Raw genomic sequence first — 60,948 nt, forward strand, 5'->3', positions numbered from 1 at the left:
AATTGATCTCCTTAAAATGTGAGCCTTCCTCTTATCCTTTTTATCTCAGAAAAAGAGATGTGTTCCTCCTCTCCAAGGCCAACACTTCAATGTGTATTTCATTCTCAATCCTTGTCTATCACTCCCAAGACCATGTGTTCTTGTTTTCTGACTATAGATTCTTTAGTCTCTCTCTTTCCACTGGCTCCTTTCTCAGACTTCAAATGTGCTCAGGTCTGCCTAACTCGACTTGAAAATCCCCAAGTTTGAACTGATTTCTGTATAAGATTCTATTATATTTTTCTCCTTCAGTTTTCACTATCTTAACACCTCTTCTTGCCTGAATTCTATGCTCCTAGAACCCACCTCTATTATTTCTGAACTAATCATGGTTGGTAATGATTTCCTAGTTACCAAACCCTCTTCTAAATTCTTAGTCTCATAGACTTTTCTAGTGCATTTGCCCCTTTGACCACCATATCCTTAAAACTCTTCTTTGGTTTGTATTACAGGACAGATTCTTGATTCTCGCATACCTTTCTGTGCACATTTCCTGGCTCTCCTTGCCTCTTTAAGGCCAGATGGTGAGCATGATATGAGGGTACCACCTGAGGGATGTTGGAAACAGAGCATGCACGGAAGGTCAGGGCTGACGCAGCAGCAGAGTCATTATTCACACTGTTGCAGAGACACCAAGAGGACACAAGAAGGTAGAGAAAGCCAGAAGGTTCATATTCCTGGCGCCAATTGATAGCTGAGATAGCTGCAGTTGTAGGTGAAATATTATGAAAGTCTGGGCATAGTTTGTCAGAGGGTTTACAAAAACTGACGGAGCAGGAGAAAGGAAGCGCAGAAGGTGTGCAGGGAGCAGTTGGTTGCAGGCGTGCAGGGGACAGGGAAGTAGGTTGGTTGGTGGGCAGAAGAACAGATGGAAAGCAAAAAAAAAAAGGATAAAGAGAAGGAGTTTTGGCGCCATTTACTTACCTCCTCCTAGTGAAGTTAATCTTGGCTTGGCCTTGCTCAGAGGCCTGGGGGTAATTACAGCATGAAGCAGCAGACTGGGTGATCATGAGAGCAAGGTGAAGACCTGGGCTGCTCTGATGATTGGCAGTGGAAACAGTAGAACCTGGCAGAGGTACAGATACAATAAGCAAGGCGCTCGGACCGTCATCATCCTTCCTCTCCAGTAAACCTCAGCCGTCCACACACTTTATAGCTTTTTATTGTAGAAAGTTTCATATATACATAAAAACAGAGAGAATAGTACAATAAGCCTTCATGTGTGTATTATCCAGTTCAGCAGTTATCAACATTTTGCCAATCCTGTTTAATCTATCTTTGACCCACACCCTTTGGGTATTTGCTTTTGCTGCAGTGTTTTAAAGCAAATCCAGAGCATCCTGTTATTTCACACACAGATAAGTTAGTGCACTCATTTGTTTTGTATCTAAGCACCTGCACACACTCGTGCATTTTCTGCTCTGGAACAATTATTCATGTAGCTCTTCAGTTATGATATTTGAGTACCAGGTGAGTCTTAAGAAGGAGTAGTAGCCTAGAAGCCCAGCGGGTTCTGCAAATGGATGTAATAAGGACTCTGGAACTAGTATCTTCTGTCTCCTTTAAATTTTGTGGCTTTAAGAGGCCCCACTAAGACTACACCTTATTCCTTAAATTAAAGCAGGTTATTCCTTTCTTAAGCAGTCTTTAAAGTTGAAATTTGTATTTTGGGTAAAAAGGATTTTGTTATTTGGAAGTCTCTGAGCTAGTCTGATAAGCAACATTAGTCATCATTATAATCAACCTAAGTTATAGAGCAACTAACTCTGGGAGATAAATAAGTACTAGAGATAAATGAGCCAAACTATCAGGAGAGATATGAAGGAATATAAAGCATAATTAACAACACAGTACTGCATACAGTGCCTCCAATAAGCAGTACAAAAATAAGTGTGCTCAATAATTATAGGGAACTAACTATAAATCAGCAATCAGAACATATAATTTAATAAAGGATTTTTTTTTCTAACGTGAATTTATTTACCTTAGAGATCCCTTCAAAAAAATCACATTTCATGCTATGTTTGAATCATCTTCATTTAGAAGAATAAATCATATAAGCCCAGGGCCATGTGGACAATCTGGGATGAGTGAGCTGAGCAATCAACAGGCCTAAGGTGGTTAGAGAAGGGTAGTGTTGAGCTCAAAGGTGGGCTTGATCTTACTTGGTCAGGAGCCAGTTTCAAGGCCAGGAGGGATTTGTACAGGGTACTAGTGGAAGGTAAGTTCAGAAAAGGATGTGGACCTGAGGAGGTAGATGTCATCAACTGTGTTTTGTGGAACATTAGTGCCAAGCAGATGTTCCTAAGGTTTCATTGAAAAAAGTGTTCTTTTCAAGTGCATTTTGAAATGCCAATTTAAAAAAAGTTTCCGGTCTTGATCACATATTCAGGCTCTTAGCTAATGTTCATGTAAATGGGGTAGAGATGATAGCAGGTAGCATTTCTTTCTTTCCTTTTTTTAAATGAAGTGTCTATTATCCGAACAGCACGTGTTTCTCAACACATGGTCCGGGAAACACCAAGGTAAGGAATTGATCTTATCTTAAAGGATACGAAGAGTCATGGAAGTTTTTCTGCAGGAGACGAAGTGACATGTCACCAGGATTAATCTGGTGTGGTTTTAAGATGGAATGAAAAGGGAGAAAATGGAGACAAAGAGAACACTATAGTAATAGTTGAAAGGTGAAGTCATGAGGGCCTGGATTTGATCAGTGGGTGTGTGAATAAAAGAGAAGGTTCACATATGGGAGAACCTTCAGGTTCAATAGATAACTGAATGAGAAAGGTGAGGGCAAGGGATAAGTCAGTCAAGTGTTATTCAGAGTTTTTGAGTGTAGGCAAAATTTGTGACCATTGACAGAAATGGAGGCATACGCAGAGAGAGAGCTAGTGAGCTGGAAAGGATGCTGAGGTCAGAACGGGACTCACTGAGCTGCACGTGGCCATTCAGGTGATGATGCACAACAGCTGCTGATGTGGGTGTAAAGTTCAGGACAGGGAGGGCAGGGAAGGACATGGAAGCTTGGAAATTTTTGTGGCTGGATTTTGAGTGGTGGAAGGCTGGTGGTCATAAAAGTCCATGCAGATTTTATAGTCAGTGTGGTACCCCAGAAAGGATAGACTCTGTCTGGAGTTAGAAAATCTGGTTTCTAGTTCTATCTCTGGCACTTTGCAACTTTGGACAAATTATTTACCTTTCCTGAACCTCGATAGATAGAGAGATAGACGATAGATAGATGATAGATAGGTGATAGATAGATATACGATAAAAATGTCTGTCTGGAAGGATTGTTGTGAAGGTTGACTTAGATAATGTTTGTACAGTATAAACTGTAAAGGGCGGTACCAATATTAGTTACTGCTTTGAGTGTTAGAGAGAGTTACCAAACTAAAATGTAAACTCCAGATTCAGAGATCAGTCCCAGAGTAAGTGGGCAGTGAGTAAAGACCATTATAGTTCATGTCTACACAAGTGCCAGGGGCTTCCCTGGTGGCGCAGTGGTTAAGAATCTGCCTGCCAATGCAGGGGACACGGGTTTGAGCCCTGGTCCGGGAAGATCCCACATGCCGCGGAGCAACTAAGCCCATGCGCCACAACTACTAAAGCCCACGTGCCTAGAGCCCGTGCTCCACAACAAGAGAAGCCACCGCAATGAGAATCCCGCACACGGCAATGAGGAGTAGTCCCCGCTCGCCGCAACTAGAGAAAGCCCGCGCGCAGCAACAAAGACCCAACACAGCCACACACACACACAAAAAGTGCCAGGATCTGAGGAACTGAACTGGTATGGGGGAGGTAACGTAGGGTAAGAGTGGGCAAATAGTTTGTAACAAGGAATTCTGTTAGCAATTATTAGAGATCTACGCATTGGGAATCTGGGGCAGGTGGGGGCCAGCCCCTGGGTGCGCTATATGAGGGAAGAAATCTAAGCAGCAGGCCTGGGGTGGAAGATAAGGACACCCACTCCCTTGGAATGCCAAGAGCACAGCATTAGCAAGAGCAAGGCAGGCAACAGTCAGAATTGGTCTCAGAGTTTGGAGCAGAGAATACGTAAAGGGGTCCTTCAGTAATAAAAATACAACAATAATAATGAACTCTCCAGCACTTACTGTGTGCCAGCCTCCATTATAAGCTCTCCTCATACTGACTGAATCATTTGGTCCTTAGAGACAACCCTAGGTCTTTCGCAGATGGGGAAACTGAAGCCCAGAGCAGCGAAGTGACTTGCCCAGGTTCACACTGCTGGTAAGTAGCAGGGTCAGGATTCGCAGGGAGCGGGCTGGCTTCAGAGTCTGCCCTTTACCTTGGGCCACAGTTCTCGTGTTAGAAGGGAGAGGAGGTTTCCTAAAGGGTGGATAATCCATTCAACAACCCACATCCCAGGGTCTGGAGATTTTCACTGTTAATCCCTGTTCTTTATACCTCCGTGCTCTCCGTCTCCTCTCCACCATTAATTAGTGTATTCACAGTCACTGTATTAGTCCTGTGACAAAGGGTGGTGGCTTTTCTTAGTCTACTGCATTCTCTATTATGGAGGCAGTGCGGGGTGGGCCCAGGGCTCTGAGAAGGCTGGGTTTGAGGCTGACCCCACTCTGTGTGGCTGTGTGCCCTTGGCTGTTACTTAAATCCTCCAAGCCCTGGTGTTTTCATCTGTTGCTTTAGACTAGTATTGTGTGTGAGGATTCCATGTACAGGCTTTGGAATCACACACTTTGAATCCTGACTTGGCCTCTTATTAGCTGTGTGCTCTTGGGAAAATGATGGACTTTTCTGTTTCTCTGTTTCCCCATGTATAATATTGGGATAATAGCAATCATACCTGTGCCAGAGAGCTGTTCTGAGGATTTAATAGAATATTAGCCCGATACCTGAGGCTGTCAGTGTTCTCTATATGCCAATTTATAGGGTTACAGAGAGGGTGCAAAGTGCTCATTCTGTGCAGTGCTGAGTACAGTACATGGCACAGAGTGAGTCCTCACTGGACCTCATATGTTATCATCTTGTTTATCCTAATGCTTTTACCACAGAACAACAGCAGTGCACGGTGTTCATTCTTTTCCTTGAGGACTGACCCTCTGTGTGTTCTCAGGGGATGTATCTCTTGAATGTAGATGGCCTCTAGGTAGGATTGAGTCTAAAATTCAGTCTTGTTACTGATTCCAAAATACAGAGAGAAATTTTTGTCTTCGACTACTGGCCGCAGGGCACCATCTTCCCAGCTCCTTTCTGTGGTCTCACCTGGAGCGCTCTCCTGCACTCTGTAGCTCTCTGAAGGCTGCACAGCAGGGCCCTTAGCCCTCCAGAAGAGCCCTCACAAGGCATGGCTCTGTGGCTTCAGGAGTGAGGGCTGGCAAGTCTGCTACCTCTGCTTGCTTTTGGCTACATGACTCTTGCTACATGTAAGCTTGCTTCATGAGTCTTACCACATACCCTACCTCATCCTCAAGCTCCTGGCAGGAAAAAGCACTTCTGTTTTAGTTGGAGTTTTATTTTTATCAAAGTTAAAAAATAATTATTTAAGACTGAAAACAGTATTTCCCCTCCTCTGACCCTGTCTGCCTCTGACTTCTGCTCCTCAGTGTCTTAATCTATTATTGGTTGATTTTTTTTTTTAGTTTTATGTATTTCTCAACTTTCTATTGTGGAAGATGGGAATTTGGCTTTCTGACACTCCTCCCCAACACAAACACAAGACAAACACACATACTTCCTTTCCCCATAGAATAATTACATTATTATCTTGGTATAGAACAATATTCACTGTATCCATTATTGTAATTATGTTAAGAGTATTCATGGATGAGCCGTAGATTACACTATTATCACCAATTATTAAATTTCCTTTCTTGTAAAACTTTCATTTCCCCTAGAGTTAATAATTACCTCATTTTTTTGTTGTTTGCTTAGCTTTCTATGCAGCTATTACTACTTCACCCCAGAGCACTGAGCCAATAGTGTAAAGCTCCGAGTACATTTAAACGTATCAGCAATATGTCAGTTTCACCAATGTCATGGAGATGTCCCCCCTGGGTGCAAAACTACTGCTCCACGTGGCTGGCTGGTCTTTGCTCGCTGTACATCTGTCTTCCTGGCACTGATCGCCCTTTATGCACATCCTGGAGGTTACCTCCACTTTCTCTGGGGTCCCTGTTTCCTGGATGCCCGATTTTTCTCTCTCTTATTTATTCCCTTATTTGTTGGAAACTATCCCCCTAGAAACTTCCTTAATAGAAGAAATATGGGAAGATAAAGTTGTTGTTGCCTTTAACATCTGTTAATGTCTATCTGTCCACACAATGGAGTCATACTTTGGATGGGTGTAAGATTTTGTGCCGAAAATCATTATTCCTCAGAATTGTGAAGGATCATTCTATTGTTTCTGGCCTCCAGTGTTGCTTTTGAGAAGTCCAATCCCATTCTGAATCTCAACCCTTTTCATATAACCTATTTCCCTCTTTCTCTCTGAAAACATTTTGTGTCCTCTCTTTGTCCAGAATAACCTGACATATCATGGCACTGTGCCTGTGGGTGGGTCATTTTAAAAATGAATCCTGAGTACTTCAGTGGGTTCATTCAGTCTTGAAACTCAAGGCTTTCATTTCTAGGAATACTCATTTATTATGTTTTAGATAATATTCTTCACTTTCTTTGTTCTTTCTTTTTGGAACTTCTATTCAGGAACCTTCTGGACCACTCCTCTTTCTTTTTTTTCAAGTATGATTTTTCTCTAGTTTTTCCTCAGTGTCTTTTTCTTTACTTATATAAGGGAGATTTTCTTGAATATCTTCCTAAACTTTCATTGAATTTTTCATTTCTACTGTCAAAGTTCTGATTTTAAAGAGCATTTTATTCTCTGTTCTTTCTTTTTTGTGTGTGATATGATGCTCTATTTGTTTTCACTTGATAGATGGAATATCTTTTGTAATTTGTCTGGGGAGATGCATTATATATATTTTGTAATAATTTTCTTTCTCCTGAGAATTTTTTGTGTGCATATTTTCTCTAATATTAGAGGTTTTTAAAATGACTGGTGCTTCCTAGCTCTCTGTCATATTTATGAGTCAATAAAACTGTTTAGAAGCACAGTATGTACAGACAATTCTTGCTGATTGGTAGGCTTCAGCAATTGAGTGGTGCCTCCGCTACTTCGACGGGGGACCCTCTCAATGTCACGATCATAAATTTCTTCTACTGACTTGTCAGTATACTCGGAAAGAAATGCACTTATCTCTAGCTGGTAGGGTATAAGTCTGGCTGCCAACATCTCGGGTGAAAGGGGTTTGAGGGTGAAATGGGGAAGAAGCCTCACCCAGTGTCTCTAAACTACCCCTGTTCTCGGATGTGTATGGAGTCCCTGAGTACAGAGTTCCTCTAGTTCAACCTCTTCATCTTCACCTGGGGTGGAATAGGGGCAGCTCACTGACTGTATGGATCTAACTGCCTTTGTGCAGACTTTTTAACCAGACCTTATTTCTTCAGCTTTCAAATCCCGACTCCTCCCCAATTCCAGAGACTTTCTAGTAATCTGCAGCATAAATCTAGCCTTTAAGAGCTACTGTATTTCCAGCTTTGGTTTCTGTTTCCCTTGATCCTCTAAGTTGGTTACCCATCCATTTGTTTTGCAAAGACTAAAATTGTGTTGCTCTCATCACCACTCCTATTTTCTTGATCCCCTTGAAGATTTACACCTTTTGTAATTCCTTAATTGTCATTTTAGTGAGGTATGAGAGGAAGAAGAGGTAAATCTCATGCATAAATGGAAGTTTCTTGAGAAGCACTTTCACCATCTTCTGCAGGGCATGTGTGGTTACCAAGCATGGAAGATAGTTTTGTTTTTGTTTTTGTTTTTTTCATTTATTTTCCTTCCTGACAGCAGCCAGATTTGGTTTTAGGATTTAACTCCTTCATAGTCAGATGAAACAATAACCACTGGTTCTGCTCTCTCCTAGTCAGGGGCTGGGCATGTGGCCCATGCTGAGCCAGACTGATTCTTTCCCTTAAGATTTCAATCTTCAGAAGATGTAGAACAAGTCTGAAGATATTTGCCATTCATCCATCCCATCCATGGCATCCTAACTAGATTTCTTCTTCTGTTAGACAATTTCTGGTTTTCTTGCCTTCTAGATTTCAGAAATGACTGCTGACTTTAAAAAATACACAATGTGAGAGTTTCTAGTTAAGTTTTATTTGGGGCAAAATGAGTAATATAGCCTGGGAGACAGCATTTCAGATAGCTCTGAACAACTGCTCCAAAGAGGTGGGGGGAAGGTCAGTATATATATGTGATTTTGGTGAAGGGGGAGTACACGCAGTCAAGCACATATTTTTTTGCAGAAGGTGTTTGCTAGTCACGAGGAGCAGTCATCACCATGAAAGATTTTAGCGCTTTTCTAGATATGAGGAGATGCAAGAATTGGGATCATAAAATGGGCCCCTGAAAATATCTAACTATCTGAAGACCTGTTCTGCCAGTTTTTCCCAGAGGTGCCTCATTTCTGCTCTCCACCCTGAACTCCTTTCAGGGGTGTTGAAAACCAGCAGCTCCAGCAGCACATGATTTAATCCTTGTAGAAGTAGATGGCAAGTGCCAGTTTGTAGTTGACATGACTTTTATTACTGTTGGTTTCAAATCTGATTCTATGGGCTTCCAGTCAATTTTATTAGCTTCTGATAATGTTTCAGTAATTTCACACTTGATTTTGTCATTACTCTAAGGCTGTGTAAAAGTTGCCATAACTTTGATTTGGTGAGAAGCTGCTTCATTACCCAACCCTGCACATTTCCAACTCACTAAATTTTCTCTAAATTCTTGCAAACTGACCAGTTCTTTCCTCAGTTCAGCTCTTTTAGGTAGCACTTTAATAATGTAGCTAGTAGCAGCTCATCTTTCAACATTCTTCTGCAAAACAGCTTTGCTTAATGCTATAATTTTGTTAGTGACAGTTTCTGTCTTACAGGTTATCACAGTCACAATTTATGCCAAATGTCTTGCCTCTATATAATACACATCGGCATTTTTTCCAGCTTCCACCAACAGTCTCCTTAGAGCCTAAAGTTAATGCCACATATTTCAAGTTTTTGTTATGGCAGTACCCCACATCTGTGTTTCAATTTGTGTTTCAGTCAGCTATTGCTATGTAACAAACAACCACAAATCTCAATGTTATATGACAAGATTATGCAGTCTTCATCAAGTTCCCTTTACATCCTTGTGAAAAATAAATTGATCATTTATGTGTGAGTCTATATCTGAATTCTGCTCTTTTACATTGATTTATGTGTCTGTCCTTCCACCAACACTACACTGTCTTGATTAATGCAGTTTTATAGTATGCCTTGATATGAGGTAGTCCTCCAGGTTTGTCTTTTTCAAAATTGTTTCAGCCCTTGCAGTTCTTTTGATTTTTTTCCATGTAAATTTTAGAACCAGCTTCTCAGTTTGTACAAAAAATATCCCACTGTAACATTAGGATTGCATTGAATCTATAAAACAGTTGATGGGGAATTGACATCATAGCAACATCAAGACTTTCAACTCATGAACAAGGTAAATCTCCTATTTGTTTAGGTCTTTGATTTCTTTCACCACTTTTTTGGAGTTTTCAGTACACAGATCATAAACGTATTTTGCTAAAATTTTTGTGTTACAATGCACCAAATTATTTTGTATTTTTTGGTGTTCTTACAATGTTACTGTTTGCAATTTTCCAGTTTCCATGGGTAATACATAGAATATATACAGAAACATGATTGATTTTATGCTATAAGTAAATTGAACTTATATTGGCCTAATATCCATTGACCTTGCTAAACTTATCTTCTAGCTCTATTAGCTTCCTTGTAAATTCTTTGGGATTTTCTCAATATACAACCACGTCATCTGTGAAGAGAAACATTTTTATTTCTTCCATTCCAAACTGTATGTCTTCATGTCTTCAAGTCTCTTATTTATCTCTACTTATTGCAATGAGTAGAACTTCCAGTATGATGTCAAATAAGAGTGGTGAGAGTGGACCTCCTAGCCTTGTTCCTGTTCTTAGGGGTAAAATGTTCGATCTTTCACCATTAACTATGATGTTAGCAGGCCATTTTGTAGATGTTCTTCCTTAGTTTTAAGAATTTCCATTCTGTTATTAACTCCCTGAGAGGTTTTTTTTTTTTTTTTTTTTTTTTTGTGAATAGATGCTGAATTCTGTCAAATGATTTTCTGCATCTCTTGGAATGAGCATATGATTTTTTCCTTCTTTTGTGTACTGATGTGAATTAATTCAGTTAGCTTTGGAATGTTCAGCTATCCTTGCATGCTGAGATAAACCTCACTTCATCATGATGTCTTTTTTTACATATTGTTGGTTTGCAGTTGCTAGTATTTTATTGAAGAGTTTTGGATCTATTGTTGTGATGGATATTTGGTCTGTAGTTTTCTAGTAATGTCTGTTTTTAATATCAAGTAATGCCAGCCTCATAAAATGAGTTGGATAGCATTCCCTCCTTTTTTATTTTCTGGAAAAAATTTGTGTAGAATTGGTATTATTTTTTGAAATGTTTGAGAAAACTTGATGGTACAGCAATCTGGCCTGAAGAGCTCTTCTTGGAAGGTTTTTAAACCACATATTCTATTTTTAAAATACATATTAGATTATTGAATCTGTATATTTCTTCTTCATATCCATTTCATCTTTGTAGTTATAAATGTCTGTAGGATCTGCAATGATGTCCCCTCCTTTGTTCCTCTAATTGGTAATTTATATCTTTTCTCTTTTTTTATCTTTGTCGATATAGCTAGTCATTTAATAATTTTTAATTTTTTTCCAAAGGACCAGCTCTTTGGTTCATTGATTCTTTTAATGTTTTTCCATTTTTTATCTGTTGCTATTTATATTATTTCCTGGGAATTCTGGAACAATTTCCATGAATCAACACTCTAGGTCACTGTGTTTAAAACTTAAAATAAATTGTGACTTATAAGAAGTACTCTTTACATCATATCTTGATATGTGTACAAAAAGCCTACATACATATAATTAAAACAAACTTTCTTGTATTACGTGTGATAAATTTCATTTTCCCCTAATTTAATTCCATTTGGTTCCAACCTGGCTATGTTCTCTTTTGTTAAGAAAAATCTGTTCACAACCTGCTAACTATATTCACTGACCACTAATGGTTAGTGATCTACAATTTGAGAAACTTTGCTGAGGATTATTCTGTTAACAGGTCATATATACCACACTTTGTGAAACTGGTTACTATTTCTTTTTTTTTTTTTTTTTTTTGCGGTAGGCGGGCCTCTCACTGTTGTGGCCTCTCCCCTTGCAGAGCACAGGCTCCGGATGCGCAGGCTCAGCAGCCATGGCTCACGGGCCTAGCCGCTCTGCGGCCTGTGGGATCTTCCCAGACCGGGGCACGAACCCGTGTCCCCTGCATCGGCAGGCGGACTCTCAACCACTGCGCCACCAGGGAAGCCCCTGGTTACTATTTCTTGATCCATGTCATTGATAAAAATAAAAAACAAGATAGGATACATTATCTAGTCCAACAGCATATCCCTAGAAATCTATTGACAAGTTGAAACAGAGCCATTAATGAATATATTGATACTTTGCATGTGGTGGTTTATATATCCATTGGACAAACACTGAACCCAGGTATCAATTTAGGTAATGTGAATACAGCAGTGAATAAAGCAGTTCTTTACCTATGATATTTCTATCTTAGTGGGTAAAGTAGTTAATAAACAGAATGTATAAGTAAGTATGTCAAGTGATAATAAATGCAATGATGAAAAGTAAAGCAGGATAAACGAGAAAGACATGGCATGATGCCATGCTATTTTATTTGTCAGGATTAGTGACTATTTCTCTTAAAAGAGAAATGAAGAAATGAGAAATAGCTGGGGAATGAGTATTCCAAACGGGGGAAAGAGCAAGTGCAAAGGCCCTGAGGCAGGATCAAGGAGCTAGAGAGGAGAACATTGGGGGAGGAGAGTGGTAGAGATGGGAGCAGAGAGGTCGTAGAGTCCAGGCCATGGACTGCTTTACAGGCCTCGGCAATGACTGGATTTTACTCAGAGAAAGGGGAAGCTACTGAAGTGCTTTTGCAGCTGAGTTACATGATCTTATAGACTTACATGCTAAAAGACTCAGACTGCTGTGGGGAGAGTAGAACACAGGGAAGTAAGATGGGGCAAAGGAAGGTGTTGCAAAGGTCCAGGCAAAAGGGGGTGGTGACTTGCGTTAGGGAGATAACAACAAAGGTGGTGAGAAGTGATGAATTCTGCTTCTATCTAGTAGGTAAGGCTGAACATACCTGCTGATAAATTGTATGGGGGTTCAAAAGAAGGGAAAAAGCCAACCCCCAGTCCCTATCATTCCATTTTATGTATTTTTTTTTTTTTTTTTTTTTTTTTTTTTGCGGTAGGCGGGCCTCTCACTGTTGTGGCCTCTCCCCTTGCAGAGCACAGGCTCCGGATGCGCAGGCTCAGCAGCCATGGCTCACGGGCCTAGCCGCTCTGCGGCATGTGGGATCTTCCCAGACCGGGGCACGAACCCGTGTCCCCTGCATCGGCAGGCGGACTCTCAACCACTGCGCCACCAGGGAAGCCCCATTTTATGTATTTTTGTAACATTAGTTACCATTTATAATTACACTATGTATTTTTTATTTCTCGTTTATTGTCTTCCTTAACCCATAGATTAGGTATTGCATGAGATTAGAAGCCTTGTCTATCTGTTCACAGCCATATTCCAGCACCTAGAAGAGTGCCTGGCGCTAAAGATGCTCATTACATATTTGCTTGTATGAACGAGTGAAAGGAAGGGAATTTGAATCCACATTGAGTCCTAAATATATTTTGGCCTTTTCACCTCTAATTTCACTTCTAGGAATCTATTTTGAGGAAATCTTCACAAATACAAAGACTTATCCCCATAGACACTCATCAGAGCAACTGATGCTAATAGTGGAAAATCAAACACATCCTAATTGTTCAACAAGAAGAAAATCTGGGGCACTTCCCAAAGGTTTAAGGAAGACTTTGACCACTTTCAGGGCAGGACAGTGGATGGCAGGAAACATCTCTCTCTGCCAGGGCTTTAGCACCAGAGCCCAGCAGACCCATGGGCAGAGGACCACACCAGTTGGATGGCACGGTGATGTTAGTTCACTTCGAATCATGCATTCTAATCACAACTCTTAAAATCTCAAGGGTTTAATTTTAAAAGTTTTACAGCGGGCTTTGAGCCAGTTCCTGGGGCCTCATTATTGTCAACTCTCTTCACCATGGGCCTGTGTGGAGGGACTTAGGGGGAAGGAGAGAAGTAACTAAGGGAGGAGAAGTGTACATATAGAAAAACACGAGGGAAAGTGAGTGCAGAGCTTCAGTTAAAACCCAGCTGGGCCATCTGCATCAATGAGTCTAACTCTGAGAAGGAAAAGGTAGTCTTAGGAAATGCTGTGGGAATATGGGTTTGCTTGGCCCCTCGGAGGTAACACTTCCCATAGACGTTGCAGTATAGCTCATGGCAGGAACTCGGCATCTTCCTGTGGGAACTCATGCTGCTGTGCTCAAACTTGACACACTGGCATGTACAATTTTACTAATTAATGAAAACTACACTTATTCTGAGTGCTGAGTGCTGGGGAAAATAAATGAGATATAACCCCATTTTTTTCCTCACCAAAGAAAGAATCCATTTAAAAAAAATTGCACACAAGAGTTCTAGTATCCAATCTTTAGTATATTTATTCCAAAATCAAGGAATTTCTGAGCTGAAAGGTAATCTGAGCTATTTTGCCTCTTTATTTTACCAATAAGGAAAATGATGTCCAGAGAGTACCTCAAGGTAGTAGAGAAAAGAAGAGAATGCTTTGTTTTCTGACCCTTATTTCAGCTCTCTCTCCATGATTCTGTACTGTTTTCTCATTTTTAATGGATTTACTTACTCAACAAATATTTACTGAAAATTTATATGCAATGCACTGGTTAGCCATTGGGGAAAGATAAAAAGGAAATGAATTATGTTTTCCAGGGATGTGTACTCTGCATGTACATGTTCTTGTACTCATTCTTTCTCTCTTCCCTCTGCCTAACTCTAAGACCAACTTCAGGTGCCCGAGATTTTGATCATCGGGAGCCAAATGCAGGACCTAATGCAAAGGAGAAAATGTAGTTACTATTTGGGCTTCCAAAGACTCTAAGATTTGGGTGGAATTCTTGGAGGAAGAGGCTGTGAGGTTGGCCTGGGGATCCTACAGTTATGGGTATATCTAGTGTAGCACTCAGGGATCTTGGCTGGATAGCAACAGAAAAGAAAGCCTTGGCTAAATTTTGCAGGAAGGAAATTTACTAGAAGTAATTTGGGTAATTCTCATAACTAATGTTATGTATGGAGAACTGGGCCTGAATACCCTAGGCACCAAGATCTAGATGTTTGGAAGTGCAGCAAAAATTATGCCACAAGAAGAGTTTGGTTGACATGTGGCTGCTGTGGTCACTGGTCACTGGATGCCACCAACAGAATTAATTCCATACTTTACTCTCCCCGTGTGTCATCTGTTTGGTATTCAGTGTCCCATTGGACATGACTGACTACTCTAGCTACAGGGTTGAGGGGAAATATATACGTATCTGGCATTTTTAGCATGTGTGTTGTGAAGAGGAACCTTGTCTTACACGGTGACTTGGACTACTTGAGAAGACCCCAAACAAAATGAGGGTCCAAATGCTGAGCAGCCAAAAAAGAAAAAAACCCAAAACTCTAAAAAGTCTGTTTAAAATTGAATATAATTGAGTTGAGACCAAATAGGCAATCTGTATAAATTTAGTCAGATTTCCACTTTTTCATCCATAGAAGGTTTCTAGGTATGAATTAATAAATCTTTTGTCAATATAGGTTTATCCTAGATACCCAAAGATATATTGGGAAGTAAGGTGCTATGATTGGGGGAAAGCTCCCAGGTATTTTACTATAATGAAAATAATCTATGAGCTAATTAGATATCTGTAAAAGAAAGAATATCTTTTACACATTAGTCTCTTAAACGTCAAGCATATAACAAAATTCAAATCCAATTGAATTAATAGAAAATCACTTTGGCTGACTTACGGATCATGTTCTATCTAGTCTCCTTTTACTTGAGAACTACTTCATAATTTCCTATAAAACTAAATTTAATTTACTTCCCCCCCTTTCAAGCACGTTTCAAAATTTCTCGCTCCAGGGCTTCCCAGGTGGCGCAGTGGTTGAGGGTCCGCCTGCCGATGCAGGGGACACGGGTTCGTGCCCCGGTCTGGGAAGATCCCACATGCCGCGGAGCGGCTGGGCCCGTGAGCCATGGCTGCTGAGCCTGCGCGTCCGGAGCCTGTGCTCTGCAACGGGAGAGGCCACAGCAGTGAGAGGCCTGCGTACCGCAAAAAAAAAAAAAAAAAAAAAAAAAAAATCTCTCGCTCCATACTGGATTATTCACATCTTCATTGTAGAAATATTCTCTAGTATTTCATTATCTTTAAAAACAAACTTCTCTCTTAGTCCTTTATCCCTCTAGTTATCACCCTTTTTCTTTGCTTCCTTACCAAGAAAAATGTGTCAAAAGTGTTTCGAATATGGGTTGTCTCAAATCCCTCACCTCCCATTCTCCTCGACCTGTTTTCTGACTCAGCCACCACCCACAAGGACCGCCCCAAAATTGTGTCTCCACACTTGTTTTACGTGACTTTTTTTTTTTTTTTTTTTTTTTTTTTGCAGTACGTGGGCCTCTCACTGTTGTGGCCTCTCCCGTTGCGGAGCACAGGCTCTGGACATGCAGGCTCAGCAGCCACGGCTCACGGGCCCAGCCGCTCCGCGGCATGTGGGATCTTCCCGGACTGGGGCACGAACCCGTGTCCCCTGCATCGGCAGGCGGACTCTCAACCACTGCGCCACCAGGGAAGCCCTTACGTGACTTTTTCATGAGCATTCAACAACATGAACTGTTGACATCTCCCCCCTTATTTGCTATAAAAAAATATTTTCTTCTCCACAGTTCTGTGATACTGTAATAAATTTGGGCTTTCTTCTTATCTCACCAAGCTAGTCTTTCCCAATCTCATTTGCTTTCATTTAAATAGTGGCTTGCAGCATACTAGTGTTCTTCTTCTTAAGGAATTCAGTGTGGCCTAAAGCTTTGAATACCGTCTATATTCTAATGAGTTCTAAATTTATATCTTCAGACTGGACCTCTGCTCTGAAGTCTAGACTCATCTATCAAACTGCCTATCTCATAACTCCTCTTAATTTTGTACTCCAAACCTCTAAAGTCTAGACTCATATATCAAACTATTTCATGTTTTCTCTTAATCCCATACTGTCATTTCCCATTATCTCAGTTAAAGGTATGAAAAACACTGAGGGCTCATTTGCAGCAACATGGATGGACCTAGATATTTCCATACTAAGTGAAGTAAACCAGACAGAGAAAGACAAATATATGATATCACTCTCATGTGGAATCTTAAAAAAAAAAGATACAAATGAACTTCTTTCCAAAACAGACGTGAAAAGCAAACTTATGGTTACCAAAGCAGAAAGGGGGGTGGGGGGAGGGATAAATTAGGAGGTTGGGATTAATATATATATACACACTACTATATATAAAACAGGTAACCAACAAGGACCTACTCTATTGCACAGGGAACTATACTCAATATTTTGTAATGACCTACAAGGGAAAAGGACCTGAAAAAGAATCTATCCGTCTATCTATCTATCTATCATCTACCTATCTACCTGTCATCTATCTATCTCTAAATTGGTGTGCAGTATACTTGAAACTAACACGATATTGTAAGTCAACTATATTTCAACAAAAAATTAAAACAAACCAAAAAAACCCACTGAGGGCTCAAGCCAAGAGCCTAGGTGTCATCCTCGATCTCTCTTTACCTGTCCCCATCACGTCCACTTCATCAGCTGTCTATTATATACAATCCCGAAATATAGAGGGTCATATTTTCTGAAAATAATGACTTTTTCCCCTTCCTTTCCAGTCTGTTTTTCTTGTCCAAATGCATTAATAAAGACCTCCAAGGATATGCTGAAGGTAACACTAAGAATGAACGTTCTTTTCATATTCTTGAGTGTAATGTGAGTGCTTCTACTTTTTAACTACTGAGTATAATGCTTGCTAAAGGTTTCTGGTACATACACTACTTGTTATAGGAAGTTTCTACTTCACTGTCTTACAAAATGTTTAATCATGACTGTGTCTTGAATTTTTCAAACTATTTTTTGTCATGATTGTAAAGTTTTTCCCTTATGATCTGTAAATTCAGCCAACGTATTAGGTATACTATAAATGCATCATCCTTGCATTCTTGAGATTTATCTGTTCCCCCAAGCTACCTTCTCTGGATTTGGAGAATTCCTGTGGTCACTTCTGCTCTGTAAAGCACTTTGCACTGAGCAGGTTCTTGTTTTTCTTTTACCATGTGATACCACCTCCCTGGATCTTTTAGGGGGAGGCTGCCTTCTGGCTTTCCAATGCTGTGTTAGAATTTTAGAAAAGATCTGGTCTTTCTAGTAATCTAGGGCCAGGGGTTGAAAGAGGCTGGAGCCTGTGCTTAGTGTGCCATCTTGAGGACAGACTGGAAAGGACTGGATTACTTTGGTTGATGATATAAAAAGATTTGGGGATCATCCTGACTTAGAGGAATGCCCTTGATCCAGAATTTAACGACATATAGCAGGACTAGGGGGAGCGATAATTCAGAGAAAAGAAAAACCTCTCCAAAATTAATGTTGGCCGAAGTTCAAGTGAAGAGAGAAAAGAAACAGGTATGCAAAGAAGTGAAGACAGAGACCATAAAATGTCAAGACCTAAGGAATTTATTTAAAAAATGATTACATCCCTTGAAAGTTTCGATCTTCATTCCCCACAAAAATTTTTCTAAAAACAAACCTTCTCATAAGTACTGAGTCTTGAATATATGAGTGGTTGGGAGGAGACCAATGGAAAGTTCCCACTCATGCAGTCTGACCACAAATATGACCAAAATTTTTGTAGCCGGGTATGAGGTGTAAAAAAATAGAGGAAAGGCTAAAATCATATTACTGCTTCCTTCTAGAGTAATGGAAGAACTTCTTTGAATTTCAGTAAATATCATAGGGCTCTATAAGATATTCATTGTGGACAGGCGTTGGGAGTCCTTAATCAGTCTTGTCAGCCAACAAATACCTATCCGTAAAAAACTTTCGATGCGTCAGGAACTGTGCTATTTATTGGGGATAAAGTCTGAGACATATAGACGGCAGCCTTGCCTTCATGAAATGTGCAGTCTGGTGAGGGAAGAGAACATTAAACACACATTAAATGTGAATGTGATGAGAAGTATTGAAGGAAGCATGGGTGGTGTGGCTGCAGGTAAGCAGCGTGCATGGTCAGAACACAGCTGGGCGTGGCGTTTCCTCTAAAAAATGACTTTTAGATTGAGACCCAAAAGAGAAGACAAAGAACCATTGTCAGCCTTTCCGACCAGACTCCTGTCTTTCCAAAGCTGGAAAAAAAAAAACCCAAATTCTTTGTCTAGCCTCTCTGTCCAGAGGTACCTTTAAAAACAAGAGTGTATGGTTTCAGAATCATGGAATTCTAGAGGCGAAGGCTTTGGTGACTGTTGGTTATCTTTACCATCAGTGGAAAACTGGCTTGTGTTACCCCTGTCACAACTCATGTTATACTGCAGCTGCCCACTGTGAGTAGAAAAGGCAGGAGTCACATTGCTCCAGTAGCAAACTGTAGAGGACTTAAAAAGGGGAAACATTTTATTTGGACAGTTCTGATGACAGGTAACAGGAACGCAGCTCAAACTGGTAGAAGCAAAAGGAAGCAATTTATTGATTCAAGGAACAGAAGAGTCTGGGTGTTGCCATGGAGCTTGCAGCACTACTACATCTAGATTCTTGAACAACGTCCTTAAGGATATAGATCTTTGTCTTTGATTGTCATTGTTTTTCTTTGTGTGGGTTTCATTGTCCATCAGCCCCTCTTTCTGCAAAGATGATATTGCAAGGCAGCTCCTGGCTTAAATGGCTCATGGAACCCGTGATCTCAGAAAAAAAATTGTTCTTCCTCCACCAATGACTTTATTACTTATCAAAAAAGGACACTGCCTGGTTCTACTTAAGTCATGTGAACATCCACAATCCAGTCACTAGGTCCAGAGGATGGAGTACTCTGGTTATCCATGGTCTTGTGCCAGCTCTTATGATGGGAATGCTGTGGTCCCTTGATTGACAACCCCATTCCAATCATGGAGAAGGTAGAGGCAGCTCTCAAGAGGCAGCTTCATAGAACAGATGGAAAAGTGAGTAAGTCCACTAAAGAAAGGTGCATTTATGTATTTTTCTCCGTTGAGCTTACATTTGGCTCCTGTAACTAGAGGAAGAGTAGCCATGATCATATGTTCTTACAGTTAATCCAGTGATTGGTTTCAGATGCTTGCTCTGCTACTTGTTAGTTTCTCACTTTGAAATTTAAGCATGCTTGTGTGCCAGTGAAGATTATATATGCATACATGGCTTAGCAGTACTCCATTCAGCATGGATTTGCAGCAGCATTAATCCTCCAGCACAGAAGATACTGACCAAAACGCAGCCATGTGCCTTGCAAAGGTTTCATTGATATGCATGGAACAAGCCAATATTTCTTTTTTTTTAACATCTTTATTGGAGTATAATTGCTTTACAATGGTGTGTTAGTTTCTGTTGTATGACAGAGTGAATCAGCTTTATGTATACATATATCCCCATATCTCCTCCCTCTTGCGTCTCCCTCCCACCCTCCCTATCCCACCCCTCTAGGTGGTCACAAAGCACCGAGCTGATCTCACTGTGTTATGCGGCTGCTTCCCACTAGCTATCTATTTTACATTTGGTAGTGTGTATATGTCCATGCCACTCTCTCACTTAGTCCCAGCTTACCCTTCCTCCTCCCTGTGTCCTCAAGTCCATTCTCTACATCTGTGTCTTTATTCCTGTCCTGCCCCTAGGTTCTTCAGAACCATTTTTTTCCTTAGATTCCATATATATGTGTTAGCATATGGTATTTGTTTTTCTCTTTCTGACTGACTTCACTCAGTGTGACAGACTCTAGGTCCATCCATGTCACTACAAATAACTCAGTTTCGTTTCTTTTTATCAAGCCAATATTTCTTTCGTTTGCTTGCCTTGGTCTATCTTTCTGACACTAACGTCAAATTTTCTCAGATAACAGGCTTTGAATTTGAATTTCCCAAAGGAGCCACATGGCATGTTTGGTAGGCTGTGTGGCAGCTCCCATCTGTAGAGGTGAAATGGATGTGCGTGGTCCTCTCTGCTACAGGAATAATTCTAAAGAATTTTGTGAAGTAGTAAATCAACACCCCCTCCCCTGTGCATATGGAATATTTCTTCATGAAGTTTAACCTATTATAACGTTAGAGCTTTAATTTCCAGGAACACATTTTCCTACTTGGAACAGGACCTGTAATAGTTCCTAACTCAGGGTCGCTGCAATCAGGAAATGACCTGGCCCAGTTAAAGCACTTACTGGCTGGCACACAGTGAGTTCTCTATCATGTAGTTGTTACTATTCATTTTCTTTTATTATTATTATTATTTATTTATTTATTTATTTTTATTTTTAAAATTTAGTTATTTATTTTTGGCTGCATTGGGTCTTCGTTGCTGCGCGTGGGCTTTCTCTAGTTGCGGTGTGCAGGCTTCTCACTGCGGCGGCCTCTCTTGTGGCGGAGCACGGGCTCCAGGCGCGCTGGCTTCAGTAGTTGTGGCTCGAGGGCTCTAGAGCGCAGGCTCAGTAGTTGTGGCGCACGGGCTTAGTTGCTCCACAGCATGTGGGATCCTCCTGGACCAGGGCTCGAACCCATGTCCCCTGCATTGGCAGGTGGACTCTTAACCACTGCGCCACCGGAAAAGCCCCTATTATTCATTTTCAACAAGTATCTGTTGACCAACTACTGTGTTCAAACCGTGCAGATAAAAGATATTTGTGAAACATATGAAATAATTTTAGGATAAAGAGAAAGGTGCTCTAAAGGGATCTAAGGAAAGACATTCCTGGGGTTAAGTCTTTGGGTCTGAGCAGTTCCTGTCACCCAATAAAGCAAATGTAAAACACTAAACAAATCAAGAAAGCAATCTCTTAGGATTAAAAAATAAAACTAGAGAAAACATGGTTGAGTTATGCAAATTACTAATTTTGAAAATCACTCTCTAATTTAATCTCTATGTTGCAAATGAATTAGGATATTCTGAACAAGATGGAGAAAAAAAAGCTGAAATTTGGGTTGATTATGTGAGGATTAGATCTGTTATATCCAATGATCTGTTTTAAAAAGTGAACATTTCTACAATGCTTCACTCCTTTCTGTAGTGTGCATATAATTTCATGGGATTTTCTTGCCACTCAGGCAGACAGGGCAGGCTATCAGCCACTTCCTTCTGGACAGGCCAGCCCCAGGCCTCACAGGAAGGAGCCAGGTTCTTCTGCACCTTTTCAGAGAACTCCTTCACCACAGATTCATCTTGCCAGTGTTGTCTTTGGGGATGCCAGAGAGGGTCTGGTACTCAGGAAAGAGCTGGACGAATGCCTCCCACCCAAAGGCCTCCTGGAGCTGGGAAGAGAAGGAAGGGGCAGGATGAGGTGTCTGGTCTACAAAAGCCACGCCCCCCCCCCGACACATACTCACATAAAATTACATGGTAATGCTTAGTTATAAGTTATCTTTTTTTTTTTTTTTTTTTTTTTTTGCGGTACGCAGGCCTCTCACTGATGTGGCCTCTCCCTTGGCGGAGCACAGGCTCCGGACGCGCAGGTTCAGTGGTCATGGCTCACGGGCCCAGCCTCTCCGCCGCACGTGGGATCTTCCCGGACCGGGGCACAAACCCGTGTCCCCTGCATCGGCAGGCGGACTCTCAACCACTGCGCCACCAGGGAAGCCCTATAAGCTATCTTTTAACACTGATTTAATTCTCAACAGTGGCTCTCTCCTTCTCCATTCTCTCATATGCTCATTCCAGTGAGTGGTGTCATACCTTATTCTGCCTCACTCCAGTCTCAGAGATGGAGTCTGTGCTTGCACTTTACTTGGTCTCTAATAAATGGTAGTTACTTTTAGTATTATTATTTTTCTCACTCCTACGCTCAGTGGTAGATAAGGATTTTAATCTGACATAGGTGAGGATCATCTTGTGTAGCTGAAAAGTGGAATCCTTCCATTTGAAAACACAGACACCACCCAGATGTAATGATATTTTTATTCTTTGTTGAAGTCTCAACTCTTAGTAAGTCTGCCACATTGTCTTATGGAGACAGGCAGATGTGTAAAAAGAATGCATTCTTTCTGGGTAGAGCTAAGATGAACTCAGACATAGGGAGAGATGTGTACTCAGAGTCAGTTCCTGGAAGGCCCTCTGAAATGGATAGTTTAGGATTATAGAACTTTAGAGCTAGAAAGGACACAATCCTGGTCCATCATTTAGGAATCTAGGACCCTGGAGGAGCACTGCCTTGAAGACAAGTTAAAGTAGAATGTCTCAGCCAACACCACTATCACTCTTTCATTATTGCTCAACTGAGATCACAGACTGAGCCATTAGGAGATATCTAATACTAACTATAATCAACTTATTAAATTAAATTTAATGTTAATTAACTGAATTGAATTCAACAAATAACTGACAACCTGGGGTCATTTCAACACAGTTGTAACTCAGCACTATCTGTTCTTCTTTGTCCTTTTCCACCTGAGTGTAGGATTTTGGTAACAATTAAAGGGATACATTGACTCAGATCCTTCTAAGGGCAGCCAGCTATTCACATTCATACATCAATTTCTTGCCACTAGAGGAATAGCTAGAGCTCCCTAGAACATCAATTCTGATTAAGATATCCACTGCATAATTCTGCTTAGAATCTTTTCATATATATATATACACACACACACACTTTTATGTATATTTGGTTGGTATCAATATATGAGACTAAAATTGTACTTAATCTGTATATTTGACCAGTGCTTTTCAGATTTACTTGTTCTGTATTAGTTTGGATCCAGTATACCAATTGTCCCATACACTAGGGCTTGATCCCAGGTCCCAGATCATTGGAGGTGGTGCAGGAATTTTCTTTGTACCTAAACATTTGATTCTGCAGCCTTTCAAGATCTTTGGGCAGGACATAGATGTTGCTTTTAGTGCTGTCTTAAGCAGGGCCACAAAGTTCTTGACAAAAAGTTTGAGAACAGATAATCAAAACTAAAGACCCATGAGGTCAGAACGCTGCTCTTAAGAGTAGTGTTAGAACTCCCTGGTCATGGATCCTATATTGGTGAGGTGATGAATGACCAAGATATGGATGAAACTCCTCATGAATTTATTTCCAAATGTACTTGGACATTTTTTTGGCAGAGGTCTTATTAGCCTTAATTGTCCTGTGGCTGCAGATATTTTCATTACTCAATTTTTTTAAAAAAAATATTTATTTTATTTATTTATTTTTGGCTGCCTTGGGTCTTTGTTGCTGCGCACGGGCTTTCTCTAGTTGTGGTGAGCAGGGGCTACTCTTCGTTGCGGTGCGCAGGCTTCTCATTGCGGTGGCTTCTCTTGTTGTGGAGCACAGGCTCTAGGCACGCGGGCTTCAGTAGCTGTGGCACACGGGCTCCGTAGTTGCGGCTCGCGGCTCTAGAGCACAGGCTCAGTAGTTGTGGCACACGGGCTTAGTTGCTCCGCGGCATGTGGGATCTTCCTAGACCAGGGCTCGAACCCGTGTCCCCTGCATTGGCAGGTGGATTCTTAAGCACTGCGCCACCAGGGAAGCCCCATTACTCAATTTTTAATAAGTAGTTTGTAGCACTTGACGTCCTTCTGTGAGTAGCTTTTTTCCCCAAAAAATTGGTCCTTAGCGGCACCAAGCGGCCAAGTTTCCTTTTCTGTGTGGTATGAGACAAATGGAAAGGCAGCCTGTACTGTGACCTGAAAAGCTTGTAAACATCTTACTACTTCTTTTCCCCAGTGGGAGGTCACTAATTTACACATGTCCCAAAGCATTAGGCTGGAGAAGCCTACCCAAATCTTGAATGGGTTACCGCTAGTTATAAGGCTACTAATCTTTGTGCCTCTTTCTTACAAGAGCTAGTGTAAATGAGAGAAAGGTAATGTTTATTTTGGGAGAATATTTCTCTGTGGTCTGGATGGCCCCAAAGGTATATTTTGGGAAGCCTCTTGGGCTTGTTCTAATAATCATTTATTTTATGAAAGTCATAAATTTAGTAAAAAGTGTTAACTAAAACTTCATATGTGTAATTGATAACGGCAATAACTCTTTTGTATGCCAAGAATCTAAATCCATTTTAACAACATTACGAGCTAAAGAGTAGATGAATTTGTTTCCATTCCAGTTGAAGCAAATTGATTTGGGTGGGTTTTTTATGGATATTAAAAATGAAGAGCATATTGACCATCTGTTTCTTCATGGGAAGAGTCACATGAATATGTCTTTTAAATTAAAACTAAGACAGAAACAGTTTGCCTCTGGGAATAATTACACTGTTACAATTGATGGTCAGGAGCTGTAAGGTTTTCTAGGTGGCCATAAGGGGGAGACAAAGAGCAACATAGGCGACCAGGGAATGTACAATGCCAGAGATTTAGTCAAGATAGAAGATCACTTTAATTCCCTTTAGAAGTGCTTGTTATTTTATTTCAACAATATTTGCCACAAGTATGAGGTGTTGTGGTTCCATTTAGTGTGGCCAACCACTAATGCTTTAATTTGTTGAAATTGTCCATTCTTCTAATAAGTTGGTGGCTATCTTGTGCTCAGGGGATAAGATAGAGGTATAGTCCTTTTTAATCTCCTTTAAAACTTTAAAGTAGCCATTAATACTTCCCCTGAAGTATCCTATGGTGATTTCTTTCCTTTGAAAATTATCCAATTTGCTAGAAATTTCGGTATTTCAGATATTCGATCTAGTAACCTATAAGAATGCATGGGCTCCTTTGTCTAATACCAGTCTTACACATGAGGATGGAAGTTTGGGTGTCCTTAAGAATGAGCAAAGGACACTTGGATACAAGCCCTGAGGTTAAGACAAGCTTCCTCTAGGACTCCGCGAAGTTGTTATTTGAAGTATAGGATCTTTAAAACCTTTCAGACTTGGTAGGGCAGGGTCTTGGTATTGAGGGATGTGTGCCTTGGATGCATGCCCCTTATGGTTAAATAATTCCTGTTTGAGTAACTAGAAATAATCTGTTTGGTTTTTAGTAGTTTTTATGTGGTCATTTTGTGATACAGTAGCCATACACATAGTTCCATGCAAGTAGAGCTGCAGGTTGTGGCAGACCCATAATATAATATACAGTAGTATATAGTATGCTGGCTAAAGTGTGGGTCCTGAGTCCAACTTCCAGGGACGGAAATGTGGTTTCACCACTTGCTACCCCTGTATCTCTGCTTCTTTCTCTGAAAAATGGAGACAGTCATAGTACTTATTCCATAGGACTGTTGTGAGGATAAACAAATAAAAAGCACTTATAACAGTTCCTGGCAAATGGCATTTATTGATGATTCACCAGACCTGCATAGACATCCTTCGGAGCAAGTTTGCTCTGGAATACAGAATACTCTGAGAGTGTTGCAGTTACACGCAATTAATTCTGAACTTAGAAACAAGCGGCAGAGCCACAGTCTCTCTGTAAGAGGGAGAAGGGCTCCAACTTCCACTACAGAGAATGTGGAGAAAAGTCAGGTTTTGTCTTTGTCTCTGTGGCAACCTCTTAAACCCAGCATTATCCATTCATTTACTCACCCCTAGCATCATGGGTAAGAACACCAGTTCTGGAGTTGAATTGCCTGGGTTCAAATCCTTTCTCTACCTATAGGGAAGCTAATCACTGAGACAACCAGAAAATCAGGTACCAATATTTTCTTAAAGGTTAAATTTTATATTTAATAAAAATTCAATAGTGAACATGGCATAAGTCAGAACTTTGTTGAACTTCCATTTTCTCGGTGAATTTGTGTCTAAATTGAAAATCATTCTTGGAGAAAAGCTCTACAATTTTTTCATTGCTGTGGGCTTCAGTCAAGCCCCAACTCTTCCTCTTATTAGCTTTGTGACTTCAGAAGCTATTTAATATCCTTAAGTGTTCATTTTCTCATCTATGAAATGGGATAATAATATCCGTAAGATAACTCATAGGAAATACCTCACACAATGTCTGGGACATAAAGACTGTTCATTATGTGTTAGGTGTCTTTACTGTTCTTTCAGTTAACAAATATTTACTGAGTACTTTTCATGTGAAAAGCACCTGACGAAGGACACTAGTGAAATAAAAGGAAATTATCCTAGAATTGGGAGAAGGATGTGCTGATGGGATTCAGAAAAAGACATTCCCTAGGGTAGTTCTCCACCTGAGGAGTCTCTCTATTCTCAACAAAGCTAATGGAATGATATTGAAAACAACAAAAATATGGTTTAAAAGCAAGCTAGAGGAAAATGGGTAGATGTACACCCCATTAATCCTGAGGATGCATCTCTAATTGGAATGCCACCCAGCCAAAGAGCCGGGATGGGTTGGAATGAGATCATGAGAAAGCTTGGGGCTGCTGGTTTGTGGGGTAATAAGTGAGTGTGGGTTAGTTCGGTCAGCTGCACTCAGGAATCCTGTTCCACCGGAGCCTGTCCTGGCCATGGCCCTCTCAGCACAGTAGCTGTTGATAACTGACAGTGCCTTGATTCCAAGGTGACCAGAGGAGTCAGACACCTGTTTTGTGCTAAGAACCAATGGGCTTATGGAGTTGGTAGGGCTGCTGGAATGATTTTTTCCTTTGGTTGAAGCAAATGTACTCGAAGATGAAACTAACCAAGAAGACCAAACCCCAATAGCTTTGTAACCTCCAGTTTGAGTCCATACCACATTCTTGGGGTTAGGTTATACCCTAGAATCTTTCCAGAGGCAGAAGAAAGGACACATAGGATGGGCTAGGATCTTGAGGACTGTCATTGATACCATGTCTGGGAACAACACTGGTGTTCACTAAATACTCTCACACAAGGACTGAATGCTAACCCTCAAGGAGGTTGACTCTGAAGGGAGATTCAGTTTTCAGGTTGTCCACACGGAAGTGGGCAGACAGGCTACTATGGGGCCTGGTGAAAGCTGAAGAGCTCCCTTATATGCGTATGCAGGTTGTGTTCAAAGACGTTCACCATCATCAAACAGTAGATTTTTGTCCCATGTCATGGATAAGAATCCAGATGCAGACAGAGTTTAGTGATTTTCCATAGAACCAAAGCTGGTTCAGGGCTCGCTCCAGTATACCAGCCTGTCTCTCTTGCTGTTAGAAAGCTTCTCAAAGCAGAGGTTAAGAGCTTTGTTCAGGGCTGGCTCGGGTGAGGGAGTGATATCAGATTATAATGGAATCCATGGTCTTTAGAACTACTGGTCATAAATAGAAGTGAAGAGCCTGCAGAAACTCAAGATGCCAATATGAAACATCCTCTTCTGGAGGATGAGGATGGTGAAGCAAGTCTCTTGATGAGAGCAAGAGTACAAGCAGAGAAACAATAAAAGAAGCATAGCAACTTGAGAAAGTTGGTCTCATTTTGTCTTAGGACCTTAAGGGCCTTCCTGAGGACAGGTAGGAAGTAGGATTCAGGCTCATGGTACACTAGGCAAGAAAGAGGGTGGCAGAGTTGGTGAGTGATCACCCCCCGTTCCGCACACACACCCCTTGGTGCACATCTTTTAGTCCTCAGTCTGGATGTACATCTGCATGGGGTTTTCCTGCCACTCAGGCAGACAGGCCAGGCTTGCAGCCACTTCCTTCTGGACAGGCCAGCCCCAGGCCTCAAAGAAAGGAGCCAGATTCTTCTGTACCCTTTCAGAGAACTTCTTCACCCACAGGTTCATCTTGCCAGTGTTGTCTTTGGGGATGTTAGAGAGAGTCTGGTACTCAGCAAAGAGCTGGGTGAATGGCTCCCATCCAAAGGCCTCCTGGAGCTGGAAGAGAAGGAAGGGGCAGGATGAGGTACAAGTTTGTGAAAATACCTGCAACATGCGTGTTCGTGAGTGCATCTCATTTCTGGTGATTTCTTCCCCTTAATCATTCCCTAGCTTCACTTCTTTGCTTGCCCTTATCTCCCCATCTCAACCCTGCACATAAACACAGTCTTGTTGGCTCATTCCACTTCTTGGCCACAAACCCTGTACCCCCTGAATGTAGTAGGGGACTACATGAGGACCCTAATGGCTGAAAAGAGGTAAATACTCAATAAATGACAGTTATCATTATTATCTCTATTTTAAAGAATTATATCCCCAGTTCCTAAGTGTTTTCCCAGGCATCAGACAGGTTTGAGCCCGACTGAGATGGGGATTGGGAGCCAAAATCTGGGAACTTCCGACACCTTCCAGACATAATAAAACCCTTGTTTTTTTTCTCTTTTTCAGCCATCTCAGAGCTGTGACTATTTTCAAGGCTACTGTTTTTCTCTGTGGAACACTGCCTTTGGGGCAAAACAAGGAAGAAGCAGGTATGTCACAAGGGGCTCAAAATGAGAGTGACTCATACTTTATAGGGAACAGCCCACCTGAAAGCCATGGGCAGGAGACTCTTACTTGCCAAGATTATAGAGATTTAGAATTAGCAGGAATCTTGAGGTTTCCGAGACCACCCCCTTTTATGGAGGAGAATCCTCTGACTCTGAGGTGTAAAAGCCTGAGGACAGATGGCATTTGGATCAGCCTCCCTCTGGTCTCACTGTTGTGATCTCACTGCTTATCTGCTCTCACCGCTTGGCCTTTCACAATCGTCCTGTTCATCTCTCTTAATTAATAATCAACAAATTAAATATTTATCACACATACAACATTAAAAAATATCTGCAATGAGGGCCTCCCTGGTGGTATTTCACTAGGCAAAATGATGAAGGCTCTTGTTTTTCTGGAGGTCACTGGTCAGTGGGAGAGACAGACGTGTAAGTAAACAAATTACAAAAAAAGTTGGCTTGTCAAGGAGATGATGTCGGGAGAAGAGGACAAGAGAGCTGAATTTTGACAGGTGACTTGACAGGTAACAGACAAGGTGTTCAAGCACGTTTCAGCTGCAGGAAGGAAATGTGAGGAGGTATAGAAACGAAAACAGCAAGATGTGTTCATAGTGGGAAGCAGCTCGGTAAACTGCAGGATAATTATGGAGATGGGAGATTGGGAGATGGAGCCGGAGGTGTTGGCCAAAGCCTGATGATAAAGGGCCTTCTGCACCCAGCTAAGCAGCTTCCATTTTATTCTGTGTGCGAAGGAGAACACTTGACGAGCTTAAACATGGAATATTCAGATTATTTTGGAAGTGGCGTGGAAGATGGATTATAGGTGGTTGAAGCAAGATGCTGGAAAAACTGAGGAGGCTTTTAAAACAGAAGAGGATACTGAGGATCTATGCTAAGGCAACAGCAGGAGGAATGATGGGGAGCAGACCTCCCACAGGTGAAGAAAACAGAAGGTATCTCTCTGTCCTGGGACCAAGTCTCAGACTCCAAGGTGAGGGGTCTCCCCAAAGCTTTTGCAAAATGATATTCATGGTGAGTGGGTCAGTAGGTAGGGTGGAATTAGGGCTTTGCCTTACACTTCAGTGGCAACTACCATGTAAGGTCTCTTTCCCTATAGACCCTCAGACTGGCTCTAGAAGAATCCTGAGCTGATGCTACACAGTTTTCTCACTGACTGGGGCTGTCTCACACTCACTCTTCAGAAAATGAGTGAAAAAAAAAAGAGAGGGTTCAGAAGTGCAAAAGCCTGGGCTTGTCATTAGCTCCTGATTTTAGGTTCTGGGTCCATCATTTAAATGTGTGACATTGGACAGGATGCTTAAACTCTCTAACTCAGTATGTGCCTGTAAAAAGTGGGCAATACCCACTATCTAAAGAGTCATGGTAGACAGTATAGGAGATCTGATATGGGGAGTGGCTTTGACAACTTGAAAATATAAAAATTCAAAGCAGGATGGGGAGGGGAAAGGGATTTATGCTTATTTCATAGGAAATCGACTCACTTTGGGACTTTGGTGTTCTTTTATTGGGTTGGTTATTTACTTATTCATTCTAAAGACATTTTGGGTTCAAATGGGTGATGGAAATATGAGAATCTCGTTGACAGATTTACCTCCTAAGAGGCCTTCTTGTAATGCAATTGCCCCTAACACATCACTGTAATTATGAAGGGATGCGACACTCACTTGACCCATAAAACTAAGGTGAGGGAAAACAAAGCAAAGCAAAACAATCACCATTTCTGAGGCACCTACTAGGGGACAAAGGACAAATGAGTGAGTGGGAGAGCTGTGACTCAGTCTTGGGAGTGTCTTACTCAGAGCTTCTGCTCTTGACCGATATACCCAGAGACTACATTCTCTACTTATTTTCTTTTCAAGTATTTTTTATTTCCTCTTACATATCATCACAAAACCACAGTATGTGAGTGGGACAGGCATCATTATCTCCATCTTAGAGATGTATGACCTGAGAAGCACCGCCATGCAGCTAGGGGAGGTGGTGGGCCCAGGCTGATGGGGGTGGTGAAGGAGTTGGAGAGCTCCTGGGATCCAGGATGCTACACGACTGAGGGTCTAGTGGCCCCCATCTCCCTGAATTTCTGTTCAGTACCTTTAGATACGTTTCCAGAGCTGTCCACACATTCCAGTCATTCAGGGGCGCTCCCTTTCCCAGGTGTGTTTTGATCCTTTTCTCTCGTTCTGGAGGGCTCAGAGCTGGGTGGGCCTGAGCCCTGGGGATGTGCAGGACCGTCTCGTGCACATAGACTGACCAGAGGTTACAGGTGGCCTCGGTGGTGTGTGGGGGGAACTCCCACCCGTGCCGCTGCTGGTTGTGGCCCAGCTCGTGGATGGCTCCCCACAGACCTCTGCTTCTCATGCCCATCTCACTGATGAGCTCCTGCACTGACTGCAGGTGGCACATGATAGGGTATCCTGAGTGCATCCAGCCTGGGAACGCGAAAGGAAGAGTGAGGCATGGTGGGCGTGGTCCTCCCAAACCCATCTCCCTTCATTCCTCTCCATGGTGTAACTTTTTCTCGCCATCCTGGCTGCCACCGTAATTCCAGCATCTCCATGCTGATTGGAAAGCAGATGCTTTCTTCGACTTGGTCTGAAGAGTCCCTACCCTTCTTCCCAGCCTCCACAATGGAGTTATGCCTCTCCTTCTCTCTGGCCCCCCAAATATTAACACTTTATATAGTCATTCTCACTATAATTCACTGCTTCCTTTTGTGTGGGTTTTCTTTGCATGTGAGTCTGCAACATTAGGTCCTGTGTCTGAATTTGAGATCCCTGAGGCTAGGGCAGTGCCATTCCGTCTCCTGTGTAAACTACTGTTGGCCAGATTTATACTTTTTAACAGTGAAAATCTTGTGTTTTTTTGAAGATTAGAAAACAGGTCCAGAGGAATTTTCCACATGTTGGAACCAGATTTATGGGGTTTTTTTTTGTTTGTTTTTAAGATGGACTTCTTTCCTCTAAACCACTGAATACTTAACATAAACCTCTTTACTCTCTCTTTTCATTGCCAACTCTGACTTACGTTTGAAGGAGATATTTCTGTTTTAAACTCTCCTTCAAACAATGCTCACTGCCATCTTGAACTCCTAGTACCAGTTTTTCTGAGACTATTCTCCCTCCTGTGAAATCTTACGCTTTAGATGAACATGATTTACCTTTTCACATGTAAACATCTTTTCATCTCCATAAAAGTCCATGTCTTGAACGTCTTTTTTTTCCCTTACTTTACTGGTAAAATTATGCCTTACACATATTAGATGTTTAAAAAAGGCAAAATAGATGTCAGCAGAAGGAAGGAAATAACAAAGATCAGACAGGAAATAAATAGAGATTAAAAAAACAATAGAGGGCTTCCCTGGTGGCGCAGTGGTTGAGAGTCCGCCTGCCGATGCAGGGGACACGGGTTCGTGCCCCGGTCTGGGAAGATCCCACGTGCCGCGGAGCGGCTGGGCCCGTGAGCCATGGCTGTTGAGCCTGTGCGTCCGGAGCCTGTGCTCCGCAACGGGAGAGGCCACAACAGTGAGAGGCCCATGTAACGCAAAAAAAAAAAAAAAAAAAAAAAAAAAAAACAATAGAAAAGATCAATAAAACCAATAGCTGGTTTTTTGAAAGGATAAACAAAATCAACAAACCCTGGCCAGGCTCACAAGAAGAAAAGAGAGGGGACTCAAATAAACAAAATATGAATGAAAGAGGAGAAATAACAACTGATACCACAGAGATACAAAAAATCACAAGAGAATACTATGAACAGTTATATGCCAACAAATTGGACAACCTAGAAGAAATGGATGAGTTTCTAGAAACACACAGCCTGCCCAAATTGAGTCAAGAAAAAACAGATAATTTGAACAGACCAATTGCTAGAAGTGAAATAGAACCTGTAATTTAAAAAACTCCCTACAAACAAAAGTCCAGGACTGGACGGCTTCACAGGGAAATTCTACCAAACATACGAAGCAGAACTTATACCAATCCTTCTCAAACTCTTCCAAAAGATGGAAGAGGATAGAACACTCCCAAAGCCATTCTATGAAGCCGCCATCACCTTGATACCAGAACCAGACAAAGACACTACAAAAAATAAAAAATAAAAATAAAAAACTACAGGCCATAAAAAGGCAAAATAATAAATAAATGGTGTCCACAGACTAGGAGCATCCCTCCGGAACACCCACCGGCTGAGATCTGCACATCAGCAACAATCCTCTCTGGACGGAGGAAAGGAAAGGGCTGGGCTGCCAGCCTGGCTATAGCCTGCATCATCTCATCCCAGAGGTGGAGTAAAGATTCGGGGTCCTCCAGGGCCTGGAGGTCTGCAGTTGGCACCGTCAAGATGATGTTGTCTGTTGCCAGCTCTCCCCAGGGAGCTGTGCTCTCCTGGATATGCCTCTTCCACTCCTCCAGGGATGTCTTACCTGGGAATAAAGGGCATGGAACCTGTCACCCACTTCCTCAACTTCCCTTGAGCTGAAAAACACAACTGGAACTCCAGGAGGAGGACAGTGAAGTGATGAACTACTGTCATGCGGGTCTATGTGCTGTGAAGTGAAGGACAGGCCCCCAGACCCTTCCCTCTGTTCTGCCCGGAAGTCCCCATGGACACAGGGTGTCCCTCATCTCCTGCCTCCACTGGCACCTCAAACAGTCCCTCCTCCTCCTGTCCACCAATCCTCTTCCCTCCCCTCCTTCAACCAGCCCATCAACACCGCAGCACCCCCAGCTCTCCCACTCCCCTCCACGTTCAGTCCACTCACCCAGCCTGTAATATGGGGCAGGCACAGCCCTCTTGATGGTGACGGACACGGGGCCCAGTTTACTGCCCTTGGGCACGATGACATAGAGAAGGCCACCCCAGAGGCAGGAGACTGACCGTTTGGTCCTATCCATGCAGCACTGGTGAGTCACCACAGGGGCTCGAGACAGCTTGCTGGCACTCGTCAAGTCATCGGTGTGGCAGCCAATCTGTACCTGGAGAGGCGAATCCACCATGTGTGCTGTGTGTGTGTGGTACTGTGTGGATGGAGGGTATTAAAAAACTCTAGCTTCCCCTTTCTATGAGCAGTGCATGCAAACCTGTGAGCTTTTAGCACTCCAAAGATCATAGGGACCGAAAGGTACGCAGAATCATTTTCCTAGGGATTTAAGCAGCTCCACAGTGGACCACCATCAGGCAGACCAGGCATAACCCCGAGGCTGATACTGACTAGGGTCCCGTGGTGCCTCTGTACCAGGCAGAACCTGGGCTCTCGCTCCAGGGTTCAAGCCCCTGAGATGATTCCGATGCTGGGAATGAGGCAGAGGGAATCTTCACCTGCCCTTTGTGCACAGACAGGAGGCCCATCCAGAGGCAGTGGGATATGGGGTGACGGGGGAGAACTGGTTCTCTCTTCCCCCTTTGTCTCAGCCTCCCCTCCTGGTCAGGTAGATTGAGTGCATTTTGTCTGGAGTCCTGTGACTGCTTTTCTTAGGTTTAATGTAAGTGAGCTCGAGAAAGGAGACTAACCCAAAAGAAACCCTTACTATGGTAGGAAGTGACCCTCAAAATGGAGGCAGGAAGAATTTTAATTCTGCACGATGGCCTGTTTTTGTGAGTGATGGGGTTAAGTACACCCTTCAGCGATCAAGGTGAAGAGGTAAAACCCAGAAAGGCCGTGTTGGAGAAATGAGTGAGGTTCCGAATATGTAACAGGTGCTCCTTCCCCTCATACCCCTGTCGGGAGGTGGGAACCTGAGGGCTTGTGTTTGAGGACTGGATCTGATGTTAGGAGCTCTGGCATCTTCAGTCGCTCCCTTAGGCTCCCTGAAACTTAGCTGTTTCATCTGTGAAATCTGTAACGTGGGCAGAACAATGCCTTCCTGCACTCCTGGAAGAAGTGCCGCGAGCTGGATGAGAATGAAGCTCTGTGGCTGTGAGATGTGGCAGTGGTGTTCTGGCCTTACCTTCAGTCCAGCAAAGACTGCAGCTTCAGACAAGGAGACTTCTGCATTTTGTCCATTTGGGAGGTAGAGCCCGGTACTCACCCAGGAATCACCGCTGCCTGACAAAAGCCATAGGAAAGGCTGAGTTATTTCCCGACCTGACTCCACCCCACCTGGAACCTCACAGCCCTTCCCAGAGGTGCAGCCCTGCCCTGCGCACCTCATCTCATCCATGCTTCTTGCATGCATCCCACCTAATCCCTGAGCAGAACCCCAACCCCCGTCTCCTGAGAAGTACCTGTTAGAGAATGGAGCTGGCCCACCTGAGCTACAGCACCTGCAATGTCCTGCAAAGCTCGCTAGCCCCACTTTCCCCCAGGTCCCTCATTCTGTACCTGGGTTGTTTCCATCAATCTCCACTGTGACGGCGTGTTCTGAGGGGTACGAACTGGAGCTGCAAGACCAGGTTCCAAGCCCCTGTGCCAGCTGAGAGCAGTCTGTGCCGGAGTGTGCCAGCTCCGTGGCCAGGCAGAGCAGTGCAGCCTCATAGGAGTCACTGGCAACTGGCTTTTCCCTGCTCACAGCTGGGAGGCCCGACAGACGCAGCATCTTCCTCAGGAGCCGGTGCAAGGAAGCATAAGCAGGGACCCCCTCTGCGGGGATCTGCAGGAAGCCTGCTCCATCTGCTCCCAGTTTTGCCAACCAGCTCTTTTCCAGGTTCCTGCCCCTGTGGTTCACGATAAGCTGGAATTCAGACAGTGCCTTGCGGAAGTGGTAGCTCTGCTTCTCAGGGGTAGGGACAGGGAAACAGCCTGGGTTCAGAGTCCGAGCTAGGATGCTGAGGCCAAAGCAGTTGAGTACGACATTACCAGGGAAACTAGCCAAAGTGGAGCGGCCGGGGTTCTGGGAGGCCCACCACCAAGCCTGGCCCCCGATCAGCAAGCCCCCACCCTCGGCCACATACTCCTGCAGCTGCTTAGCCTCCTTGTCACTGTAAGCCACACAGCAGTAGACACTCAAGTCAGCAGTCAGATGGGGCTCCAGACTGCATTCCAGGCCATACTCTGACAGCAGGGCACACAGATTTTTTAGACACGTGTTCACCCCAATTTTGCTCGTCTGGCCTCTGGTCAGCCAGCGCACAGCATTGAGCAAAAAGGGCCCCATCTTGGGCGTACAGAGCATGCCCTCGTGGGCAGCCAGAACCACACGGCCCCGGCCATAGCGGGCAGCTGCCAGGAAGCAGCCTAGAGAGGCATCTAAGCCCAGGGGGAAGGCCAGGGCCCCATGCACCAGCAGCTGCGAGGGAATTCCCCCTGTCTTGATGTCCAGCTTTGAGATCCCTTCCAGGAGCTCCTGCTGATCCTGCCCGAGATCCTCCCCAAACCTGGAAAAGAGACAAAGGAGAAGGAACAAAGGGGCTACAGTCAGTGAGTGAACCACTGAAATGAGCTCACTGAATAGAGCAATCTGTGTGGGTACAAAGATACACAGCTCATGCCAATCTTCTTATTCTCGCTAAGATTTGAGATTTGAATCACTCGTGTGACTCGCTTTATTGCAGTGGTCTGGAACTGAACTCGCAGAATCTCCGAAGTCTGCCTGTAACTGAACATATAAATGAATTGTTAGAAAAAATGGATCTATTACTCTTAGAGAAAGTAGTCCTAAGACATTTTTCAGAGTAACATTTCTGTAAAAGAAGGCAGTAAAAATCAAATCCCCCTCTCCACGTGCTAGCACTGATCTAGGAACATGTTACAAGTAAACTATTTAATACTACACTTGAAGATTTATACAAACTCACTCTTTTTAAAAATTGTCACTTAGGTGATTCTAATGTGCAGCGCAGAAGGACAGCCACTGCAGGCAACCTTCTCCAACTCTGAAGGCACTCCAGCCATGTGGCTGACAGGGTCTTGGTGCTCTGGCCGGGTGTCAGGCCTGAGACTCTGAGGTGGGAGAGCTGAGTTCCGGACACTGGTCCACCAGAGACCTTCTGGCCCCACGTAATATCAATCAGTGAGATGTCTCCCAGAGATCTTCATCTCAGTGCTAAGACCTAGCTCCACTCAATGACCAGCAAGCTCCAGTGCTGGACACCCCATGCCAAACAACTAGCAACAAAGGAACACAACCCCACCCATTAGCAGAGAGGCTGCCTAAAATCATACTAAGTTCACAGACACCCCAAAACACACCACTGGATGTCATTCTGCCCACCAGAAAGTCAGGATCCAGCTGCATGCATCAGAACACAGGCACCAGTCCCCTCCACCAGGAAGCCTACACAGCCACTGAACCAACCTTACCCACAGGGGGCAGACACCAAAGACAATGGGAATTACAAACATGCAGCCAGCGAAAAGGAGACCCCAAACACAGTAAGTTAAACAAAATGAGAAGACAGAAAATATGCAGCAGATGAAGGAGCAAGGTAAAAACCCACCAGACCAAACAAATGAAGAGGAAATAGGCAGTCTACCTGAAAAAGAATTCAGAGTAATGGTAATAAAGATGATCCAAAATCTTGGAAATAGCATGGAGAAAATACAAGACACATTTAACAAGGACCTAGAAGAACTAAAGAGCAAACAAACAGCGATGAACAACACAATAAATGAAATTAAAAATTCTCTAGAAGTAATCAATAGCAGAATAACTGAGGCAGAAGAATGGATAAGTGACCTGGAAGATAAAATAGTGGAAATAACTACAGCAGAGCAGAGTAAAGAAAAAAGAGTAAAAAGAATTGAGGACAGTCTCAGAGACCTCAGGGACAACATTAAATGTACCAACATTCGAATTCCAGGGGTCCCAGAAAAGAAGAGAAAAAGAAAGGGACTTAGAAAATATTTGAAAAGATTATAGTTGAAAACTTCCCAAACATGGGAAAGGAAATAATCAAGTCCAGGAAGTGCAGAGAGTCCATACAGGATAAATCCAAGTAGAAACATGCCAAGGCACATTAATCAAACTATCAAAAATTAAATACAAAGAAAAAATATTAAAAGCAGCAAGGGAAAAACAACAAATAACACACAAGGGAATCCCCATGTGGTTAACAGTTGATCTTTCAGCAGAAACTCTGCAAGCCAGAAGGGAGTGGTGGGACATATTTAAAGTGATGAAAAGGAAAAACCTACAACCAAGATTACTCTACCCAGCAAGGATTGCATTCAGATTTGATGGAGAAATTAAAACCTTTACAGACAAGCAAAAGCTAAGAGAATTCACCACCACCAAACCAGTTTTACAGCAAATGCTAAAGGAACTTCTCTAGGCAGGAAACACAAGAGAAGGAAAAGACCTACAATAACAAACACAAAACAATTAAGAAAATGGTAATAGGAACATACATATTAATAATTACCTTAAATGTAAATGGATTAAATGCTCCAACCAAAAGACCTAGACTGGCTGAATGGATACAAAACCAAGACTCATATATATGCTGTCTACAAGAGACCCACTTCAGACCTAGGGACACATACAGACTGAAAGTGAGGGGATGGAAAAAGATGTTCCATGCAAATGGAAATCAAAAGAAAGCTGGAGTAGCAATTCTCGTATCAGACAAAATAGACTTTAAAATAGAGACTATTACAAGGGACAAAGGAGGACACTACATAGTGATCAAGGGATCAATCCAAGAAGATATAACAATTGTAGATATTTATGCACCCAACATAGGAGCATCTTAATACATAAGGCAAATGCTAACAGCCATAAAAGGGGAAATTGACAGTAACACAATCATAGTAGGGGACTTTAACACCCCACTTTCACCAATGGACAGATCAACCAAAATGAAAATAAATAAGGAAACACAAGCTTTAAATGATACATTAAACAAGATGGACTTAATTGATATTTATAGGACATTCCATCCAAAAACAGCAGAATACACATTCTTCTCAAGTGCTCATGGAACATTCTCCAGGATAGATCATATTTTGGGTCACAAATCAAGCCTTGGTAAATTTAAGGAAATTGAAATCATATCAAATATCATTTCTGACCACAACGCTATGAGATTAGATATCAATTACAGGAAAAAACTGTTAAAAATACAAACAAATGGAGGCTAAACAATACGCTACTAAATAACCAAGAGATCACTGAAGAAATCAAAGAGGAAATTAAAAAATACCTAGAAACAAATGACAAAACACGACGGCCAAAAACCAATGGGATGCAGCAAAAGCAGTACTAAGAGGGAAGTTTATAGCAATACAATCCTACCTCAAGAAACAAGAAACATCTCAAATAAACAACCTAAAGCAATTAGAGAAAGAAGACCAAAAACAGAAAAATCCCCCAAAGTTAGCAGAAGGAAAAAAATCATAAAGATCAGACCAGAAATAAATGAAAAAGAAATGAAGGAATGATAGCAAAGACAAATAAAACTAAAAGCTGGTTCTTTGAGAAGATAAACAAAATTGATAAACCATTAGCCAGACTCATCAAGAAAAAAGGGAGAAGACTCAAATCAATAGAATTAGAAATGAAAAAGGAGAAGTAACAACTGACACTGCAGAAATACAAAGGATCATGAGAGATTACTACAAGCAACTCTATGCCAATAAAATGGACAACCTGGAAGAAATGGACAGTTTCTTAGAAAAGCACAACCTTCCGAGACTGAACCAGGAAGAAATAGAAAATATGAACAGACAAATCACAAGCCCTGAAATTGAAACTGTGATTAAAAATTTTCCAACAAACAAAAGCCCAGGACCAGATGTCTTCACAGGCGAATTCTATTAAACATTTAGAGATGAGCTAACACCTATCCTTCTCAAACTCTTCCAAAATATAGCAGAGGGAGGAACACTCCCAAACCCATTCTACGAGGCCACCATCACCCTGATACCAAAACCAGACAAAGATGTCACAAAGAAAGAAAACTATAGGCCAATATCACTGATGAGCATAGATGCAAAAATCCTCAACAAAATACTAGCAAACAGAACCCAGAAGCACATTAAAAGGACCATACACCATGATCAAGTGGGGTTTATCCCAGGAATACAAGGATTCTTCAATATATGCAAATCAATCAATGTGATACACCATATTAACAAATTGAAGGATAAAAACCATATGATCATCTCAATAGATGCAGAAAAAGCTTTCGACAAAATTCAACACCCATTTATGATAAAAACCCTCCAGAAAGTAGGCACAGAGGGAACTTAACTCAACATAATAAAGGCCATACATGACAAACCCACAGCCAACATCATTCTCAATGGTGAAAAACTGAAACCATTTCCACTAAGATCAGGAACAAGACAAGGGTGCTCACTCTTACCACTATTACTCAACATAGTTTTGGAAGTTTTAGCCACAGTGATCAGTGTGGAAAAAGAAATAAAAGGAATCCAAATCAGAAAAGAAGTAAACCTATCACTGTTTGGAGATGACATGATGCTGTACCTAAGAATCCTACAGATGCTACCAGAAAACTACTAGAACTAATCAATGAATTTGGTAAAGTAGCAGGATACAAAGTTAATGCACAGAAATCTCTTGCATTCCTATATACTAGTGATGAAAAATCTGAAAGAGAAATTAAGGAAGCACCCCCATTTATCATTGCAAAAGAATAAAATATCTAGCAATAAACCTACCTAAGGAGACAGAAAACCTGTATGCAGAAAACTATAAGACACTGATGAAAGAAATTACAGATGATACAAACAGATGGAGAGATACACCATGTTCTTGGATTGGAAGAATCAACAGTGTGAAAATGACTCTACTACCCAAAGCAATCTACAGATTCAATGCAATCCCTATCAAACTACCACTGGCATTTTTCACAGAACTAGAACAAAAAATTTCACAATTTGTATGGAAACACAAAAGACCCTGAATAGCCAAAGCAATCTTGAGAACGAAAAATGGAGCTGGGGGAATCAGGCTCCCTTACTTCAGACTATAATACAAAGCTACAGTAATCAAGGCAGTATGGTACTGGCACAAAAACAGAAATATAGATCAATTGAAAAGGATAGAAAGCCCAGAGATAAACCCACGCACATATGGTTACCTTATATTTGATAAAGGAGGCAAGAATATACAATTGAGAAAAGACAGCTTCTTCAATAAGTGGTGCTGGGAAAACTGCACAGCTACATGGAAAAGAATGAAATTAGAACACTTCCTAACACCATACACAAAAATACACTCAAAATGGATTAAAGACTTAAATGTAAGGCCATACACTATAAAACTCTTAGAGGAAAACATAGGCAGACACTCTATGACATAAATCACAGCAAGATCGTTTTTGACCCACATTCTAGAGAATTGGAAATAAAAATAAACAGATGGGACCTAACGAAACTTAAAAGCTTTTGCACAGCAAAGGAAACTATAAGCAAGATGAAAAGACAACCTTCAGAATGGGAGAAAATATTTGCAAATGAAGCAACTGACAAAGGATTTGTCTCCAAAATATACAAGCAGGTCATGCAGCTCAATATCAAAAAACCAAACAACCCAACCCCAAAATGGTCAGACAACATAAACAGACATTTCTTCAAAGAAGATACACAGAATGCCAACAAACACATGAATGGATGCTCAACATCACTAATCATGAGAGAAATGCAAATCAGAACTACAGTGAGGTATCACCTCACACCAGTCAGAATGGCCATCATCAAAATATCTACAAACAATAAATGCTGGAGAGGGTGTGGAGAAAAGGGAACCCTCTTGCACTGTTGATGGGAATGTAAATTGATACAACCACTATGGAGAACATATGGAGATTCCTTAAAAAACTAAAAATAGAACTACCATATGATCCAGCAATCCCACTACTGGGCATATACCCTGAGAAAACCATAATTCAAAAAGTCATGTACCACAATATTCATTGCAGCACTATTTACAATAGCCAGGACATGGAAGCAACCTAAGTGTCTATCAACAGATGAAGGATAAAGTAGATGTGGCATGTATATACAATGGAATATTACTCAACCATAAAAAGAAACGAAATTGAGTTATTTGTAGTCAGGTGGACGGACCTAGAGTCTGTCATACAGAGTGATGTAAGTCAGAAAAAGAAAAACAAATACCATATTCTAACACATATATGGAATCTTTAAAAAAATGGTTCTGAAGATCCTAGGGGCAGGACAGGAATAAAGTTGCAGATGTAGAGAATGCACTTGAGGACACTGGGAGTGGGAAGGGAAAGCTGAGACGAAGTGAGAGAGTGGCAATGACATACATACACTACCAAAAGTAAAATAGCTAGGTAGTGGGAAGCAGCTGCATTTCATGGGAGATCAGCTTGGTGCTTTGTGACCACCTAGAGGGGTGGGATAGGGAGGGTGGGAGGGAGACGCAAGAGGGAGGGTATATGGCGATATATGTATACGTATAGCTGATTCACTTTGTTATATAGCAGCAACTGACACAACAATGTAAAGCAATTATACTCCAATAAAGATGTTAAAAAAATTGTCACTTAAACCTGATGAGCATATTTACTACTTCTTATTGAGAAATGGTCAAAATGTAATGAATGGAGGAAAGATTTTGTATTTCAAGAATTTTTAAAACCCATTTGTAGATACTTTGTCAAGCAACAGGAGATTGGTTAAATAAGTTATGGTTAACTGTAGATGGCATATCATATGGCAATTAAAATAATTATTGGAAAATGCTTAATAGAAAAAATTTTAAGTCAGATTCTAATATACTATGCTCTAAATAAGCCAAATTTTGCACAACAAACTGCCAAGAACAAACGAACAAAAAACAAAATCCACAAGACCAGACAGAGAAACATTATCCAAAGTATGTTTATCAAAATGTCTTCAGTGATCATCTTGGCTAGTGGGATTTAGATGATTTTAATTACCTTTATAAAACTTTGTCTCATAATAAAAATCAAATGTTAATAAAAAGGTTTACTCATTCAAGTGGCAAAACATTACTGAAAAAAATTCCTCTTGTACAGTTTCTCCTTAATTTCTCTTTAGCATGAAAATGGAGACACATCATGTTTTCATTTTGTCATTCCATTTTCAGCTAACACGGCCAAATGTCAAAAGGGTTCTGGCATCAGTTTAGCTTGTACCTTTTTTCCACCTGTAGAGGCTTAAAGACTTATTTTGTGGGGCAATGACGTTGAGCCACAACACTTTGCTTATAGACTTAGCTTCCACGCTAAGTGTTCTGCCAGAATCTTATGATGGGCACCTTGTGAAGTCCAGCTACTGATAAAACACCTTCACTATGGAGATCTGTGATAATGAGACTGGGAACCTGAAGGTTTACACTCATGTGCTTATAAAAATATCTAACTGCCGCTGTCCAGCTGAGCAGGTCATTGGTGGACTCTGGCTCTGACTGGTCAGGATGATCCTGCTTCCTCCCTTGGCAGAGTAGCTGGAAGATCCTGTGAAATTTACATCCCCTCTCCAAGCCACCACTTGCTTACCACCACTTGTGTCTGGGAGTATTCAATAAAGACGACGTCCCTAAGTTGGCTAACATAGTACCTGATACATAGTAAGTCTTCAACATATGTTAGTGGGTATATAAAACACACAAATACATACAGAATATTTATCTGATAATGAAAGACTTTATATCTGATAGACAGGGACCTTAATACCTAAAAGTATTAAGGGTATAAATGGTTATGGGTTGAGTTGTGTCTCCTCCAAATTCATTTGTTGAAGTCCTAACCCTCAGGACCTCAGAATGTGACCTTATTTGGAAATAGGATCATTGCAGATATAATTAGCTAAGTTAGGATACGGTGGGCCTAATCCAACATGACTGGTGTCCTTATAAGAAGAGGAAATTTGGACACAGACACACACACACATAGGGAGAACGCCATATAAAAATGAAGGCAGAGATCAGGGTAATGCTTCTACAAGCCAAGGAAGGCTAAAGATTGCCAGGAAACCACCAAAAGTAGGAGAGAGGCCTGGAGCTTATTCTCCCCACAACCTCAGAAGGAACCAACCCTGCCAACCCCTTGATCACAGATTTTTAGCCTTCAGTGGTGCGATGACAAAATTCTGCTGTTTAAGCCAGCCAATCTGTGGTACTTGGTTATGGCAGCCCTAGGACGTTAACACAGTCACAATTCTGAAAAGTGATCCACACAGAACACTCTGGGGGTAGGTGATCTGTAAAATTGGTCTGGATGTATCCTAACATTTTTGGGCTTACTTTTTTTTTAATTAATTAATTTTTGGCTGCGTTGGGTCTTCGTTGCTGCGCGTGGGCTTTTCTCTAGTTGCAGCGAGTGGGGGCTACTCTTCGTTGTGGTGTGCAGGCTTCTCATTGCAGTGGCTTCTCTTGTTGCAGAGCACGGGCTCTAGGTGCGTGGGCTTCAGTAGTTGTGGCTCACGGGCTCTAGAGCGCAGGCTCAGTAGTTGTGGTGCACGGCTTGGTTGCTCCGCGGCATGTGGGATCTTCCCGGGCCAGGGCTTGAACCTGTGTCCCCTGCGTTGGCAGGCGGATTCTCAACCACTGCGCCACCAGGGAAGCCCCTTGGGCTTACTTTTAAAAACACCGATAACTGAATCAGAAAGTTACCCAGGGGTAGGACCATATCTTGTGTGTCTCTAGTTCCAACAGCACCTAGCGTGGTGTCCGGTGGGAAGCACTACCTAGCGGTAGTAAGACATGCCACAGAAATGAGGGGGCAATCATGTAAAGTTAACATGCAGTGGGCTGAGAGCAGCCCTCTGAGCTGCAATGCCTCTCACCTTTCTTCTGAAAAAGGACTCACCCTCTCACTTATACAGGAGTACATGTGTGTATATGTATTTGTATTTATATGTGTTTATATATACACATAGGCATGCATATATACACAGAGACATGTGTGCACACCCATATATGTATACATATACTATATATGAAATGATTATATGGGCCTGAGGAAAACTATGGAAGATGACATCCTGGGTTGTCAACACGGTTCCTGGGGGAGGGGTGGGAAGATGGTGTGCACAGCACCATAAGGAGGAGCAAATAAAAACCTGGCATTTAATCGCACTGCAGCTTACTATTTATCCGTTACAAACAACAGGGAGACCTCTGAGAACTAACACGGTCAGGTGTTCCAAAACATTTTTTTGAGTAAAACGTTTAAAAATAAAAACTAACAATTTGGTGATACAATTTATATAAGAGAAAAATAAAACAAAGTAAAATATATGTCAATATATATGTCAAAAAAGTCAGGACAAAATCACAAGAGTGTAAGAAGTATTCTGAATTGTGTGATGGAGACAAGGGGTTGGTATTGAAAGAGCTGCTCAAAGGGGACTTGTCTCATCAGTATTTTTTTTTTTCAAATACGGAGAACGTATGAATATATTTCTCAGGTAATTAAGAATTAAATTTAAAATGTGAAGGTAACTGATGGAAAAATAGAACTGAGAAGCATAATCTACAAATATGTTGGGAGAATTTAAGGAGTAGAGAAAACTAGGTCAAATACTATAACGAAGAAAAAATGCAAAAAGAAACAAAGTGTAAAAACAAAACAGGAAAATGAGGCAAGAGTAAGAAATACACTTGAATTATCACTATCTAGGACTGGATTAAATTTTTAGGCGAAGAGACAGATGCTCTCAGACTGGGCTAAAAACATCTAGGTATAAGCTGCTTACAAAAGACACAATTGAAACGATCAATAAATGGTACACAAAGATTGAAATGAGGAAATCAACAAAGGTATATCTGGAAGATACAACAAAAAGAAAGCAGAAGTGCCAGTATTAATATGAGATGCAATTGATTTCAAAGAGGAAAGAATGAAAATAAAAGATGAATATTTTCTATGAATAGAAGTTAAGCCTTCCAAAGATATAATTTTCATTAATTTTTATGGGCCTATAAACAAAGTGCTGAAAGCAAAAACTGCTACAAAGAAAATTAAAATTTGATGAATTCATAATCACATTTGAAAATAGTAACAGATCTCTCAGCATCCAATGGATCAATTAAAAAAAAAAAAGGATAGGGATGATTTGAGCAGAATGACTGACAAACTTGATTAGAACCAGAACATAATAGTGCAATATCACCTAGAATCTGAGGATGAGAAAGTGAGAGCCTAGAATGCTGTACTCTGTCAATTTGTTGTGTAAATATAACAAAAATGCAGATATTCTCAAACATGATACATTAAAAATGTAATTTTTTAGAACACACACACAGGCATAGACAAGCAATTGAGAGGATCCATGTCAAACTTTTAAGAGCGGCTGCCTTAGTCCAGAGGCATGAGACTGGGAATGGTGGTGTGTGATGAAAGACAATTTGTCACCCTCCTCTATACATTTTTTTTTAATTGGAGTATAATTGCTTTACAATGTTGTGTTAGTTTCTGCTGTACAATGAGGTGAATCAGCTCTATGTACACCTATATCCCCTCCCACTTGGACCTCCCTCACCCGCAGCCCCCCATCCCACTCATCTAGGCCATCACAGAGCACCGAGCTGAGCTCCCTGTGCTATACAGCAGGTTCCACTAGCTGCCTATTTTACACATGGTATCTATGTATCTTATTTATGTCAAACCTAAGCTCCCAATTCATCCCACCCGTCCCCTCCCGCCCCCCCACCCGTGTCCACACGTCCATTCTCTACATCTGCGTCTGTAGTCCTGCCCTTGTATTTTTCATTATAAGCTTGAATTCATTTTGAAATATTTTTTGTGAAAAGGTGAAATGTTTCGGGACTTCCCTGGCGTTCCAGTGGTTAAGACTGCCTTCCAGCGCAGGGGTTATGGGTTCAATCCCTGGTCAGCGAGCTAAGATCCCGCGTGCCTCGCGGCCAAAAAACCAAAATGGAAAACAGAAGCAATAGTGTAACAAATTCAATAAAGACTTAAAAATTGGTCTACGTCAAAAAAAAATCTTTTAAAAAATGTTTTAAAAAGGTGAAATGTTTCTCAAAAGAAAAGAAAGGAGGGAGAGAGGGAGGGAAGGAGGAGAGAAGGAAGGCCGGACAAGCAAGCATAGAAGATGGGATGTCAGGGAATTCTCAACAGATGCTTCTATTTACCAATATTTAAGTCTTGTATAATATCTATTTACAGTATTTAAGTTTGGATAATAACATAATGAAAGTAGCTATTATTTAATGAGGTTTAATATATTCTAGGCATTTACACATACAGATCATCTCGTTTAATCATTATAATAAACCTGAAAGTTCTTATTCTTGCTTTATAGATGAGACAGAAAAGTTAGGCTATTTGCCCCAAGTTTCTTAGCTAATAACTGGAAAGGACAGGAAACAAATCCAGGGTGGTTTGTCTCTAAAGCCAATGATGTTGTCCACACACCAGTAATCTTTCAATTACTGAGTTTTGAATGAAGCCCACAGTTGGGTATGCGGCAGTCAACAGGTATATTTTGTGCAAAAGAGGCTTTAAATAGACACGAAGGTGTGAATACTACTACTGCATTTATGGAAAAGGAAAAGCATGTGCTCCTTCAGGGCTGGAAGTGCAAGAGAGGGCACTGAGGAGAGGAAGGGAGAGGTGGCAGTGCTCAGGTACCAAATCACACCTGAGCAAACAGGTGATACAGGAGATGGCTTTCTGATGGAGATTTAAAACCTGCCATAGTAACGACAGCAGTGATCAGAGAGTTCAGTGTGAGGCGAGCTGCTGTCATTGTCACCATGCATTGGCCTTGTCTCTTCTCTCCCATGTGCTGGCTACTAGACCTATTTCACCTGGGGTGTTTGCTTCTTAATCTGTTTTCTTCACTCTGAAATTCCCCCTTTTCATCTCATTCTGTCTCTCGTTTTATATAACATACATTTTTAGAAAGTTCTGTTAGAGCGTGAAGCATTCTCAAGGAGTGAAGTGTCTTCATTCATGTATTTATTCACTAATTATGTAGTCTACAAATATCCTGTTCTGTTCATTGGGTCATATTTTTCTTCCAGCCATGATGGATTCTGTTGTCTTTCCACACTAAATTTCTGTCTAATATTTCCCTTTTAAATTTAATATAGCCTTTTAATATAGTTATTACATAGTTTTTTCTTTTCACTATGGGCATGAGCAGATCTTTTGCACGTTCTGATATCGTGTGGGTGAGTTCCTCTTGATATTCTTTCTAAGTTACCCCAGACCAGTTTGTTTGTAGACACTACCACATCCACCACCTTCTCAAATTATATTGGGGTCTGTATAATGCTTCCTTCCACTTTCTTATTGCTTAACGTCTGTATCTCTGACTGAAGGGCAAAGATCAGCTGGGGACTATTGCTGTCCTTCCTGGGGGCTTGTCCCTCCACTCTTCAGGGACCTAAAGCAAGGCCTACTCCACCCAACCAGGCATGGAATGCACTGGAGGTGTTCAGCCCACCATTGTCTTTGGAAGATGGCAAACTCCAGCATCCCTTTCTGCCTCCACCAAATTCTGAAGGAGCTTTGCTGCTTTTACATTTGAGGGTTTTTTCCCTTAAGTGTCTACTCACCCAATTTGTTCATTCTTCTACAACATGAGAAGACATCAGTGATACATCTTGGATTTGTTTCAGCTTTTTCCTTGTGGTTGTGCATCGTGGGTAGGTACAGTCTCAGGAGACGCTGCACACCGTGCCCACGTCAGTCACCCGGCACTCCCACCGACTGTGCCTTAGCAGTACGTGGGGTCAGCATCAGAACCTCCACATTCAGTTGTTTGCTTACTATTTTTCATTCATTTGGTCAGATTTGGTGGAGAGGGCAATTCTGGGATCTAGGCTCATTTCACACTGCCTTTACCTGGAAACTCTCTACATTTATGGATCTTGAATATGAAAACAGAACAGTGCTACTTACAAGCTGAGAGTCCTCAGACAAAGACCTTGCACTCTATGGGAATGTGGTGATGATCAAGAGAGATAACACATAATCTTTAAGAGAGGCATAAACCTAAGCTACTAGTTTGTATTTACTTTTATATGAGCAGCTCCTAATACACTCTAGGCCTTGTAGGTTATGCCATGTGTAAGAGTAATGAGCTGCCGATCTGAGATTAATTTTTCCCCAGACTCTCCTGTGTCTTGGTATAAACCTTTGGGTCTGGCTTTGCATGTTAAAGTACAGGCAGGACCTCCTCAGGTGTGTAAACCTAGGTGTGCAGGAAGCTTTTGCCCTTGGGGATAGGACCCTTGAGAGGATCTTTTGTTGGTTTTATGAGACTGCTCCTCCCCTGGGCAGACAGGGCAATTCCCTTAAGGAGCTCCAGAGCCTCCTGCAGCAATTTAAAGTCAGCAAACCTGTTCGGTCAGCCCAGGAGCCATTGACCAAGATTTGCTGGCAGGAAAGTTCACTGAAAACCTCAAAGGAGACATGCGTGAAGGCGGCAGGAATATGAGCTGAGGGCCTGGGCCCCATACAGGCCTTTTAAGACTTTAGAGTTGATGGGGTCAGTCAACTCCAGCTCGGTTTTGGGCTGAGGCTGGAAGCCTCTGAGACACAGCACATTCTATAACATGAAGCTGTCTGTAGGCTCAACCCTGGTACCCAGGCCATCCTTTCCCTTCTCGTGGTTTAGGATGTGTATTCGTTCATATATTTATTCATTAATTTACACAGTCTACAAATACCTGTTTCTCTCTACCATGTTTCACACATCAGGCACTGAGAATAACGCAGCACACATGACAGGCGAGATCAGTGCCTCCGTGGAACTTTAGACGTTGGTTGGCTAGACATGTACCAGCAAGTACACATGTTGGGTATTTACAGATTGTGATCACTGATGTTTAGGCAAGAGATGGAGAAAAGTGAAACTGGAAGTTTAATCTTAGTTTCAAGAGAGTCATTGAGGAAGACTCCCCTGAGGAGGGTGTTTGAGCTGAAACTGAATAAGGAAAATAAATTGGCTTTTCAGGAGCTGAAGGAAGATCCAGAATAGGAAGAGAAATTTGAAAACCAAGTCTTACATTCAGCTTTGCTGGAGCTACCAGTGTAATTTTTTCGATTAACTGAATTTCCAAATATCTGATATTTTGTAAGACAAACTGTAAGGAAAAAATGTTGCCTGCCATCCCAGTTCTACAAGGATCAAGCCATTGGCCAGTGCAGTCATGCACTGACTTATATAAAATTTGAACATGAATCTGATCAAGCCTCTCAACCAGGAGGTGGGAAACTTTTTCTTAGCAGCCCAATAATAAATATTTTAGGCTTGTGGGCCACATGTTTTTCACTGACACAACTCAACTCTGCCACTGTAACTCAAAAACAGCTACAGACAATATGTACACAAATGGACACCACTGTGTTCCAATAAAACTTTATTTATGTAAACAGGGGGCTGGCCCACAGGCGATAGTTTGCCAATCCCTGCTGTAGAATCCAGATCTAACTTCCACTTTACAAGAAATATAGAGAACAGAGGAATACATTCAATGACACCACAGGGATTCAATCAGCAAAACTCAGATTGTTTTGAAGGAACCACATTCTGTACTGTGGGGAAACTGTTCAGGACGTAGTACCTAGTTTCTTCAACAAAAAAGCAGCAAGAGATAAAAAGAATTGGAAAAGAAACTCAACATTATATGAGACATAAAATTCATATCAAGCAATCAAAATATTTGGGTTTTAATAAAAGACCAATTCCAACAAACAGTGAAAAAATAAGACAATTATGGAAACGAATAATGACATTAAGAAAGTATTACTTCTTTTGTGTATGATAATGGTGCCTTGTGGTTATGTTTTCAAAACGATTTACATCATTAGGGATACATATTAAAAAACAGATGGAATGATATGATGTCTGTGATTTTGCTTCAAAATAATCTGGGGTGAAGCGGGGGTGTGGCTATAGATAAAACTAGATTGACTATGAGTTGGCTGTTACTGAGCTTGGGTAATGGCTGCATGGGGGCTCTTTGTAGTGTTCTCTCTACTTTTGCATGTCTGAACTTTTCCATAATTAAAAGTTAAAACAAACATAAAATATACTTCAGATTCAGTGGCAGAGATGAAAAATGTAGGCGTGGATGAAGAAAAACAGGTTTAGTTTGATGGACAGGAGTCCTTTGGAACAATTAAGAGCAGTTAGGTTGATGGGATTTAACCTTGTTTGTCCCTTAGAATTAAAGAGAAGTTGGAGTGAATCAGATCCACCCTGCCTCTCTGAGTAACTCATCACCTCCCAACCCTCTCAGAGGGAAGGAAGACCAAGGGAGCCAGGACTTGGGGCTGAGGACACTGCTAAATGCTTACTAAATATGTGTATTCCCTTCCTTGTAGCAGAGTCTTGATTTCTTCAGAGATGCCAGGGCCCATTTAAAAATATTCAGCCCTTCAGACCCTCTGGCAGCTAGAGTTGGCCAGGTGAGCTAATTTTGGCCACTGAAATATAATAGAAGCCTAATAGTCAGGGCTCCCAGAAAATATATTATTTTGTGCGTTAGAAGGGACATATTCAGCAGGTGTATTCATTCTAGCTTCTTCTTGCGGAGGTGTAATTATAGTGCCTGAAGCAGTAGTACCAATCTTGTAACCATAAAGATAAAAGTGAAACATCACGATGGGAGGGGTGGGGGCCACGGGGGTGGGGAGAGAGCAAGAGAGAGGTGGAGGGCGAGGGAGGCAGGGAGCGAGAGAGGGAGAGAATGGACTTGCACGAATGGACCTGGGTCATCATGAAGCAGGGACTCAGTGCCCCAGGCCTGATTTTCTTGCCCGGACTTCGTTACATGAGAAAAATAAACTCCTACGTGGTCAATCCTCTATAACAAGGCTTCTGTTACATGTGGCCAAGCACAAGTGAGTCACTGATAACAAGTTATCTAGAACCCCAAATATCCAAAACTAAACTCCTGCCCTCCTCTAATCTGTCTTCTCATAATAGACTTTCACAGCTCCTTACGTGGCAACACTCACCTTTAAGGCATTCGACCACCAAAACGCTTGATTCCTATTCCCCCCCACCCCCTCACTCCACATTCAGTCCATCAGCCAAGCCTGAAGGCAGGAAGGAGGAAGGAGCGGAGGTACGTGTCTCTCTCAGGCTGTGTCTCTGGCCATCACTGTGTCTTCTCTTAGGCTCCCGGTCCCATCAGACAGCCCCCCTGTCTGGGGTCCCAGCTCCTGCTGGACAAGCCTCCACCAGGTGGCTGCAGCTCCTGGGCTGCTGGACCACCACCGCCTCTGCCAGTCCTGCTGCTGCTCATCTCCTGGCTGCCTCGCTGCCTCCTGTGCAGTTTTCAGCTCTTGTGTCGCCTGCTTAGTCAGTTCCCCGTATTAAATCCCTTCTGTTTGAAACACCAGTTAATCCTGACCAGGCCTCATTGATAAGCCTTCCCTGATGACCCTAACTAAAATATTCTCCACTCCCCTCGCTGTCACTCTGTCACTTATCCTGCTTTACTTTCCTTGTAGCTCTTATCAATACCTGCTAGAGTATGTGTCTATTTGTTTCCTTAGTTGCCTAATTTTCCACTGGAATATAAGTGTCAAGACAGCAAGGGTCTTCTGCATGGGGCCTGGCACATGGTATGTGCCTCACACAACGAAACAAATGCTTTTCCATTCCTTTAAGAGATACTGACACACACTCTCCAAGTCTCAGGCACTAGACAGACTGATGAATAAGACAAGTTCTTCTAATAGATCGACAGTCATTTTGGCCACAGGTGGGAGTGGCCGTGAGAACCCAGCCGCTCTTGGGCTTCACTGCATTTTAATTGGCCTATTTTCTACTTGTAGTGGTTCTGAAAAGCAGTGGAAAATCACGTGTATTAAAGCGGAAGCTCACTGAAGAGGGGGATCAAATCTATTGTGAACATGCATCAGACTCCCCATAGGGAAACACCACTCACCTGACCTGGAGAGGGATCTTGGGCACCTTCTTAGAGACCTTGAACCGGCTTCTGTCCCCACAGGTATCAGTGAAGTACACACCGGCCACACTGGTCACCTGGTTCCCTGGGAACTTGGACAGCACCTTGTCATGACCATGCTGACTGGCCCAATACCAGGCTTGGCCCCCCATGAGCAGGCCCCCTCCACGTTTCACAAACTGGATCAGCTCTGCAGTCACGGTGTCATTGTAGGCATTGATGCAGTAAACCCCCAGGGGTTCTCTCGGTTCTGGCTGAATCTGTGCCTCAACCCCAGAGCCCTGCAGGATGTTTGCTAGTGATGCCAGGGATGGGTGCACTCCAACGGCAGCCCCAGGAGAGGGACAGAGCCAGCCCACTGCATTGAGAAGAAATGGGGCCAAGCCGGCATCCAGCAGGTAGCCCTCATGGGACACAACCACCAGGCGGCCTCGGCCATAGGAGGATGCAGCAATGAGGACCTGGCCCTGATCATTCACCATCACCGGGAAGGCAGCCTCTCCAATTAGAAGGAGTTCACTGGGGATGGGGCCTTTAGGGACATCCCAGCTTGTCACTCCATCCATGAGGGCCTCAAAGGCAGCAGCAGGAGTTGTCGCCATGGCTCAGTCAGCTGCGGGAGAAGAAAGCAAAGACTGAGCTTGGTCAGAACAAATGAAGGAATGCGTGAAAACAAAAACAAGTAAATGCATTCAGATGAAAACTACTTGTCAGGTTCCCCACTGTGTGCCACGGCCTGGGGGTGCAGCAAGGAACACAACAGACAAGGTTCCTGCTTTCACGAATCTAATATTTGAGAAGGGGAAGGACAATAATTAGATAGGTAGATAAACAGATAAAATGCAGCAATTAATAAGTGTTAGATGAAAATAAAACATAGTGATGTGTCATCGCAACCGGAAAATTACTTTAGATTGGGTGACAGGAAAGGCCTACAGGAAAAAGTGACCTTGAAGCTGAAACCTGACATTTAAGTTGAGGCCTGAAATGCTGCAGGAGAGTACTTTAGCAGTGAGAAGCCCCAGGGTGGCTGGAGGAACACACAGGGAGGAGCAGGACCTGAATGGAGCAAGGGTGGGGCTGGATCCCACAGAGCAGGTAGATCAAGGTGAGAGTCGACCTGAGTTGACTTAGTATTTTCTTCTCTGGAAGAAAAGGTCAGTTGACCTCTCAGAAACTAAATTTGTTCTGGTAGCTTTGACCAAATGAATTGGAAACGCCTCCCAATTTATCATACCTGCCCTAACTAGGGAGCTCCCCGCCTCTACTTGGGGAGCATCCTGAGGTTTACCAGGTCTTTTAAAATTTGGTGTGCCTAGAACTGAGTTAATTACTCCCTTCAGATCAGCTCCTCTTGGATAAATTACTTACACTTTAGTCTCTCCATTTACATAAAGAGAATAGTACAACCCTTGGAGGATTGTTTTTGAAGATGAAGAGAATGCAAATAAAAATGCCTTGTCCAGTGTCAGGTATACAATGGGCACTGAGAAAACACTAGTGTCTGTCCCTCTGCTGTCTTTTCTAGCTTCCTAAGTGACAAGAGCCATGTAGTAGGTGCTCTGGGTGCCCCAGACCGCCTCTGACTCCAGCAACTGCCCTGGAGGACTTTCCTGGGCACTGGGAAACCTTTCTCACCTGGCAGGTGCCCTGAAGTGGCGGTGAGCTGATACAGGGTAAGCTTCACCCGGGGGAGGGCATCATGGATAAATGCCACAGGGCGGTCCTAGGTGCATTCTGGAGCCCCTCACAAGGTCGCCCAAGGAATTGGGTTCCAGCTGCCCACAGTGGTAAGCAGCTCAGCGACAGGCCCTTCCTTGCTGGCTTCTCCTCCTTCCTGGTCTCTTCCTCCCCATGTCCTCACTGTGCAGTACTGGGCTCACTTCCCAGATAAACTACCTGCACTCAGGTCCTTCTATCAGGTTTTGCTTTGAGGAACAATCTAAACTGACAGACACCAAACCCTTCCCTTCCACTGCATCTGCCTCTGTCCTTCCTCCCTCCTGCTTCCGTACACCGCCAGCCACCTCGTTTTGTTCATCTTCTTTCACGTATCTCTCAAATATCAGTCCCTTCAGTTTACATTCATATCTAGATGAAACCAATCTGGTTTCTGTCCCCAGGATACATTCCCACCTGCAAGCTCCCTCAAACCATCCTGCTCACACGTCTTCCTAATCAGAACCCTCAGGTTCATCCACTCCCCCAGGTAAAAACTGAGTGGCTCACCCTGGATTTTAAGCCTCCAGGGTACGGGCTCTCCAAAGTTTTTTAGACTTTCTCCCTTTACTTTCTCCACCAAATCTCTGGTACGCTTGGCTCCCAGAGCATGCCTTGTATTCCTTGTAAAGTTCCAGCTCCTTTTTTTTTTTTTTTTTTTTTGGTTTTAAACTGCCGTTCCCATCTACCACCTCTCTCTTAATATTGCCCCCAGTAAAGTGAATTCACAAAAAAGCACCAGTTCCCAGTTGGAGTATGGAGCGCGTGGGTGAGTGATCTCAGCTTGCGGGTTTGGGGTGGGAAAAGGCAGCGAGAGATCAGGAAGCCTGAGGTCAAGCCAACCACCTCCGACAAGACAAGGGAGGTCTTTCAGGAATCCGGGCCTCCCTAGTTTTACAGGAAAAGCACCAAAAAACCCAGGAGATGAGTAATAAATATGTTCTCATAACTTTGACCACAACTCTCCATAACTACATGCCCGCGCGCGCACACCCAGAATCGCACGCACACAGAATCACACATCTTTTGTCAAATTCTTGACTCACATTCAAAGAGGCGAGAGAAAACTGTTTTGAGACAAACAGCAAATAGGGAGAGAAGGGCGCAACGAAACAAGAGCGTGAACCTAAGAAGACAGAGACACCCCGACTGCCGGGAACCTTCTCGGATCTGTAACTGGCACCTTGGGGCGCACCCGTGTCCCCAGATGCTCGGCCCCCAGCCCACCCTACGGACGCGCTCGGATCGGCAAACTCACGCTGGGGCGGCCGGGGTGCGCGGTGCAGGCCAGAGCGAGGGGGCCGGAGCCGAGGCTCGGCGGGCGGTCCCGGCGCGGCAGGCGGGGCAGGGCGAGGTGGCGGTGCCCGGGAAGCTCCTCCCCGCCGCACCTGGGGCGGGGCCGGGCTCCTGCGGGGTGCGCAGCCCGCCCCCTGGGAGGCGGGGCCTCTCGGCCCGCGGGTGTCCGGGCCGAAACCGGCTCTCCCGGGCTCTCCGAGGGTCGCTTCGGAGCGAGAGGGAGCTCCGCAAAGGTGCTGTCACAGTTGGTGAGGAACGCACACGCCAGGTCTCCAATAAGTCAGACTCGGGGCGAAGAATCCCCCAACAACAACGTAGCCCACGGCCGAGGCTCTGCTTGGGCCCCGCGTGGAACTGGGCCCCCTCCCCTCCGGTCCGGGGATGCGGCGCCGGAGAACCCAGGCTGCCGTGTCGCAGCCTCAGGGCGGCTCCTGAGTTGAGGGGCTGCCCCCTGGTGGTCAGCGCCCGGCCTTGCATCCCGTGCCGGGCGGGATTCTCGGCGGTCCACGGAGCTCCAGGAAGAGAACTAAGTCTGGGAGTGTAGGCAGAAATGCCGCCCAGTGATGTGCTTGCTGGGAAGGAAACGTGCCGGTTACAGGAGCAGACACGTCCATTCCAGCTAAAGCTATAGAGTGGCTGCTGCTTGGATTTCTACCTAAAACTGGTGGGAAGGTCAAAATCAAGGTTAAAGAGTTCTAAGTTTGCCGCGAATCTGATTTTGCACAGCTTTGTGCAGCAGATGCGCTGTTTTAACTTTTATGGAGTTTTTGTTTTGTTTTAGGGGGAGAGAGTGACAGGTAGGGGTGGGGACACGCGTGCCTACTTGAGAGTGATTATGGAGAAGGGGGCTTTAGATCCCTATTTTATAATCCCCCCACCCCCGTTTGGGGCTAACACTGGTTATACATGTAAATCATCGCACTGTTCATAAAGTTACCGGATGTATCTTTTTCTTAAAGGTTCGTGACTGTCTCTTTATAAGCATTATTTAAAAGTAGCAGATAATCTTACATCCTCACTGAATTTTAACATGTTGTGGACATTTCACTCATATTCTCTTCTGTCTCGGGGCTTATCAAGGCCAGTGCCTTCACCAGATCTCGAGCCCATTCTCTTTGTAAAATAGGTAGCACCTCCTCCAGGATCTTGCTGTCGAGTTCCCTTTTATGTATTTTCATTTTTTAAGTCTCTTTTTGACTTCTTCCTGGATAAAAATATACTTTGGTAAGCTCCGTTTCTTGCCTCTCTGTATAGAACATGTCATTTCTTTCCTGCAGTTCACCCTCCCCTTTGCCAAGAATGAAGTTCAAACCTTGTAATCCAGCTTCTGCTTCTTCCCTTCATTTCCTTCCCAAGTCCAGGCTCCACCCCTGCCTCCTTGCCTTAAGTGTACACTGGGTAGTGCTGACTGACTCTTCATTTTCCCTCTTTGGTGTTAAACTAACATAATGCTAATTATTACTCTATTTCTTTTTGGATCTTTACCAAAATATACTTTCAGGGTTTTAAAGCAGTTTTTTTTTTTTCTTTGAAAGTGGGGGCAACCAGGAATGACGTGCTGTTACTTATTTTAATATGTTGTGAAATGCTTTTTGTTATGGGCTGAATTGTGATTGAGTTAAAATGAGGCCAGTGAGGTGGGGCCCTAATCTAATATGACTGGTGTCCCCGTGAGAAGAGGAAGAGACATTAGGGATGCCCTCACAGAGAGGACAAACCATATGAGGACACAGTGAGAAGGAGACATCCCTAAGCCACGGAGAGAGACCTCAGGGAAACTGACCCCTGCTGGCACCTTGATCTTGAACTTCCAGTCTCCAGAGCATGAGAAAGTAAATTTCTCTTCTTTAAGCCAAAGACAACTCAAAATTTCCTAATCAGTAAATTCTAACAGTAAGTTAGTGGTTAAATTAAGCTACATCATACAGTGGAACACTTTTCAACTGTTAAAAGGAATGAAGTAACTCTGCAGGTACTAGTATGGACATGTTTAAAAGTTTAATGTTTAAAATGTGTTGGTTAGTGTGTGTAATATTATCTTGTTTAATATAGAAAAAGATTTTATAGAGACACACAGCTTCTTTGTGTGTGTGTGTGTGTGTGTGTGTGTGAGAAGAACTTGATAACCATGGTTACTTCTGATAAGTGATTCCAGGGTGTTTGGGAACGGAGAATACTTTTCATCTACTGTAGTGCTTTTTTTAATATATATAAATTATTTTATTTATTTATTTTTGGCTGTGTTGGGTCTTTGTTGCTGTGTGCGGGCTTTCTCTAGTTGTGGCGAGCAGGGGCTTCTCCTCATTGCGGAGTGTGGGCTTCTCATTGCGGTGGCTTCTCTTGTTGCGGAGCACGGGCTCTAGGCACGCGGGCTTCAGTAGTTGTGGCATGCAGGCTCAGTAGTTGTGGCTCGCAGGGTCCACAGCGTAGGCTCAGTAGTTGTGGTGCACAGGCTTAGTTGCTCTGTGGCATGTGAGGTCTTCCCGGACCAGGGCTCAAACCCGTGTCCCCTGCATTGGCAGGTGGATTCCTAACCCCTGAACTACCAGGGAAGTCCTTCTTTTTTTTTTTTTTTTTTTTTTTGCGGTACGCGGGCCTCTCACTGCTGTGGCCTCTCCCATTGCGGAGCACAGGCTCCGGACGCGCAGGCCCAGCGGCCATGGCTCACGGGCCCAGCCACTCCGCGGCATGTGGGATCCCCCCGGACCGGGGCACGAACCCGTGTCGCCTGCATCGGCAGGCGGACTCTCAACCACTGCGCCACCAGGGAAGCCCCCTTCTTTTTTTTAATATAACTTTTCTTTTTCTTTCTTTTTTCTTTTGGTTTTATTGAGATATAATTGACGTACAGCACTATATAAGTTTAGGGTGTACAGCGTAATGATCTGACTTACATACATAAGGAAATGATTATTACAATAAGTTTAGTGAACATCCATCGTCTCATATAGATGCAAGGTTAAAGAAATAGAAAAAAATTTTCTTTCTTTGTGATGAGGACAGTTAGGATTTACTCTCTGAACAGCTTTTGTATATCAGGTACAGCATGTAAATTATCTTTATCATGTTGTACCTTACATCTCTAGAACTTATTTGTCTTATAACTGGAAGTTTGTACCTTTTGACTACCTTCCTTCAATTCACCCTCCTCCCACACCCAGCCTCTGGTAACCACAAATATAATCTCTTTTCCTAGGAGTTTGTTTTTGAAGTGTCATTGAGCTACAACACTGTATTAGTTTTCTGTTACATAACATAGTGAGTTGATATTTCTATACATTTAAAAATGATCCCCTTGATAAGTCTAGTTGTTGTCTACCACTGTACAAAGATATTACATAATTATTGACTATATTCCTCACACGGCACATTTCATACCTGTGACTGATGTAGTTTGTAACTAAAAGTTTGTACCTCTTAATCTCCCTCACCTCTTCCCCTCACCCCCAACCCCGGCAACCGCCTGTTCATTCTCTGTGTCTATGACTCTGTTTCTGTTTAGTTTTGTTTGTTCCTTTGTTTTGTTTTTTAGATTCCACATGTCAGTGAAATCATACAGTATTTGTCTTGTCTGATTTATTTCAGTTAGCATAATACCCTCTAGGTCCATCCATGTTGTCGAAAGTGACAAGATTTTATGCTTTTCTATGGCTGAGTAATACTCCATTGTGTGGGGCTGAAGGGCTTTGGTGGTACCAGGGCTAGTGCTGGCCTACTGGCAGGTGGGGCTGGGTTCTGGCCCCTCTGGTGGGCAGTGGCATGTCCTGGGGTGACTGGGGGTTCAAGGGGTCCTATGGTAGCTGGCCTGCTGTCTGCTGGGTCTGTGTTTCTACCCAGCTAGCTACTTGGTCTGGGGTGTCTCAGGACTGGGCCTGGCTGTCTGGTCGCTGGGGTCAGGTCCCAGTTCTAATGAGCTAGAGGACAGACCCCCAGATCGCACTTGCCAACACCAGTGCTTCACCGTGGGATGAGCACCCCAAAATGGCTGCTGCCAGCATCTGTGTCCCCAGAATGAGTCCCGGTTGCCTTCTGCCTCCTTTGGAGGCTCTCCAAGATCAATAAGCAGGTCTGACCCTGGCTTCTTTCATATTACTGCTTTTGCCTTGGGTCCCGGAGTGTGTAAGATTTTGTGTGTGCCCTTGAAGAGTGAAGTCTCTATTTCTTACAGCCCTTTGACTATGGTGAAAGTAAGCCCTGCCAGCCTTCAAAGCCAGACATTCTGGGGCTTGTCTTCCCAGTGCAGAACCCCCAAGGCTGGGGGAGTCCCAGTGTGAGGCCCAGACCCCTCGCTCCTTGGGGAGAACCTCTGCAGTTTTCATTATTCTCCTGTTTGTGGGTCACCTGCATGGGAGCATGGGTCTTGACTGTACAATGATTCTGTCCCTCCTACCCTTTTTGTTGTGGTTCCTTCTCTATATCTTTAGTTGTAGAAGATCTTTCCTGGTAGATTCTGGTTTTTCTCATCAATCCTTGCTGTACTATCCTTGTAAATAGTGTAGTTTTGGTGTGGCCATTAGAGAAGGTGAGCTCAGGGTCTTCCTACTCCACCGTCTTGGCCAAACTCCCCTCCAGGGGTTTCTTTAAGGTTGCTTGATGTGCAAAACTCCCTCCTACCAAAGTGCAATTTCCTTCTCCTAGAAAATGACTCTTTTTTTTTTTTTTTTTTTTTTTTTTTGCGGTACGTGGGCCTCTCACTGTCGTGGCCTCTCCCGTTGCATAGCACAGGCTCCGGACGTGCAGGCTCAGCGGCCACGGCTCACGGGCCCAGCCGCTCCGCGGCATGTGGGACCTTCCCGGACCGGGGCACGAACCTGTGTCCCCTGCATCGGCAGGCGGACCCTCAACCACTGCGCCACCAGGGAAGCCCCCGAAAATGACTCTTTTTTAGCTCAGTCATCACTTCCTTAGGAAAGACTGTCCTAACCTCCAGACTGTACTGAATCCTCCTTCTGATAAACCTACACCACATACCTCTGCTCCAGGTTGTAATTTTACATTGATTTGTATGTTCATCTGATTAATGTTGTTCTCTCTCCTAGGCTCTCATGGTATGAGTGTAGAGTCTGTCTCCTTTTTGCCCACCATTGATTTTGGTTCTTTTCTGGAATGTAGTATCTTAATAAATATATAAATGTATGTTGAATAAATAAGTATATAGTGAATGTTCAAGAAATGTCTGTTGAATTGGTGAGTAAATAACTAAGTCTCTGGAGGATTAGTGCAAACCTGATTGGCAGAGAACCAAATGCAGTCATGTTTCAGAAAGACGGAGCATGGCAAAACCTATATACAAGGAAGACAATTTGAATAAAACAGATCAGAATTTCCGAATACTTCAGGATGGAAACCCAATGTGAGGTGAAGTTAGTTGCATTCTTGGTCTCATACCAGCAAACAACTGACCTTTGAGAAGCAAAGTGGGAAACGAACACTGAGGGAGGGTCAAGCAAGTTCCATGTCAGTGTTGAGCTCAAGATCTCTTTTGAG

At 42.8% G+C, this 60,948-nt stretch overlaps 1 protein-coding gene across 3 annotated transcripts; it reads right to left on the reverse strand.

Moving 5' to 3' along the window:
• Positions 1-25,614: 25,614 nt before the first annotated feature.
• Positions 25,615-55,523, reverse strand: TCAF2 (TRPM8 channel associated factor 2). 3 transcript variants are annotated; one of them, XM_081244716.1, is made up of 8 exons: positions 55,424-55,523; positions 52,426-53,059; positions 34,971-35,302; positions 34,597-34,694; positions 33,411-33,624; positions 32,832-33,071; positions 30,743-31,080; positions 25,615-28,082 (listed from the first exon to the last, which is right to left on the reverse strand). In XM_081244716.1, the coding sequence occupies exons 2-8, from the start codon at positions 53,046-53,048 to the stop codon at positions 27,828-27,830; spliced, it is 2,100 nt and encodes a 699-aa protein (XP_081100842.1). In that variant the 5' UTR covers positions 53,049-53,059; positions 55,424-55,523; the 3' UTR covers positions 25,615-27,827. The 3 variants fall into 3 exon arrangements, with proteins under 3 accessions (XP_081100842.1, XP_081100840.1, XP_081100841.1); XM_081244714.1 differs by having other exon boundaries at positions 34,971-35,962; XM_081244715.1 differs by lacking the exon at positions 55,424-55,523 and adding an exon at positions 54,085-54,911 and having other exon boundaries at positions 34,971-35,962.
• Positions 55,524-60,948: the final 5,425 nt, after the last annotated feature.

This window comes from Mesoplodon bidens, assembly GCF_964165515.1.
Source record: "Mesoplodon bidens genome assembly, chromosome: 9".
Classification (NCBI taxonomy): domain Eukaryota; kingdom Metazoa; phylum Chordata; class Mammalia; order Artiodactyla; family Ziphiidae; genus Mesoplodon; species Mesoplodon bidens.

Bases quoted from the DNA above. Each gene is read 5' to 3' on its own strand.
- TCAF2 (XM_081244714.1), bottom strand. From the start codon at position 53,048: ATGGCGACAACTCCTGCTGCTGCCTTTGAGGCCCTCATGGATGGAGTG. The intron at 33,072-33,410 runs GTGAGTGGACTG...CTTTATTCCCAG, and splicing joins TGCCCCATATTACAGGCTGG to GTAAGACATCCCTGGAGGAG. The intron at 31,081-32,831 runs GTGGGTGTTCCG...TCGCGTTCCCAG, and splicing joins TGATGTGCAGATCTCAGCCG to GCTGGATGCACTCAGGATAC.